Raw genomic sequence first — 72,089 nt, 5'->3', positions numbered from 1 at the left:
CCAGTGCTTGTTCAACTTGCTGAAGCATTTCAGTGGGCAATCCCTCAATTCCCAAAGCCTTGCTTTACGCCAATGCAGTCAGAGCATCTGGAACTTTTGTCTTCAGCGCTGTTGGTTCTTGTTCATAGTCTCCCTCTTGAATTGGTGGAATGCCGACTAGTTCTTTTTGGTACAGTGACTGTGAACCCTTTTCATTTTCTCTTGATGCTCCCTGAATAATTTAATATTTTGCCTAGATAACCTTTCAAAAATTACACCTTGAAGCTTTAATTTTTTTCTTGAGTTCTTTGAGTTTCGGATATGCTGCATGCATCCTTCCCTGGGAAACTTGAGGACTGGAAATGGTATATTAAAAAAGGAATGAATGAGAATAATGATATATTGTGGAAAATGTAACCAATATCACGAAATAATTTATGTGGCAATCGTTTAGTTGGAAACCTAACGAGCTTTGTAAACTGTCACCTTAAGCATGCTGATTTTTTAAATTGTAATTTGTCACTAGCCAGCCGATTCTGACACACGGTCGCCCTACAGTTATGGAACAGAGAAAAGTGGGCCACAGGGCTTCTGAGGCTGCACACCTCTGCAGAGGCAGACTCACAGCTCTCTCCCACAGAATCGTGGGGAGGTTCTAACCGCCCACCTGTCACTTAGCAGCTGAACATTGTAACCTCTGGGTCACCACCATTTATACAATAAAATATTATATTTGTAATATTTTCCAATAGTCAACTTCAAAAAGTAAAGAGAAGCAGGTGAAATTAATTTCAATACTATTGTTTATTTAACCCTATGCTCAAAGTACGAGCACCCCGGTAGTTTGTACTTCTGCATTGGACTGCTCACTGCAAGGTCAGTAGTTCAAATCTCCTGGGAAGCACAATACGGCTTTCTCCTTCAGTACAGAGTTAGGGTGTCAGAAACCCACAGGGGCAGTTCTACCCTGTCTTCCAGGGTCACCGTGAGTCAGAGTCGGCTGGATAGTAGTGATTCTGGTTGTGGTTGGATTCTAAATACAGGCCTGACCCGTAGCGACCCTGTAGGCCAGAGTGGAACTGGCCCTGTGGGTTTCCAGGGTGTTCAGTCTGAGCAAGGTGGACAGCATCGTCTTCCGCCGTGCGTTGGCTCTGGTGGGCGTACAGTGGCAGTTCAGTGTGTAAGCCACTGTGCCACCAGTCTCCTCGGAGTCCGAGCAACTCGATGACAGAGGTCCGTGAATTGGGGGCGTTCTACTCAAATTGTTATTATATAAATACAATATCATATAAACATTACCAATGGAAATAAAAACACACACCAACTATCCATTCCCCAAAGTGTGAGGTAGACATAAACCCTTGACTCTGACCCAATGGCCCCTGGGAGTGGTGCTTTGCATGTTGTCCTGGTCAAGGGTGCGGGCATGAAGGCAGCTGGCCACATATCTACCGCTGCCTGCTTCTCCTGGGCAAAGGAGCTTTTAGCCCACACAGAACTGGGCTGGAGAGGATTAAAGCCGAGCCTAGGAAGTGGGAGCTTCACTTAACTGAAATAAAACAATATAGCCATACACATATCCCAATCATCAACGCCCTCAACAGGGTTCGGCTCTCCAGAAATATTGGTTAAACATGGATAAAGAGATTATTCAAAATGCAAAAGAAAAGCTCAAACAGGGTGGTAGATTCAAGGGCTCGCCAAACCCACCCACCCCTCTCACTTGGTATTTCATGTTTCATTTTTCCTCCCCCGGTAGGCTCAGAAGCGGTTGCAAAAGGAAGGCGCAGATGGAAGCTGTCCACCGCAGAGGGTGCTGTACAAAGGGATCAATGAGAGGCGGCTTTTCTCCCTGGGCCTTTTGATCTCGGCCAGCTGATTGTCACAGATTAAAGGGCCACCCTTTGTGTCCAGAGGACAGGACACGTGGGATGCTTTGGTTCTTGATCTGGGACGGGAAGGAGTGCTGTGAATTGAGCCACACACAGGCCCCCAAACCCAGGGCTTCAAAGGCGACCAGGTCCGACTCCTGGCAGCCCCGCCCACTGCAGTGTAGACCTGTGGGCACAAATCCTCCAAAGCTGAGTCGCAAGTGGAGAAAGGGCTGTGGGAGGAGGCACGTCTCATGTGGTGGGTGCTCAGCAACACTCACCTCTCATTCCATCCGTTCTCTGTGACCAAACCCTGCCGGGAGCTGGGCCAAACCACTGCCCGCCCGGACCTGGGAATCAGTGCCCTCAGACCTAGCAGCCCGCGAGGAAAGTGCAGAGCTAGCATGCAGGGTCCCATGATGGACACTAATGGGGAGCCAACTCCAGCCCAGAGATGGGTGGTTTCTCCTCTGAGGATGGGGGACAGCAACAGCCCCTGCCTCTCAGCACTGTAACTGCGGCCACAAAATAGGGCCCTGTGTGGGCCTTGAGAAGTAACTACGGAGCCAGCAACTAACTGGAGTCCCTAGGTGGTAAAACGGCTAATTCACTCCGATACTAGGTCCAAGTCCACTCAAACGGTCTCGAAAGGAAGGTTTGGCAATCTACTTCTGAGACAGGAGCACCTGAAAACCTCACAGAGCACAGTTATGTGGTCACCATCTGTCAAAATCAATTCCAGGATAACTGGTGTGTTGCGCCTATTGTTCTTGTTTTTTGACCTGACTGTGTAGTGTGTGCCCAGAGCTACCCTTGTCACACACCCGGGGGACCCAGAGGCATCCAGCAGAGAGAAGAACCGGCCTGAGCCACCCCTTCAGAGTCTGGTTCTGACCCATCTGCATGGTCTCCTGATGAGTTGCTGCATGTTTAGCTTTGTGGAATGTGCCATTGTGACAGGTAGGTTTATTGTGCCAACCTGGCCAATAGGAACAGGCGGGATTAATAAGGTCGCAGTTTGATTGGAGGGCAAGAGATAAATGGATGGCAAGGCCCACCCCTCTCTCTCTTGCTCTCTGGTGATCAGACCAGCATGTGGCTACTTTAGCTAGTTCTCGGCCCTCAACTTGTGAGCTACATCACCTGTGGGACAGCCAACCTGTGGATCATGTCACTAGAGCTTGAGGTTCCTTTGAGACCTGCTTTCCCATGCTGCTGATGTGTACATCGCTTGAGCTTGAGGCTGATAGATCCTGTCATCTGACTGCTTGAGTTCTATATCCCATCGGGCCTGCACTAAGCTCCTGAACTGCTGATTATTGGTGACCTGCCCTGTTGTCTGCTGCTTGTGACTGAACTGCCTGCCTTGCCTTAAGGAGACTCAGCTGTCTGCTTCCTTGACCTTGGACCCAGCAGCTCTTTATTGAGTTGAAGGACTTCCAGTATATTAACTGTTCCACGGACGTGAGTTGAACTGAGCCCTCTACTGCAGTGTTGACTAATTAGTTTTTATATTCCTTTATGCTGTGTGTGTGTGTGTGTGTATCTCCAAGGGATGAGTCCAAAGAACTAGGGAAATTGTCATTTACCATTGGGAAGGGCCTTCAGGGCCATTGCTCTGGGTCTCCATGTCACCCCTCCTCCCTGCCAGGTCCCCTGCCCTCCTGGCATCAGAAAGGTGAACCTCCTCACAGGGCTTTCAGTTCCACAAGATACCAGAGGGTGACAGACCCCTTCACTAGCCTGCCCAGGCTCCTTCCCACCAGCCATGGAGAGCTTCGAGTCTCAGATATTTGGGGTTGCACCCCCCATGATCTAGGTCATTGTGAGCTCCCACCTCCACCACTATGGCTCTACCATCTCTTTAGCTACAGTCTCTGCCTACCCTAATAGGGCCCGTCCATCCCAGCGCTGTCTCCTCACCAGGCCCTCCCTGGCTCTTTCTTCTGGACTGCTGCAGCCCAACATTGCCCAGGACAAAGCGCTGACCTGGCCCTGTGGCATAGTGCCTGGCTCGCTCCCCATCCTTTTTGGGCCACCTTGTCTTCTCAGGACCTGGAGAAATCAGATAAACCGCTTTCCCTGTACCTGATCTCTAAAGGTGATTGCCAAAGCCAAGACATGTAATCCTTGGTAGCTAAAGGAAAGCTGATAGAAATAGGGGCTCGGTGGTTTGGTCATGAGCAGGGCTGTGTGGGTCAAATGTCTTGGGCCTCTGTGGCCTGGGACGTGGTCACCTCAGCATGCCCAGATGCAAGCTGAATTCTGTTACGCTCACATCCTTCCAGGAGACTAAAAGCCAATGCTCCCCACTCTATTGCGCTTCCTCGCTAGGAGGGGATGTGCTAGTAGTGACCATTTATGGTCCATCATTGGTTGAACAGAGATCTTGCCTGGCTAGCCTCGGTACACAGCCAAGCTTGTCCACATGAAGCCTCTAGTTCCCCTCCCAGCGGTGTGCTCACCCACAGACACCCTGCCTGGGTGGACACTACTTGCCTATTGCTGTCAGGCTTTCTAACACCCAGTGCTTGAATGCCAGACATCTAAGCAACATGCAACATTGTTGATCTCTCTCTGCTTCGGTTACATCCCACACTTTTCCCAGGAGAGAGTTGGACCTGGCTTATCTGGTCAGACAGGAGAGGAATTGGAAAACTTCATTCATTCAAGTTGTATGAATAAAGGACAACATCAGAAAATTAAATCCAGCCAGGGGTCCTCTGAGCGTGGGGCCCCAAAGTGACTGTCCAGACAGAGTGCCCTGCAGCCTATCCTGGGCAGACTGAGAAAGTGATAGTGTGCATCCTGGGCAGAAGGAGAGCCTGGGAAAAGATACGAAGATATGAATGTTCCTGGAATATCTGGGGCAGGTGGTGGGGGAGCAATTTGGGAGAGGAAAGAGCCTAGAGAAACCAGCTTCTTGAGGTCAATTCTGACGCATGGCATGACCTCATGTTATCAGGACAGAACTGCGCCCCAAAGAGTGTGCTCTTTTTCTTTTTTTAACCTTTAACCATTATTAATCATTTTATTGGGCAGGGGCTCTTACAAATCTTATAACAATCCATCATTCAATCAAAGAGCTTTCAATGGCTAATTTTGGGGGGAAGTAACTTGTCAGCCCTTTCTTCTGAGGCAGAACTGAGTGGATCCGAACCTCCAACCTTCTATTAGCAATCTGTATCCACCAGGATGCCAGAGTCTAGTCAAGGAGGAGCTTCAGCCTGCTGGTGAACACTGAGAAGCCCAACAGGCTGGGTCCAGAGAGATGTGCAAGGTCTTGATAATCAAGCATCCCTTACACAGGGCCTGAGGCCTGATGTAATTGTTGACGAGGAACAGTGTTACTGACAAGCTATTGTTATTTTAAGCAAGTCTAGATTAGCTGCTTCCTGACTTCCTGCACTGCACCTTGCCTGGACTTCTCATAACTGTTTGTGATTATTCCTTACGGAGGGGCCACCCCCACCAGACTCCACACTAAGGATGGGGGTTGGGGCTACTCCGTATTTCCAGCCACCCCTCTAGAGCCTGGCATTAACACTTAATGAAACCTGTGATGGGGAAAGGATGTGAACTTCACTTCTCGGGAACTGGGCTTTCTTAGGATTCGCTTAAGGGAACTGAGTCCTTACAAATATTACAACTTTATCTTTGAAACCATCATCTTGTCCTTGTCTCTTACTTTCGATGGGCTTCTCTTGGGTGTTGTTAGCTGGCACTGGGCCTGCTCTGATCTGTGGTGGCACCAGGGGCATGGGGCAAACCACCGCCCAGTCCTGTGCCATCTCCCCATCTCATGTCCGGCTGTGATCCATAGGTTAGCTGTGATCATTTGGATAATTTCTGGAAGTATATCACCAGGTTGAGTCTGGAAGCACCGCAGAAACTTGTCCACCACAGGTGGCCCTGCTGTACCTGAAATCAGGTAGCCTAGTTTTCAGCATCACAAATATCAGCCTAGTATGACAAGCTGACAGACCAGTGCTGGAGCTTTTTCCCACAGTTGAGACAAAAAGAAGCCTCTCATCCAGAATATTCAACTCAAGCTCACTGCCAGCAAGTCTATGTCGACTCGTAGTGACCCTATAGGGGAGGGTAGAGCTGCCTTGTGCATTTCTGAGACCAACTCTCTGAGAGCAGAAAGTCTTTCTCACCTCAGAGCAGCTGGCGATTTTGAACTGCCGGCCCCGTGGATCGCAGCCCGGTGTGTAGCCTCTACACCACCAGAGCTCCTCCGTCTTAGAATAGTGGTTGGTGACTGGTGATGAAACAGGTGGGCTTTATGGTGCCGTCATCTGGGAAGCTTTATGGGAATCTCACGTGACTGTGGCAGTAACACAATCTGGAGAGGGTTTGAGGGGGCAGTGGGATGGGTTATAGCCCAGAAGAGAAATCATAGGAGATAACCTTTCAGTCCCAAGAAGCCCTGCCACACCCTGGCATTCCCTTTAACTCCGAGAAGCCTGGGTTCTCTGATAGAGCTCAGTGCCAGGGGGCTGCTATTGGGCTCAAAAGGCCTCTCTATAACTCTGAGAAAGAGGAGGAGCTGGTTTATAGGTCTGTCTGTGAAGGAGTTGCGTGGCTAGAAAGAAAGCAAGAAGGAGGAACTTTTATCAAATGATGTGTTGGCTTAGGTCTACACACCACCCAGTCTTTGGCTAAAGATGTGTAGTTTCAAAGCTACAATGCAGAATAAACATTTAAATTCTTAATGCTCCCTTCCCCCCTGACCCAACCCCGAGTTTTCCTCCAGATGTTTGATGTTGATGCCCCAGTAAATGAATGTGTTTGAAAGTTCAATAAATTAGGCAAGAGTGTGGAAAGTGTGCCATTTTGCCAAGTCGCCTCAATCAAAAACATAACCAGGATTAGATGTTGTCTTGCACCGTTTGCTGGGTGGAGGGTGAGGGGTAAGGTGGAGGGGCTCTGGGGGGTGAGAGCAGGGGCCTGCAGGAGCTCTGTGGAAGGTTCTAGAGCCGTGAGGTGCTTTAGGTGGTGAAGTGACACCCGCTGCCTGAGCTGTCACAGTTCACACTGCGGCGATGCAGGAATGAGCTGCAAGGGCAGGTGGGTGTGACTACATGGGAATGTGCAGAAGGGCGGGGTATGTCTCTGCGACAGGGCTGGCTTGAGCAGGGCGTGAGGCTGTCTGTAGCTCTGGAATCCACTTGCCAACCACTGGCTCCAGATGTCTGCTCAGGGCTATCCGTGCTGCTGGGTTGTGGAAACAGACAAGTAGGGTTACATCAGTGTCCTCACCGCAGAATGGGAATGGACTCATGCAACCCACTCAATAAATGCCTTTCATGCTTCCTGCCCCCCCGGGGCCAAACACAGTTGCATGGTGAGCAGTTACTGGGCAGGGCAGTCAGCAGAAGAAAAGGCAGGACTGATTTGGGTGCTACAGCTTTGACATTGAACCTTCTTCAAGGTCTCAAGAGATGAGCTGGGAGATGAGTCCCAGATGCCGGCCTGGGAGACAGAGCACAGATGAGGCGGGGCACAGGGCTTCATTTCTCAGAAAGTGTAACAGACTGGGGAGGTGGGAGCTACTCAAAATGACATGCAGCCTTGAAGGAGGCACGCAAAGGCCAGCCTGCGGGGAATGTGCCTGGAGAATCCATCTTTGTGTCCTGCACTCTAGCTAGTTCCTGCCGGGGTCACTTACTTACCGCCTTTGACACGGCTATGGTAGAGCTATTCAGGTTGCCACCGTTCAGACAGGGAGCTGGGGCGTGTGTTGGCTTATTTATGACCGACAGAGCCCCAAGATAAGGTGCCTCCTCCTGAAGAGGGTCACTTCCTCCTACACCTCAAGCATAAATGTGTCAGGTGCATACAGGGCAACCTATACCTGCAGGCCAGAGCTGAGCGGCAGGGCACGAGGAAGTGCTCAGCACACAGGCCTGGGATTCTTGCAGCTGAGCTGTCTACTAAGAGGACCTGCCACCTTGCACGTGGGGAAACTGAGCGTCAAAGGAGTAGTTCTTACTTGAAGGACCACCCTGAGATGGAGGAGAGTGTGGGGGTGGGGGGGCAGTAGTAGAACTCTGGCCTTCCACTTGGGGAAATGGATTTCATTCAGCAGGCAGCACACCTGTCTGTCTGTCTGTCTGTCTGTCTGTCTGTCTGTCTGTCTGGGGAGGCTTGAATGCTACTGTGATGCTGAGCAAGTGGGTTTCCTTTATTCAGTCATTTTATTGGGGACTCGTACAACTCTGATCACAATCCATCCATCCATCCACTGTAGGTCAAGCACATTTGTACATTTGCTGCCCTCATCATTCTCAAAACATTTGCCTTCTATTTGAGCACCTAGTATCAGCTCCTCATTCCCCCCCCTCTCTCCCCACTTTCCCCTACCTCATAACCCCTGACAATTTATAAATTATTATTTTGTCATATCTTACACTGTCCAATGTCTTCCTTCACCCACTTTTCTGTTGTCTGTCCCCCAGGGAGGAGGTTATATGTAGCTCCTTATAATCAGAAATATATATATGGAAATATATTTATATTTTTCATGGGGAAATAGATCTCTGTGCATATATTTATAGGTTTAGTAGTGAGGTAGCAGATGGACATTGGCCTCCACTCAAGCACTCCCTCAATGCAGGAACACTTTGTTCTATTAAATTGGCATTCCATGATGCTCACCTTCCTGATATGATCGCTGAAGACAAATGTGTGCATAAGCAAACACCTTCCTTTCACCCTCGAGTATCACCACTCTCACCACTGGTCCTGAAGGGATCATCTGGCCTGGATTTCCTGTGTTTCCGGTTCCTATCTGTACCAGTGAATATCTTCTGGTCTAGCCGGATTTGAAAGATAGAATTGGGATCATGATAGTGGGGTTGGGGGAGGGGGAAAGGGAGGGAGGAAGCATTCAAGAATTAGAAGAAAGTTGTATGTTTCATCATTGCTACACTGCACCCTGACTGGCTTGCCTCCACCCCGCGACCCTTCTGTAAGGGGGTGTCCAGTTGTCCACAGATGGGCTTTGGGTCCCCAATATGCACTCCCCCTCATTCACAATATGATTTTTATTTTTTGATGCCTGATACCTGTTCCCTTCGACACTTCGTGGTCACACAGGCTGGTATGCTTCTTTTATGTGGGCTTTGTTGTTTCAGAGCTAGATGGCCGCTTGTTTATCTTAAAGCATTTAATACCCCAGATGCTATATCTTTTGATAGCCAGACACCATCAGCTTTCTTCACCACATTTGCTTATGCACACATTTCTCTTCAGCGATCATATCAGGAAGGTGAGCATCATGGAATGCCAATTTAATAGAACAAAGTGTTCCTGCATTGAGGGAGTGCTTGAGTGGAGGCCAATGTCCATCTGCTACCTTAATACTAAACCTATAAATATATGCACAGAGATCTATTTCCCCATGAAAAATATATTTCCATATATACCTGCCTTTATTTAGGTATATATTTCCATATATACCTGCCTTTATTCCATATATACCTGCCTTTATTATAAATGCCTTTTGCCTCCTAGTTCTTTCCTCTATATCCTTTTACTTTCCTCTTGTCCCACGATCATGCTTAGCCTTCAGTTGGGTTTCAGTAATTCCTTTCGGTTACGTTGCCCTTGATCAATCCCTACCAGGATCTCACACCCTCACACCCTCCTTGCCATGGATTTTGGATCACTTGTTGTTCCCTTGTCCCTGGGTTGGTCAACAGCACCTCCTTTCTCCCACCTCCCCCTCTCCCTTGTCCCTCTGGAAACATCAGTCCCATTGTTTTGTCGTCCAGATTGTGTATCTAGCCTATCTTATCTAGATCGACCTTCAGAGATAATAATATGCACAAAAAACAAGACAGAGCAAAACAAAGCAAGAACAACAAAAAACAATGACAATAAATAAATATTATAAAAAAGAAAAACCTGTAAAAAGTTCAAGGTCTAAGAGTATCTTCCAGTTGAGTATGACAGGGTGCCATGTCCTGGTCCCAAAGTCTGTCCTTGGCACTCCCTAGGGACCTCCCTGCTGTGCTCCCCCACTGCTCTGCCACCTGCCCTTAGTGTTTTGCCTCTGTGTGGTGAGGTAAGACCAGGTGCAATCCTGACAATGTCTCTTGTAGGGCCATGGGTCAGTGAGGGACGTCGTGTCTCATAGTGGGGCCGGCCATATGGTCCTCTCTGTGCAATGGCTGCTCTGAGCAGGGATATCATCCTCCAGGGTTGGTGGGCCAGGATGTGCTCCACTCTCTCTTCCTCCCCCTTCATTTGCTCCTTTGTGCTCTGATCAGACATGTCCTCCTCCCCAAGCTGCAGCTTCCTCTGAAATAAATTCTTATGGGGGAGGGGAGGCTGTCCACGGAGTTGGGATTGGGGCTGGGCCCTCAGACCCCTCCACTGGCTCCCTGCTCCATGTTGGCATGCTGCATTCACATCCCGGAACACCGGGTTGAAGTTTGGTCCCTCTTTCCCTGTGGGAATATAAACAATACCCTCCCCTTGGGAGGGTAAGTGCCTTGTTCCCCGGCTACACATTTCTATTCTTTTCCCCCCTCTCCTTTTTAGTTGGCTACCATATGTACCCCTGGATTTGGTCTGGCCCCTGTCGTATTACCTGGACCTTACCCTAGGAATGCTTGTGTACAGTAGCTTTTTCCTTATGCCCATTTTGCATTTGTTTTTAAGCTTACCTCAGCGGACTCATGTTGTACTTGTCCTTTTGTTTCACTTAGCATGATTTCCTCCAGTTCTTCCCATGTGGCAATGTGCTTCATGCATTCATTACTGCTTTTTAGCGATGCATAGTATTCCTTTGTATGTATGTACCACAGTTTTTTAATCCATTCATCTGCTGATTGAAATTTGGGTTGTTTCCAACTCCTTGCAATTGTGAACTGTGCCATGATGAGCATTGGAGCACAGATGTCTGGCTGTGGTTAGTTTCTTGCCTCTTCTGGGTATATGCCCAGTAGGGGGATTGCTGGGTCATATGATAGCTCAATTTCCATCTGTTTTAGATATAACCAGATCGATTTCCATAGTGGCTGTACATACCTACAGGTGCACCAGCAGTGGATAAGTGTTCCTGTCTCCCCACAGCCCCTCCAACACTTATTGCTTTCTGGTTTTTTTGAATTGGGCTAGCTTTGAGGGTGTCAGGGGGTATCTTTAATTATCATTTCTCTTATGGCTCATGATCGGGAACACTTTCTCATATGTATATTGGCCATTAGGATTTCTGCCCCTGTGAAACTTCTGTTCAGGTCCTTTGCCCACCTCCTCAGTGGGCAGTTACTTTTTTGTCTTATTGTAAGCTTGCAAAGTATTGTAGATTATAGTAATAAGGCCTCTGTCTAATGTGTCATTTCTAAAGATGTTTTCCCAGTCGGTGGACTCTCTTATTACTCTCTTGGTGAATTCTTTCGATGTACACAGGTGTCTTATCTTCAGTATGTCCCACTTGTCTATTTGTTACTCCTCTGTGTTTGTGTCCTTCCCTAGTTCTGATAGTCTATGTATTCCCTGAGCCAAGGTTCCCAGGTTTGTCCCAATTCCCTCATTGATGGCCCTAATAGTTTGGGGTTTTACCTCAAGGTCTGTGATCTACCTTGAGTTTATTCTTGTGCATGGAGGGAGGTAAGGGTCTTGCTTCAGTTTTCTGCAGGTAGATATCCATTTTCGCCAGCACCATTTATTGAAGAGGGCATCCGCTTCCCAAGCTGTGCAAGTTTAAGGGAGTTTCCAGACTAAGACAGATGAGGGGGGAAAAAACCCTGGAATCTACTTCTGAAAAATCAGCCCTAAGGGTCCCAACAGTCTGATCTGTAGCCTATTGTTGCAGGGCTGGGCAGCACTTGCTTCCGTTGCGCATGAGGGGACCATGAGCCAGGACTGACTCGTTGCAGCTAACTACTACAACAACAGCTTGGTATGGGGCTAAAGGCATGGGCTGTGAGCTCTGAAATCCTGAAACAAGCCCAGACTTCTCCTACTCACTAAGCACGTGACAATTAATTAATTAGTAATTCTTCTGAGCCCGTTTCCCACTTGTGAGAAGACCTGGGGGCATAGTGGGAAACGAGTTGGGCTGCTAACCGCAGGGGAGCAATTTGAAATCACTTGTCACTCCTCAAGAGAAAGATAAAGCGTCTGCTCCTGTAATGAGTCACAGTCTCAGAAACCACAGAGCAGTTCCACCTGCAGGAGTAGCAGCAGTAATAGCAGTAACAGTAGTGGTAGCAGCAGTAGCAGCAGCAGCAGTAATAGTAGTAACAGTAGCAGTAGTGGCAGCAGCCATAGCAGTAGCAGCAGCAGCAGTAGTAGTAGTAGTAACAGCAGCAGTAGTGGTGGTAGTAGTAGTAATAGTAGTAACAGTAGCAGTAGTAGTAATAGTAGTAACAGTAGCAGTAGTGGTAGCAGCAGCAGTAATAGTAGTAACAGTAGCAGTAGTGGTAGCAGCTGCAGTAGTAGTAGTGGTAGTAAATAGTAGTAACAGTAGCAGTAGTAGCAGCAGTAGCAGCAGTAGTAGTAATAGTAGATGGTGGTGATGGTAACACCTTAGGGTTTGTTGTAAGAACTAAAAGAGGATTTATGTTTTTAAGGGAATTTTCTGAGAAACTGTTGGCTTAGCCTTTTTGCTGTTAATGAATTGCTGTGAGATGCCAGGCATCTGAGTCCCGAGCTCTGGCCTCTGTCTAGGAACTTAAGGTTTGGGAGGTTTGGGCCCATCAAGGAGAATTGAGCTTAGTCCTAAAGGTAGAAGGGATGGAGTTTGGCTCACCCAGTTTTATGAAACTGATGAGGAGAGAAACAATTTCAAGGTGAGGCATAGGACCTGGTCTTCAAATGCAGAGCTACAGAGCTACAGACATGGACATGGTTGGCCTGATGCTGAAGCTTTCTGGATCCATCCATGGCTTGCTGGCTCAGCTCACAAATAGGAGACATCTGGGGCTGTGTAGTTGGGGTTGACAAGAGAAACAAATTCATAGACACTCCTATGTGTATATGAAAGAGCTTTATACAAAAGATCAATTTGTATATTGAGAAAACATTCCAGTCCAATCCAGATCAAGTCCACAAGTCTAATATTAGCCCATATGTCTGATAATAGTACATAAATTCCTCTTTAGACTCATGCAGCACATGCAATGACAGTGAGTGCAGAAAGATCACAGGCCAGTGGGTAGAAGGTCTTGTGGATCCCGTGGCAGTGGAAGCATCTCAATACTGGCATGGGTCTCCGCGTGGCTCCTCCAGCTCTCCGAGTGTATCAACCACAGGAAAGGGAAGGCAGAGAGAAAGTGCGTGTCCGCCTCCAGGGAGGAAGACAGAAGTTCCCAGAATCCTCAGGAGAAGGCCATGCCCACACAGAGGCATTATTGTCTATGACCTGATTGACAGGTGAGACTCCACCCCTTTGCTTAAGTTGACAGGGCCTAGTCCCCAGCACAGGACCACCAGCTCTGCTAGCTCCCATAATGTTCTCAAGATGTAAGTAAAAAGGCCATCTAACAGTTACCATTCTGGGTGGGGACAATCCCTTTTGTCCTTCTTTTGGGAAGGCCCTGTCACTTGCCTGCCAGCTTGTTGTCCTGGGGTTGGCTGGCGTGATGCTGGAAGCTGTACTTCCAGTACCTCAAGACCAGCAGGGCCACCAGCCGGGTGAACAAGTGTCTGGGGTGCTTCCAGACCTTTACTTCCACCAATGGACATTTAGTTCTTATGTTTCTGTGTTCTTTTCAGCATATAAAACCCGTTTCTGAAATTTACTATGCTTCTTGGCAATGTATGGGGTGTGGATGGAGACAACAGAAGCACCTATGGAGTAGAAGGCTTTTGTATTAAACCGCCAATTTCTTGCCTGGGATTAAAAACAAAAACCAAGAATAAACTCACTGCCCTGGAGCCAATGCTCACTCACAGTGGCCCCCTGTGGGTTTCCGAGACTAGCTGTTTAGAAAAGTAGACCACTACCCCACCAGGGGTCCTTGCCTGGGATAGGAGTTGTGATTAATAGCTTGTAATTCCTGTGTGTTTTGCTGAACTTATGTGTCACACCTGAGTATCACAGAGGAGCAGGACCTGGAGACGTTTGCAGTGGAATCTGGCTTGGAATGCAGGTGTCTGAAGTGATCCCTTCATCAATACAACATGCATGCTATGTTTACATGGCTTCCGGCAGCTTAAGTGATGTTCCCAATTAGATTATGAGCTTTTTTTAGAGAAAGGGCTAGATTTTATACAATATTTTACCTTCCACCATATCATGCAAGATTCATTGCATTTGCTCTTTCTTTCAATATTTATTAAGTGGCTTGGGGAGTGTGGAAAATTTGGATGAACGTGTAAAAAAAAAAAAAGAGGACCTGATGCCAAGGGCTTAAATGGAGAGCAAATGCTTTGAAAATGATTAGGGCAAAGAATGTACGGATATGCTTTATACAATTGATGTATGTATATGTATGGATTGTGATGCATTGTATGAACCCCTAATAAAATGTAAAAAAAAAAAAGTGTTTTTTGGAAAAGAGGGCCCCTTTCACTGCTTAAACTGGATTATAATCAGGTTGGAACCCTGGTAATGTAGCGGTTATGTGTTGGGCTGTGATCGTGTAGTTGGCAGTTCAATACCACCAGTAGCATCTCAGGAGACAGACTGGCCTTTCTACTCCAGTAAACAGTTCCTGTCTCAGAAACCCACAGGCGATAACTATGAGTCAGTATTGACTGGATGGGAATGACATGATAAACAAGGAAGTCCAGAAGTCACTGCATAATTTGCTTTAGTTTTTTTAGCAGATTTATTGGCACATAATCTACATATCAATAATCTACATATTCAATAGTTCAACTATATCAAGAAGAGTTGTACAATCATCGCCACAATCCATTTTAGAACATTTTCTTCTTTCTTGCACTCATTGTTAGCTCCCCATTTCCCCCTAACCTCCCCTGTCATACCCACAATGAACCACTAATCCAGTTACTGTCTCTATAGCTTTACCTATCCTGGATTTCATACACCAAAAAACACACAAGAAAAAACTAACAACAATAACAAAGCAAAACCGCGAACAAGAAAGTAGAAGGCATTGTGAAGTGGAACAACTTTAAAGTGGGTTAGATGTTGAGGTGTTAAATTGTAAGCCTCCTGAATCTGCAGCTATGGCATACTTTGGAGAAGGTGGTAGTTTACTTACAGCACTGCTCAATAAGAAACACCCAATTGACTGAGAAGGCACCCAAGGATACCTGGGTATAGACATTTAGGTTACACGCATCTGGGCTCACAAACCAGGTACAAACATATGACTCATGTATCCAGGAATGTACGATATATACTTGTGTATGTGCACACAGGAATGCATAATGGGTGTACACACCTGGGTGCACACACTGGGTATACCCACAAAGTCATCCTACTCCCCGATCATCTTAAGAACAAGAACATCCAGGTACTACGTGTCAGGCACCATCCTATGTGTCTCCATCCCCAAGCCTCCTGAAACCATCTCATTCCCAGAAGCACATGCTGGGGCTGAGAGCGCTTGAGTCACTTGCTCAGAATCACAGGCAGAGTGGCACAAACCCATCCCTCCTAGATGTCTCCGCTTGTCCCCATGCCAAGGTGTCTGACTGTGAGGTGCGCTCAGGGCATCTATACAAGACAGAAATGATGCAGGGACATCTGAGCTCTTTCTTGGGAACTCACTCCCTCACTTGCTCTCTCACTGTGGTAGACCAGATGACTAGAGAAACAAATCCAGCGGCACTCATATATGTGTGAGAGAGACCTTTATATCAAAGAATTAATTGTATATTAGGAAAGCATCCCAGCCCAGTCCAACTCAAGTCTATAAGCCCAGTACTAGGCCATAAGTCCCTCTTCAGACTCACACAGTCGCATGCAATGATGCAGAATGCAGGAAGATCTCAGGCCAGTGAGGGGAAAGTCTTGTGGATCCAATGGCAGTAGAGGCATCACAAGGCTCGGGCACGTCTCAGCTGCCTATCATGGCTCGCTCAGGTGTCAGTGTGGCTCCACGCAGCTTGTCAACAGGAAGGTGAAGCAGAGAGGGAGGCACCGGCCGTGGTTGCCCTCCAATCAAGCTGCGACCCTATTGACAGTCTGAACTCCGCCCACATGTTCCTACTGGAGTCATGTTGGTACAGGAAACCTAACTATCACGCTCGCTGGCTCGCTCACTCACTCACTCACTCACTCACTCACTCATTCACTGCGATCAAGTTGATGCCAACTCAGAATGACCCTGTAAGACAGGGTAAAATTTCTCCTGTGAGTTTCTGAGATTGTAACTCTTTACGGGAGTAGAAAGCCCCATCTTTCTCCCAAGGAGCAGCTGTGGATGTGGAACTGCTGACCCTGGAGATTCCAGGCCAACACGTAAACACAATGCTACCAGACGTCCTTTCTTGGGAATACCAAAACAGAAAGCAAGATGCCTTCTAACAACAGAGCAGTGGTTCTCAGTGTGTGGGTCGTGACCCCTGTAGGGGTCAAATAACTCTTTCATATGGGTCGCCCGATTTGTAGCAATAGTAAAAGTACACTTACGAAGTAGCAAGGAAAATAATTTCATGGTCGGGGTTCACCAATACATGAGGAACTGTCTTTAGGGTCGCGGCATTAGGAAGGTCAATACCCCCTGCCGTAGAACCTGTTATCTTTACAGAAGCCCATCTTTGCCTAAGAGTTCTCTCCACCCCTGGGGTCCTTGTCCCCTAGAGTCAAGAGAAGCAATTCATTGCGCTAAAGGAACTAAGACAAGACCTTAGCTGATCATAAATCACATTAGACAATTACATTCCTCGCTCCTGGAAGTAATGCTTGCTGGATTTGCTCTTACTCCTTCTGATTGCACATTAATAGTGTCTAATTTGGATGTAATAAAGCTGCAGACTGAATTGAGTTTTTCAAAGGAGGGGGGCTTCAAAATGGCCATGCAAATACCCCGTTACGCATTCATGACACTTGCTCCACGAATGTTTGAGACCTCCTCTCCTCCCGGGGTGGCATATTAAAAAGGACAACGAGATAAAAAACAAAACCTCTCCTTCAATCCAAATTGTTCACCTGAAGTATAGGACCAACGGAAACACAGTGAAGGTTCATGTGTGGGTTGGTGTTTTGTTGTTGAATACCCAATAATGTCGCTGAGAGAACTGGAAGACATGGTTGAGGGGCTTTAAGCCCCAGGTTACCAACAGATGCTTTCTTCATCCCAGCCTCTGGAAAGCTGACACACACGTGGAAGCCAGCAGGGACCTAGGGTGCGGTCACCTGGACGGTTCGACCCTGCTACCTCCTGCGTGTACCTGAGAGGCCCGCTCCTCTGTCCAGCAGAAGCATTCCGTTCCTGAGGACCATGCAAACAGCACCTGAAATAGCTGCTCAAGATACGTAAACTCTTGGTTGGTCGTTAACACCTTTTGGTGATGAGCAGAGTCTCCAGTTTCAGAGACACAATTAAGAGGGATTAACATTGTTTGAGTTATCTAGTGCTGCTAGGACAGGATTCCCACAAACAGAAATCTATTTCCTCACCATTCAGGAGATTAGAAGTCGGAATTCAAAGCACCCGCTGTGGCGGAAGGCTCTCCCTCTGTGTGAGTTCTGGAGGAAAATCCTTTCTTTCTTCAAAATGAGTGTTCCCAGAGTTTCTGGTATAGCTCCATGGCATCAATTTTCTCCTGTGTCTAGAAGGATCTCGGTGCAGAGACCTAAGATCCAAAGGATGCGCTCTTCTTCCTTGGTGGGAGTCAGGTCTCTCTACGCTCATTTCACTCTCCTTTCGTCACTTTTCAGCTCAGAGGTGATGTAGCTGGAATCCTGGGGAAAGTCCCCTTACAGAAGATCAGGGTTTTCCCATGAGTAATGGTGTTGCATCGATCTTAATCTTGCCTCCTTAGAATCACCATCACAACCAATGCTCACTAATATAGCCTAACCTTGCCTCGTTAACACACAGGTTATGATTTATCATGCGTCACAAAATGGAGTATAATTACATCAGATCGCAAGTGCAGTGCTCTATTGAAAGCAAATTGACACCGAGTTGATGCTGACTCATAGTGACCCTATAGGACAGGGAGAACTGCCCCTGTGGGTTTCTGAGACTCTAACTCTATGGGAGTAGAAAGCCTCATCTTTCTCCCAGGAAAGGGCTGGTGATTTTGAACTGCCGAACTTGCCTTCAGCGGTCCAATGCATAACCGCGATGCCACCCAGGCTCCTTGTAGCAGGCTATGCATTGGGCTTCCTACTTGTCTAAAGATTTGCCATCTCAGAAGCCCACAGGGGGCAGTTCACTGATCCCAAGACCAACTGAGAGTCTGTGTGCCATGCTGGCTTTGGAGACCAATTGTACACCAGACGGAGGCTGGGGAGGAAACTCGCTCCTCTGCCGACCCAGCCTGCCCACGTTCCCCCAGCTCCTCTCTTGCCCTCTGGGCTCTGTGGGAGAGAAGTTAGCCCTCTCGTGAGAAAGTGCTTTGTGGGAACTCTACTACGCGCCCTGGGCAGATTGTTGTTGCTCTTGGCTGCTCCTGAATTGGCTCCCGAAGCATGGCCACGCCATGCACACCAAGCACTGCCCAGGGTCGTGCCATGCTCATCAGGGATTCTAGAGTAAACCATTGGGATCCATAGGCTTGCATGAGTTGATTTTCCCAAGCTGACTACCAAGCCTTTTTGCCCTCGTTTGTCTTATCTCGAAGCTCTACTGACGTCAGTTGGGAATTTTAGCAGCACCCCGGCATCCAGGGACAGATGGGTGGTCATTGCACCTGAGATACATTAACTGGGGTTCAAACCCAGACCTCCTGCGTGAAGGCATGAGGGCTGCTACTGAACCACCAACACTCTTTGGAGGTAGTCTCTGGGTAAGTCTGAACAACATCTTCAATTGCTACGCGTTGCAATCCAGGCCCACTTTACAGGTGAAGACTGGTCAGATCATTTGTGCACGGCCGCAGCGCCGGCATTTTAACCAGGCAGTCGGGATCCAGAAATCTAGCTCCTGTTCTGGACCTGTGGAAGGAAAAGGGGGCCGTGTGAGCTGTAGCAGCAGAAGCAGGAGATGTCAAAGCAGTCCCATGCTAAAGTGTGGGCCGGGCAGAGGTCAGGGTGACCCCCAAGGTCTGTCCTCCACACTCAGCACTGTGGCTCCACAGGTGCACTGTGGACGTGCAAGACAGAGACCTGTGATTTGTTGAAAATTTGAACTTCTTCCCCGACCCCTTTTGTCCTTCAGATGAATTAGTAAACCAAGAAAAGGATGTGATAACGTCCCCTAATTTTGTATCACAAAGACCCAGAAACCCACATACCAGAGCTGGCCCCACTGAGTCTTCTGGGTGGCTTTCCAATGGTGTCCCCTCTGTCCTTGTCACACACTCAATTCTCTCCTTGCCTTGCCAAACTGTTTTTAGTCATTTTCATCTCCCTGGCTATTTTCACTTCCTCCTAACCGCCTCCCCAACCTATAATGTAAGGGCATCTGTTAACCTGAACTGTGACTGTGCAAAGACTCACATAAGATGCAGATACTAAGAACCCCTCTGATTAAGGACCCACTAATGGCTTAGGACAACCCCACAAGGGCGCGGTCACGGGATGAGCACACACTGTGTCCAGAAGTCTCTGGCAGCATCAACAAAGGGATGTTGAGCAATAGAAGGCCATTACAGGCCTCAGGGAATGCTATTTGGAAAAAGTTAACAGCATTGGTCCAAGATTTGGGGGAAAGGGCCATGAAAAGTCGATGATCCCAGAGTCTAAAGGATGCTTTCCCACGTTTCCATTTATTACATATGGTTTTGTGTTTTACTTTTACTCTGAATAATAGTACAAAGTAAATCTAACCACATGATGAGAGAAAGGTAATAGTCCCAGACCAGCAAAGCCTGTTCATTAGAGTCCCTTGGGAATGTTAGCTTTCCCACTCTGACCGCACTTAGGTCATCCTAAATGCCATGCAGTTGACCTCTGCGGGCTAAAAGGGACTAGCAACATAGGGAATGCAGCCTAACCAGGACCTTCACTCTCTGGTAATGAGTCCCTTAACTCAGAGGCCACAGGGAAAGAGGGGGGGAAATGGAAGCCGTATGGAGGCTCCATCCTTTCTTACAGGTACGCTGTTGAGGGTGATGTTACAAAGGGCCATGGGAGGAGGGAGATGCCGACGCCCAAGTCTCCTCAGACAACAGGTACCTGGGAGAGGCACCGACCACAGGTAGCTCATCCTCATTTCCTTGCCCAGGCAGAGACGTGAAGATGATATCAACTTCTGTGAGGAAATATGTGACTTAGGAGCCCTAAGGAGCCCCGGTGGTGTAGTGGTTTCCTGTTGACCACCTCTTGCTCTGGGGAAGAAAAGCTGGGGTTCTATTCCAAGAAAGAGGTCCAGTCTCCGAAACCCACAGGGGCAGTTCTTCCCAGTTCTACAGGGATTCTATGAGCTGGAATCAATGAGATGCCAGTGAGTTAAGAGCTAGAAGGAGTCTCGGGATGGTCTTGGCTTAATGTACCTGGCTGCACACTGCAAGGTTGGAGGTTCAGATCTATGGGGAAATCAATGCCTAGGGATCTATTTCTGAAGAGTCAGCCTCTGGACCCCCGTGGAGCTCACTTCTATTTTGACACACGTTGGGGGTGTCCTTCATCAGGGTTGACGTGGGCTGATTGATTTTGGTGCTAGAAAATTTGCGAAATAGGCTTTATTCTCTCCTGTGGTGATGAAGGTAGAGAAGTAAGGAGCAGTCTGCCTTCCTATGTCAGACCCACAGGGCGCTAGGAAGCAAGGATCTAAACCTTCTGTCACATTTGTAGTGACATCTGTACATGATTCATTGACTCCTCCCTGGTTAATTCTTCCGTTCAATGATCGGAGTTTCTAACATGTACGCCATCCATTCAGCTTTCCAAGCGAAATTCCTCACCTCTCCCAGCAAACAGCTCTGGGAGTTCTGTTGTCGCATTATTTATTCATTCAAGGATTCCTTCGTTTAACAAATGGGAACAGAGAATCCTCAAAGGGCCAGGCAGGGTTAAACAAATCAAAGTCCTACGGCCATCCCATAGCAGCCCTTTAGAACAGAGCGGACTTGTCCCCTTGGGCGTCAGAGGCTGTAATCTGAAGGAAACAGACTGGCCAGTTTTCTCTACCCGAGAAGCTGGTGCACTCGCACCACTGACTGAGGCCCCAAGTGCACAGGTAGATGGTGGGATCCAGACACAGTTCCTGCTCTCCAGTAGTTCAGTCTGTCCAGCAAACAGACTTAAAAAACAAATCTTAATGAATTCAGCTTATTGCAGTGCTAAAGAGTGCTTCAATGTAGAAGTGTTAGTGGCCAGGAAGGCTCTCCTTCAGGAGGTGGCTTCTGACCTGGAAGCTGGCAAGGAACCCTCTCTCCAGTTGGCCATAGTTCCCACCTGGCTTACTTGTCCCTTGTCAGAATGACATTTCTCTGCTGGGCCATATCTGTGCCGTGTTCGCAGCTTCTGTTTGATCATGCTCTTGTAGCTGCACTTTCTGTGTTGTTTGCAGCATCTGTCCTGGAAGGCAGATATCTTGCTCTCAGACCAGAGGATCACTCTTCCAAGAGTTCAGCAACTAGTGGAGGCAGAACCAGGGTTAAGTCTCCCTGCTGAGGATTGTAGCTGCCCTTTCCTACATGATGCCATAACATATTCCATGTTGAATTTACTACCATGTGATACCAGGAGAAGAAGAAGCAATCCCTGCTCCCCTCCACCCCCACAAGCTCACAGTTACGTGGGAAGGCAGCAGAGCAGAACCATGTTGAACATGAAAGCTGGTGAGCCCTCCCTCAGGAGAATGCCTAAGCCAGGATGCCCAAGAAGGTTCTCTGCACAAGGTGATTCTTGAAATATATGAAAGAACCAGGAACAAAGAGAACAGCAGGTGCCAGTGTGTGTGTGTGTGTGTGTGTGTGTGTGTGTGTGTGTGTGTGTGTGTGTGTGTCAGAGAGAGAATTCTGGAATTGGCAGCTCACTCGATGTGACTGGAGAGGAGGCTGACAGTAGCACTTGAGGGCATTCAGGATGGCTTCCTGGATGAAGTAGCTTATGAAATCAGAAAACAATAGGTCCCATTGCAGCTGGTCAGGTAAGGTTGGCAAGAATTGTTTAATACAGTGTTTAAAAATTATTGGTTCATACTTCTATATGAAATCATCTCAAAACATGGTAAGCCATTATGTATCAAAAAACAACAATTGTCATTTACTTTCCTCTCACAATATCTGTGGGTCAGAAATTGGGAAGTGGCTGGGCTAGGGGCTCTGGCGCAGGGTCTCTCATAAGGCTCCTGTAAAATGTCAGCTGGACTTCCCTGGGGCTGGAGGATCTTCTTCTGAGATAAGATGCTTGGCAAAGTCAATGCTGGCTGCTGGTGCGAGGCTGTTGGTTCTCTTGCCAGCGGTCTTTCAGCAGGGCTGCCTGAGTGTCCCCACTGAATGGCGGCTGGCTTCCACCAACCAAGTGATCCAAGAGGCCAAGGCTAAAGTTGAAATACTGTCTGTGAACTAGCCTCGTGTTGCATACCTCTGCGGTGTACTGTCACAGATTTCATCCTTGTTTCAATATGCGAGGCGACCAGGGTCACGAGAAGGCTGACGCATTCACCTTGGAGGTAATATTTAAAGGGGCACCAAAATATCATTAATGAAGCCAAGTCATATTTCATGCAATGTATTTTGAAATAAAATATTTTCACTAAGGTAAAAAAAAACTCATGATGAGCAAAATAGTAAAACTTTCAAAAAGGACATGCCTGGCCAAGCTGGATTGGGTGAGGCAGGTGAAGTGAGTCAGGTGAGTGCAGGGCTGCTTGCAGGAGGTGGGTACCATGAGCGTCACCATGGAGACTGGCTGCCCCAGAAACTGGGGTCCTAGAGGCACAGAGCACAGCCCACAGCCCAGCTCAGGGCCTGTGAGCCCTCAATGTACAGTCCACAGACCGAAGCATCAGGAGACTGAGTTTTCTGTTGCGTGTCATTGAGTCAAGAGAGAAAACCCATCCCAATGCAGATAGAAATGGCAACCTAATTTCCAGGGAATTGGGGTTGGGGGTGTAGGATTATTTTAATGACGGGTTTGCTACATCATTAGAATTGGAAGAAAGACAAATATTTTAAAATTCACATTTCATGCATCTGCTGTTTAAAGCAATAACAGGAAGCATAACGTGCTTTTGAATAAAAGTGAAAAAAACACACAATTAAATATCTCCTTCCATTTCTTGTTATGATTTGACTGGGAGAGCAACAGGACGAATGAGTGCGGGGTCAGAATCACAGGGAGACTGAGGCAGACAGAACATTGTGGAGAGATAGGGATCAAGAAGGGGAGACAGTGTCAGAGGATGAAAGGGTCACCCTGGCGTCTTCTGGGAGTCTTGTACAAAAGAGTTCCAAACCTTGTTGGTGTTCTTTGCAGAATGAGGGGCCCCCATTGTGGTACTCAATCCTTGGGGTAGATCAACTAGTAGGAAAGGGTTGGGCCTGAAGATTGGGGAGACCCCACTCTTGCTACACTTTGCAACTTATCAAAAAAAGAGTAACAAGGTAGAAAATTGGAATTAAATGAATTCAAGTTCAGGGGGTAATCTCAGGCCAAGCTTCCACTGGAAATTGGCTGGAGTGTGGTGTGAAGAAATAGCCAGGCTCAAAGGGCCATCACTGATCAGTTATGTCTTCCTTGGGTACACAATGAAGTGGCAGACACTTAACATATGTGATAACCCATATCTAACCAGGCATCATACCTGGAAAGTAGGAAAACTGAGATCAAGTAGGAAAAATAATGAGCCTAGGGTCATGGTGCTAGTTCTTGCTGGAGCCCAGATCTGCCACCATTCTCCATGCCCACCCAAAACTGCATTCCCTGGTCATTTCCATGTAACCACGCCCTGCATGATTGCCCTTGAATCTCTCAAGCCATCTATTTCTCTCCAGTTCACCACCATGCCTCTAGTCCAGTTCTCAGTTGGGGGTGACTTTGCCTCTGAGGGGGCATTTTGTCTTTTGTACTGTTAGGTGACATGTTTGGTTGTCACAGAAGATCAAGGAGAGTACAACTGGCATCTAGTAAGTAGAGGTTAAAGGAGCTGCATACTGCACAGGATGGCCCAGATTGTCAGCAGGGTTGAGAAACACTGCCCTGACCCAAGCCAGCATCATCTCTAACTTAGCCAGTCTCAAGGGCCAGTCTTCCTAGCTCCATCTTTACCCTATGTTCTCTACCCAAGAGCCAGAGTAATCTTAAAATAAAATCCTACTATTGCCCTTCTGTAAAGACCAAACTCCTTCCTATGGTCCAGGAGACCTTGTATGATTTGGTCCTACTCCATCTCTCTGGCTGCCCCCTTCTCTCTCCTACTCCATCACTGTGTGCTAGTCTCTCCGGCCTTCTTTCAGCAACTTCGATGTGGGATGATTCCTCCTCATTCAGGACCTTTGCAGAGGCTGTTCTCTCCCCTGGGAACACTTACCTTCAGCTCCAACCTCTTTGCCTTAATTCCTACTCACCTTGATGATTGTATCCATGGTCTGTCTTTACATCCTGACCTGGTCAGTTTGAACTGTCTATTGAGTTGTGAATTAGTTCATGGATGTTTCACTTCCCAGAAGACTACAAATCCCACCTAGGGAGAAATGATGCTTGCTCTCATGTTTTGTTTATTCTCATGTTTTCGGGGTCCCATTTGCTCCTGGAATCTGAAGACTGGGGAGATGTTTGTTGGATGGATGAGTGATGAAACGACCTTGTGTATATGGACCCCTAGCCCTCGATCCACTCTGTGACATCAGGGCTGCTCTCTGTCCCTCTGCCCTTTGGGATTTTCCTTCTACCCATTCTTTCTCCGTTAACTGAAATTTCATGCAGCAAATTACTATATCTAAGTATTTATTGTGCTGATTAAATGCTGTTCTTTGTTCTGTCAAGCAAATTCAGTTGCTTTTCTTATTTGCATATCCTTCAACTGATTCTGCCAGAAATAATAATTTTTTTAAAAGTCAAATATAATGAGTTGCCTATGCTGGATGGGTGCCTGGCACTGCCTGCAGACAGGCACTGGACCAAGGGATGGGGCTGGGAGTCAAAAATAAATGGCTAACAGTTTATTCAGTCGCAGCCCTAAGGGAGATGTACACCCTACCTCTACCCAGGGCTGGCTTCTTCTCAACTCATAGCTCTTAGTCAGAGAGGTGCTCCCAAGGCAGCCAAAAGTCCAAAAGCCCATCTCAAGAAGTAGCTTGCAGAGTTAAGAAGAACCGGAATCCTCAAAGACAACATGGAATCATTTAGCTCATGTGGATGATTGTTATATAAGCTATTTATATGACTCTGAGTAACACATATGATTAAGCATCCAGCTACTAACTGAAAAATAGGCAGTTCTAACTTACCCAGCGCTGCCTCCACACACAGGCCTACTGATAGGCATTTAGAAGGTCACAACTTTGAAAACCCTTGCACTTCTATGCTGTGACACACTTAGAGTTGCTACGAATTGGAATAAACTTGAGGGTAACAACCAAAATAGATTAAGTCACTGTTACTTAGATGTCTTGTTACTTACAGCTGAGAATATTTGTGTGTGTGTGTGTGTGTTGTTTGTTTGTTTGCTTTGAAGACCCAGTACATTTATTATTGAAGATCCAGGATTATTCTCTATCACAGAATACTGGCTCCTAGGGGTGGAAACGGCCCCGACCACAGAAACTATGTCTTGCCCAGCTACCCTACAGTGGTAAATATTGGTGAAAGTCCAGTATAACCTGCCCAAATATTTTAGGTGAGAAAAATCAGGAGTTCAAGTTTCTCTCCAAGATTAAAATCACAATAGCTGGAGGAGAAAGCTCACCAATCATGATAACATCATCAATCCTGACCACTATATATCACTCCATTGACCAGGCAGTGTGCTGGGGACTTATAAAGGTTCTCCCTTACAACCCGGGGAGGTAAGCATTGCTCCTTGTCCCTGGGGAGAGGCTGAAGCTAAGAGCTAGTGATAACATGCTCAAGGCAACACAGCCCGAATGGCAGTCAGGAAGGGGTCTCTGGGGCTTTCCTCTGGAGAATACCTGCACAGTGAGCTTCCAGTGCAGTCCCTCCAGGATCCACCTCTGCTGCCAAGCCAATGACGGATACTATTAGAGCTATCTCTGCCCAACATGGGACTCCTTGGAGGGGCATATTTACGCCAGCTCTCTTCAGGTTAGGCATTGGTGCATCACAGTCTAAGGCTCTCCCCGCTGAATCCTGTCCCTTTCTTCTTTTGTCTTTCCCAGGCACGATCACAGAATAAATCTCGGGCACCCATAACTGTACCCGTGTCTGCTTCCCAGAGGACCTGAAACAGTACTTCCAGAGAGGGGAAATCCAAGATTAGAACCATAACCCCTTCTGTGTGTAGGTCAGCACTGCTCGAATCCTTGAAAGCAACAGCTTCAAGGTCTGAGGACAGAAGATATAACTGGGCTCTTAAACTAATGGATATGTAGCCCGGGTGGCCAGGACCTGGGGCCAGGGAGGGTGGGGACATTGCCCAAGGTCACTAACTGCTTGGTGCAAAGCCAAGGTCAAAGCCCTAGGTCCCTGAACTTTTATCTAATCCCAGTGCAGGAATATGGGCCTTGTGCCCAGACATACTCAGAGCTGTAGAATCTCCTGATGAAGACCCATTTCTGTTCAGCATCAGGACATAGAGAGACATTCATAAGTCAGTGTGTGATGAGGAATTTCTGAGCTTCTGTGACATGACCCTGTGACATGACCTTGGATTCTCTCTGAAGGTGTTCTGGAAGCTGGCTTTATAATCCCAAGTATCTCCAGAGCTAATTAATTGTATGGCCAATAGAAGAAAAGGTGGTTTAACAGTTTCACAAGCATGGCGGTTCATTTTTCAAAGGGCTCTTAGGTTAAACTCCTCCCTTCCTTCTTGTGGATACTCAAGTATAGCGACTGAGGTGTGGTAAGTATACAATAATAACAAGGTCTCTCCAAGACTGGAGTCTGGGAATGGGTGGGGATCAAGCAAGGTCCAAGTAAGCCTTCTCAGTCCAGCTCCTACATGGGGCTACATTCTAGAACTCTAGTCAAGAGCTCAAGGCTAGATGTGGAGTTCTCTAAGTAGAACTTTGACTTGTCCAATGTATATAAGGATATGTGGATATTGGTCTACCCAATTTTGTTCTGAAGGCTCCCCAGAGTTGTAATGCTACTCACCTGCCTGCCTACACCTTGGACAAATTTCTGGATATTTGTACTCAAGGAGAACCTTCCTCTTTCTTCAACAACTTCTTCAGCAAAAACTACATCCCAGGTACCCTCTGGCATGGGCTATTAAAAAATAGTCCATGATTAATTAAATGCTTACACATTTTCATGCACTGCCATGGTGCTGGTACCAACTCATAGAGACCCTCAAGGACCGGGTAGAGTGAAACTGTAACTCTTTACGGGAATAGAAAGCCAAGTCTTTCTCCCACAGAGTGTCTGGTGGTTTCAAACTGCTGACCTGGCAGTTAACAGCCCAATGCTTTACCACTATGCCATTAGAGCTCCTTAGAAGAGAGAAGGAGACAGCTCAAAAATAGTAGGTAACTTCCATACACCACTCTTGAGGAAGGTTAGAAATAGTAGAATGAAACTAAACAAAGACTAAGAAGAACTAAAGAATAAAAGTAATTCATTTGACCTCTTAGACTTTCATAGAACATTCCATCAATTCTTTTCCAGTGCATATGGAACATGCTCCATTATAGACTACATGTTAGACCATGGAGCAAATCTTAATACCATTAAAAATACTGAGATAGCACAAATCATATTCTCAGATTATAAATTTATTAATAAAAGCAAAGGTAAAATATCAAATACATGGAAATTGAAAAACACTTTGCTTTAAAGGCATTGAGTAATTGATGAAATAAGATATGAAATTTTAAAATTCTTCAAAACAAATAAGAATAAAAGTAGAGCATAGCAAAATCAACACTCACAAGGCAAATTGTGGTAATACATGCACACACACACAGAGAATACAAAACCAAAATCAGCACATTACTGCAACATCTCCAACATTAGAACAAGAGCAGCTAAATAAACCTTCACCCACCAGAATAAAATAAATAATAAAGATTAAAGCAGAAATAAACAAATCAGAAAGCAATACAAGTAGAAAAATCGGCAAGACAAAAACGTGATTCTTGGAAAGGATGGACAAAATTGCCTAATGGCAAATCTAACAAAGGAAAAGAAGAAGATGCAAATATGAATAAGGAATAAAGTGGGCAACATAACAAAAGAACCAATGGGAAAGTTTAAAATATAACACAATGCTATCAAGGAATGTACTCCTACATTTTTGAAAATCTAGAAGACATGAACAAATTTATAGAACACACTATTTACCTAAGCTAGCACAGACTGGTGTTAGAAAAAGAAAGAAATAAGAGAAACCAAACTGAACAGACTCATAAGAGATGAGAAAAAAATTGAAAAAATAAAAACAGAAAAGCCTAGGACTAGATTACTAGATGGTTTCACTGACATAAGAAATGATAAGAGACCAACATGAATGGAAGAATATACTACGTGTGTGGATAGGAAGACTTAACATGCTGAAAATGTCAATAATAACCAAAGTGAAATTCCACTATCATTTTTTAAGAGATGGAAAAATTAATCACCAATTTTATTAAGAAAGGAAAGCAACTCAGGATCAGTAAAACACTATTAAGAAAACAAAGATGGAAGCCTCTTACTTCCTGATCTCAGACTATACTGCACAGCTATGGTAGTCCAAACAACCTGATACTTGTACAGTGCGAGACACAGAGACCAATGGAACAGAAGAGAGAACCCGGAAATAGAGCCATCTACCTACAGGCTATGAATTTTTGACAAACAACTGAAATACATTAAATGGTGAAAAGATAGTCCCTTCAACAAATCATGCTGGCAAAACTGGATTTCCATTTGCTGAAGAATGAATCAGGACCTCTACTTCACTTCACATACACTAGTTACGGAAGAATGGATAAACAAACTCCTGTACATCTATACAATGAAAAACCACACGTTAAAGACAACGATGACTCTTCAACACCACAAGACATGGTCAAAACTAAAGAACTTTATGCTTATTAAAATTAGTCAATATTATAAAGGTGAATGTTTAGTGACATCATGATTATAAGAAAAACAAACTTGCTTTTTACACTAAAAGACAAGACTTTGAAGATTAGGAGGGGCTTGGGACAGGTGCAGGGTCAGGGAGAGGTGAGGGATAGGAAATTACAGAGGGTGGAGGATTGGAGAGGGAAAAAAAGAAGACCACACTTCTGTGGGTTAATTGGAATATCATTACTGATTTCATTAAAACCTAGATAGATAAAGAGATAAGTGTGCTGAATGAAGTTAATCAAATACAAAAGGAAAGATACTGCATGATCCCACTGTTACTTAAAAACAAATCAAGAAAATGTTTCCATACCAAAAGAAACTGACTTTGCTGGTTATCAGGGAAACAGAAGGGAGGGAAAGGGAAGCAATAGGCTGGATGGCAGATTGGTGTTGACACTGGTGAAAGGGAAGACAATATACTTACTATAAAAGGGAGATGGAACTAAAAAGTAGGAAGAACACAGGAAAAGTCATTGGGCGATTGGATAAATTGTCTAACTTGTTAAATGCAAGAATGATGATCTGATATGTAAAACCACACCAAATTTGCAATTTTGGAGGAAAAATACAAATAAAAATATAAATAAATTAATTTCATTAAATGCATTGTGTGTGTGTGTGTGTGTGTGTGTGTTTCTACTCCTTTTTAAAGGTGATAGTATTTAGGAGCAAACACTAAGTAAAAACTTTGGAACCAATAAGACTTGGATCCACTGCGTTTTTAGCTCTTCATCTGTGAAATAAAAAATAATGTATTTTAAGGTGGTTGTAGAGCTGAACAGAAATTTTCAAATGGCAGTTCAGGAAAATACCTAGGATTTTTTAAAAAGCAAAAATCACACTCAACATTTCTTACGCTGAAAAAAAGAAACCAGACATTTCAGCCCTGAGATGCAATATTGAAGGATGCTATGGACAAAATATTAAAGTATCCAGGAAGCATCAATAGAATACACAGAGGCACTGTGCCCCAAATAACTGGTTCATGTTTAATCATTTCAGGAGGTAGCATGTGGTTAAGAAATGATAGTACTTAGAAAAGTCCAAGGTGCTCTGAAGAGAGCAGTGAAAAATAAGACTCCAGGAATTCATGGAATACCAGAAATGGTTCAACAAATAGATGCAGCATTAGAGGTGCTCTTTTGTCTGTGACAATAAATTCGGAAGCCAACTAGCTAGCCAACCGGCTAAAAGAGAACTGTGCCCATTCCAAAGAAAGATGAACCAGCAGAATGCAGAAATCATTAAACAATATTAGTATTGCACACAAGTAAAACTTCGCTGAGGATAATTCAGAAGCAGCTACAGCAGCATGCCCAAAACTAGCTGCCAGGAATGTTAGCCATATTCCAAAGAAGACATGAAATAAGGGACAACATTGCTGACCTCAGGCGAATATGGGCTGAAAGCAGAGAATACCAGAAAGATGTGTACTCACATTTCATTGACTATGCAGATCCTAGGAAACTAGGAATGACATTGTGAGGCATGGGAACTCTAAAATACTCCATTGGGTTCCTGTGGAACGTATGCAGTCTTAGGACACAGACAAAGGTGTGCATGTTGAATAGTCTAGAATCAGGACAGGTGTGCATCACGGTTGCAGCTTTTCACCCAATTTATTCAATCTGTGTGCTCAACAAATAATGTGAGAGGAACAAGGCTCATTAACAACTTTCCATATACAGATAACTTCAATTTGCTTGTAGAACGTGAACAGGACTTGAAGAACTCGCTGTTGGTGTTCAAAGGCTACAGAGTCCAATATGAATTACAATTCAGTTGTTTTTATAATTCTTACAAATGAAGCAACAAACAACAACCTGATAAATGGGGGAAAGATTGAAGTTGTCATTTAACTTGGATCCATAATGTTCATGGAAGCAGAAGTCAATAAAAGAAGTAAGGTATTATATTGGAAACCCTGCTGCAAAATACCTCTTTAAGGAGTTAAAAATGAAATATGTCCTGTTGAAGACTAAGGTCTATCTGATTCAAGCCAGGATATTTTCAATGGCCTAAAATGCATGTTAAAACTGGACTTTGACTAAGGAAGACCAGAGGGGAAAATACGCATTTGATTTATCGCGTTAGAGAAGAATACTGAAATTGCCATGGATTGCCAGAAGAATGAATGTATCAGTATTGAGTTTAAATTCTGTATTGAGTTTAATCTGTATTCACATTTAAATTCTGAGCAGTTTGCGGAAGGTTATGGTTTACAGGGAGACCCCTAAATCCATTGAGTCTCCACATAAAGTCAACTTCCATTGAATTCTTCCTGACCATTAATTAGCAATGTGGATAGCTTTACTCTCACACAGAGTTCAGTATGTTTGAAAACTAATTGTTACCACTCCCCTAGACAGCCCAGAAAAGGACAACCTAGGCCTTAGGAACTTTCCTGGGTGTGTCCTTGATGGAATTTGGGGCCTAGGATGTGCACGGTCCTGGGTCATAATTGTGGTCAGAAGGCCTAGAACCAACCTTGTAAGCTTGTCTCTCTGCACTAGTACACAAATCCCAGTCTTGGTCCCTTTCACACCTCTGTAATCCCAACTTTTGCTGCAGCGTTCTTCTTCTGAAACTTGATGTACTTTTGTGATGGTTTTATTGGTTCTTCTCCAAACCCTATTTAAGTGGCCAAATTTCTGTGTTTTATTGGGCTGCATTCTAGGCTCAAGCTGATGGTCTCCTTCATGTGCATGATATGTCTTTGTCATTGTCTTTGTCTTACGTCTTAATACATTTGTGTTATACATTCTCCCTTAGTACAACTGGTGTAGTCAGCAGGAGCCGAAACTGTCTTTCCTTGTGGGACTTCAGGGAAGCCAATAAAAACTGGTTCCAGAGAAAGGGATGTTTATATTTCACATTTCCATAGACTCTTTGGGGAGCCCATGAAGTAAGCACTCTTGAACTTATGAACTTGCGTTTTGGGACTTACAGAAACTTTATTGCGTTAAGACTTGTTATGTGCTTTCTCACCCGAGAATTATTAAAAGCCTCTCATTTTCTCTCCTGTTCGCAAATACCTTTAACTGTACTCTTGCAGTGTGGTCTGCGTTTCTGGTTTTGTATGCTTCGGTTTCTGTGACTCAGAGAATGTCTGGAGATGGTGTTCTGCTTCAGTAGTTAACAGAGGCCATTTCTATTGGGGGAGCTCTGGGTCATTTTGCTTGTGTGTGTTGTGGAAGGGGGTGCTCACTGGGGCAAGTGTTGGATTAGTGGTTAAAGCATACCAGATCCTTTGGGGAAAGATCGGAGTATCTGTGCTTGTAGAGGTTCACAGTCTGAAACAACTCAATGACAGTGTTTTTATGATAAATAATTTTATTATAAATAAACCATTTTAATGGGGGCTCTTACAGCTCTTATAACAATCCACACATCAGTTGTATCAAGTACATTTGTACATATTGCCATCATCATTTTCTTTTCTCTTAAAAAAATCAATTTATTAGGGACTCATACACCTCCTATCACCATACATACATCAATTGTGTAAAGCACATTTGTACATCCGTTGCCCTCATCATTCTCAAAACATTTGCTCTCCACCCAAGCCCCTGGCATCAGGTCCTCATTTTTCCCCCTCCCTCCCACTCCTCCTCCCTCAAGGACCCCTGAAAATTTATAAATTATTATTTTGTCACATCTTGCTCTGTCCCACATCTCCCTTCCCCCACTTTTCTGTTGTATGTCCCCAGGGAGGAGGTCACACGCAGATCCTTGAAATAGGTTCCCCCTTTCTAACCCACCCTCCCTAGGCCCTCCCAGTATCGTCACTCACACCACTGGTCCTGAGGGGATCATCCACCCTGACTTCCCTGTGTTTCCATTTCTCATCTGTACATCCTCTGGTCTGGTCAGGCTTGCAAGGTAGGATTCGTATCATGACAGTGGGAGGGCGGGGGGAAGCATTTAGGAACTAGAGGAAAGTTGTATTTTTCATCATTGCTACATCGCACATTGACTGACTCGTCTCCTACCCAAGACCCTTCTGTAAGGAGATGTCCAGTGGCCTTCAAATGGACTTTAGGTCTCCACTCCACACTCCCCCACTCATTCAGTATGGTAAGATTTTTTATTCTAATGATGCCTGATACCTGATCCCTTGACACCTTGTGATCGCACAGGCTGGTGTGCTTCCTCCATGTGAGCTTTGTCGCTTCTGAACTAGATGATCGCTTGTTTACCTTCAAGCCTTTAAGACCCCAGACGTGATCTCTTTTGCTAGCCAGGCACCATCAACTTTCTTCGCCACATTTGCTTATGCACCCATTTATCTTCAGCGGTCATATCAGGGAGGTGAGCACAAAATGATATGATTTTTTTGTTCTTGGATATCAGTTATCAATGACAGTGTTTTTTTAACTAAATGTAAATGTTTTAAAGGAACATTGTAATGCTAATTTTATATTACATAGACTGAGTCACTTCCTATTCATAGTGACCCTACAGGACAGGGTAGAAGTGTTTCTTTGATTTTCCAAGGTGAAAAACCTTTTTTTTCCTTCAAAATTCACATTTTATTTAGATTGAAATAAGCTATACAAAATTGATTTTCTTCACCAAAAATACCAGTAATATTTCTTGTACTATTCCTAAATAAACCACAACGCATTTAATCTTGTAGGTTTTCCCAGGTTTTGCTTATAAATCAGGACAAGGCAGTGAATCTAGTCATGGAAAAGGCAAAAGAAAAAAGAGAATATCAGTTGTGTCCATGGCCTCTCATGGCCTGGGTTGACCATGAGACGGTGTGGTCAACAGATACCTGCTCAAAAGTTGATGACATGTAGGCTCAGCAAAGGAATGTCCACAGCACCAGCCAGATGTGGAACAAAGGAAAGCTCTTCCATTCGAATTTCAACTGTGACTTGCTCCTTTAGGTTCATTTGATAAAGATAACATCTACATGGAGATTCTTGTCTGGAAGCTCAGTTTGTCTCACTCTGGAAATTCCTCCAATCATCCATTACAGGTTTTTAACATTAACTCCCACTAAGTCAAACATTAGTCTGGAGATTCATTGTTGCATTTGCTAACATGCATTCCCTACCCCTCCAGCACCTGCTCCTCAAAGTTTATTTCTTGAAAGAACTGTAACTTAATACCTGATGGTTGGATACAGTGATAAGAAATGTTCTGTCTAAAGGTGACAAATCTTTATGGGTGCAGAAAGACTCACCCATGTGAACTGCTGGTTAGCAGTTGTTAGCAGTCCGGGGGTTAGCAGCCCAATTATGCCCCCCGGGTTCCCTAGAGATAACATCGTAAGGAAAAAGAACTTAAAAATGATTAAACTTTATTTCGGCAGTTGTTGTTTTGTGTTGGTGTTGTCCTTAGGTGCCATCAAGTCAGCTTCAGCCCATAGTGACTCTACGCACAACAGAACCAGCCATTAGGCACCTGGTACCATCCTCACAATTGTTCCTATGCCTGAGCCCATTGATGCAGCCACTGTGTGACTCCACCTCATTGAGGGCCTGCCTCGTTTTCTCTGCCTTTCCACTTCACTAAATATGGTGACCTTCTCCAGGAACTGGTCTTTCCTCACAGTGTTTCCCAAGTATGTCAGATGAAGTCTTGCCATCCTTGCCTCTCAGGAGCATTCTGGTATGACTTCTTCTAACACAAATTGGTGTTTTGTATGTTGTGTACTATATAGAAAATGCTAGGGGAGTAGTGGGTTTCTTGCTACTGAAATAACAAAAGTTTCTTTGATGACTGGTTTTGAGAGTTAATCCATTCTTTGGGTAATCTGCCTTCCAGGACAAGGGTGTATTGAGTTCACCAAATCACGTGGTTTTGAAAAGCCTGATGTGCAGGTGTCATTTCTCAGATTATAATAAATTCCTGACAACTTGAAACTTTATGGAAATTCAAAAAATATTTTTACTTAATAGATTATTTTAATTGCCAGCTTGTTTCTTGAACTAGTATTTGCTTATAAGCTTAACTCATATGTACCCACTAGACTAAGTCAAGATTTCTAGAACGCTAGAAGGTGCCAGGCTTTATGAATTACAAGAATCCTCAGCAATGGAATTTGACCACTAAATGGACAAAATGGCCCTATAATTCTTGTATGTGGGAATATCGTGGATGTTTTAAGGGTCTATTTCTGGATATAAGAATCTACTTTTCTCCTTTCTACTAAATTATTTAACTAATGGGTTTAGATATGATTATTCTCAGAATGAATGTTTTTATTAGTAAACTTAACAAATCTATTAAAATCACAGCTAGAGAGGTCAATGAATTTAAGCTATGTTTCACAAAGTACAATTGCAGTAAGCTTTTTCTTCTAAGCCTCCAAAATAGCAGTTTTGTATGTTAAGAGATGAATGTTTTAGTGTCAATGTTCATATACAACCTGATGTTTTTGTTGTGCTTTTTCCAATCTAGCTGCTATGAGTGCTGCTAAATGTAAACAGATCCTTTATGGCACTTAATATTCTTGAGACTGAGAACTTGATCAGATAGGTTATTTTCAGACAGTTGGCCAAGCCTTGTTGGTAGTATTTCTATTCTGTCTCTGACTTTCATGGAAATTGGTGTAGCCCATGCAAACTATTTGACCTTTCAAAGGTCAAACCATTTGGCCTTTAAAATCTTTAGATGAGATGTTCTTTTAAATTTTTAGATCTTGAATGAGAAAAATATAATAGAAAACAAACAAAAATGTGATGCCTAAAAGTCATTTTAAATTTGAGCAACGGGCCAGAGAAACTAGAAGAACAGTTTTCTCTGAGCTTTGTCCTTTATTGAAGTGGTCGGTACCTTTAAAGGAATAGACTCCAACAAAAGAAAATGAGACAGGGCAATAATAATTGTATGTGGTCTCCAAGACAATATTGTGATGTGTCTGCTTAATGCTAGTAATCAAGGTGCCACTCCATTGTTATAGTTCTTCGTTGGAAGCCTCTCCTGTATTTGAGTCAATGTGGTGAGGGCCAAATCGTTCCCCCAGCTTTGCCCTCCAGTTACCCTGATTTGATAAAACTTCCCACGGTGATCAGTACATTTCTATGGAAATTCATGAAGGGAGGAGGAGAGAATATGTCCCCCTCTGAGAAAGCCACTCTACTTTTGTCGGTGGGTAAACCAAGGAAGGACAGTTTGCTCTTTAGACAAATACTTGACTTTTTTTTTTTTGTCGAACCTCAAGTGGGAGAACCTGCCTTCTTGCTAATCATGTGTTTTTAACCAAATTTCTCCTTTGAATTTGGTGACCCATGCCTTATGCCTTAAGCTATCTGGATTTTAGATTTTATCTCTGCAATATGTATAGAATTGTTTCATGGATTCAGAAGGACTCAATTGGAACCCCCACTAAATTGAGCCAAATTTTGCTTAAATACACCACAATAGTCTCATGCTGATGGTCTCTTTCATCCGGAAGATGTATCATTGTCTTCGACTTATCTGTTTTCTACTTAAGACTTAATGAATGTGCCCATACAAGATAAATTTTAATTTGAAGTCTCTTGTATTCCTTTCAAGAAGAAATACTGCCAGAATATTTGTTTGCTACAGTGCTGGTGAGACGCTATCTCATGTACCTTGAACATGGTGTCAGGAGGAAGCAGCCCATGGAGAAGAATGTCATGCTTGGTGAAGCGGAGGGTAAGTGAAAAAGAGGAAGTCCCTAAGAGTGATTGTAGAGATGGTACAGGACCACGCAGTGTTTCATTCTGTTGCGCCATGAATCAGAGCCTCCTTGAGGACAAACACCAGCAACAATAAAGCTTTGATGAGATCAGATAGTGCAGCAAGGGGCTTCATCTGGAGCCTGAACAGAGTTCAGTAGAGTTCTCAAGTAGTGACATGGGAGAGAATAAAGGCAAGGTTACCATTCGGCAGCCCTGTGGATGTTGTTTCACCAACACAATGGGACCATCGGCAGTTTAACAGCTATGGTTACTCAGCTGGTATCATCAAAGAGTTGTACAAACAGAATACTCTTGTACACGTACCATTACCCTTCCAGGTCCATACACTCGTGTGGTGTGCTCAGACACATACCTAGGTGCACTCTGAAAATCGCACTTCTGTATGCAAGTGTCTTGACAGACTTTTGTTTGTGCACAAAATAGACACATGCACATTTACCCATGTGTGCACATCCCTGCACATGTGCACAGACACATGAGCACAATGCTCTATACATATGGCACACATGGAGTCCTGTAGACACGTGCGTATTCACAGATGTGTACATTACTACATGCATGTGGCACATCCAGCGTATCCTGGGGACATTTTTGCATGTATATCCCCAGGGTCCTGCAGACACACATGTATGCATGCATGCACACACAGTCTCCTGTCTCTGGCACAGGTGGCAGGTGTAAGAGACTAGGCTGACAAACCTGTGCTTAACCAGTGAGCGTGGTGAGCTCAGAGATCAACACCCAAGGAAAGGAGACAGGAGGCAACTGTGGTAGCTGCTGAAGGACATCTTGAAGTAAAAATAACCCAGCACCGCCTGCCAGGAGGTAGCCCTGAGCACCCACCACCCCCTCACTTTGGACTCAAGGTCATCAGGGGTCTGTCTGCACAGCTCAAATGCCATGTCAGACAGCTGCAATAAAGCACAGGGCAATCCCTGTAACTCGCCCCTGAGAGGTCAAGGTGAGTACAGGATGGATGGGAAGCAAGGCAGTGGAAGATCTGCACAGTCCTGTCCCTGCTACTACCAATTTAGGAAAGAATGCCTTCCACGGATCCACAGTACTTGAGGCAGGAATGATTCCCCAAGTAACCTCAGGGGAGGTGAGGGAAGCTTCCCCACAAATGAGGGACTTGTTTTCAGAGAGACCTGTGTTGACACAGGAGATACCGGAACTCATGGATTACACTTGGTTTCATGGTTCAAGTTCAAACTTGGCCTACAGGAGCTTCGCTTCCAAGAGGCACATGACAACTTGGCTAGAGGAAAGCAAGATTACAACTGTTCTGGTGTTAGCTAGGAGTCAGAGTAGCGGGATGCAGCTAACAACGAATAAAGCTGAACACAATGAAGCGTCCTGCAGTACACCTAGCGTGATGAACTTTACTGTTTGTCAATTCCGTCACAATAAATCCGGTCATCTGACTCTCGTGCCTCTCATGGACTCTATCATCAGTCACTGTAAGAACTTGAAGTGGAGCATTTCATTAAAAAATAAAAACCAGTTGCCACGGACCCCATTCTGACTCAGTGATGTCATACCTATTTCAGAGTGCAGCTGTGCTCCAGGTTTACAAAGGATGCCTGTTTGGGAAGGAGCTCACCCAGCCATCTCCCCAGGTGCATGTAGGCGGTACTGCACAGCCAACCTTTGGTTAGCAACCAAAGGAGAGCCCCTAGCCCAGCACAGCACAGCCCAGTTCCCTGAGTGAGGAGATGAGGTGCAGCCCTGGGTCAAGGTCGCGCAACCCCCCCCCCCCCCGTAGCATTTCTTCCCCCAAAGTTCGTTCACTGCGGTGTCAAAGCGGAATACTGCAATGGGCCCGTGGATCCTTAACTCCAGTGTCCAGGAAGAAATCACTGCACGTGAGATTTTAAAGTTCTGGTCCAGAGCCGGTGGTTCTACCTCAGTCCGCGCTATGACCAAGGCGGGCGAGGCTGGCCCGGGACTGCCAGGAGGGACAGAGGGGTAGCGGTACACTGGAATAGACAAGGCTGAGTCACCCTGCATTTGTGCGCGGGTATTAATAGAAACATAAAACTCCAGGATCAGCCATTTCTTCCTTAGCTGGACACGCCCGGACAACCCAGGGCGCTCTGCTGTGACTCTGACCTCTGGGCGCACAAGGAGCCGGAGAGAGGCTGGTCACAGGGACACCTCACTAATTAGCTCACAAAGGGTGGTGAGGAGCGAGCGCATAGGGAACTGAGAACTAAATTCTCAGCTTGGAAGCATTATCAAGGTCAAAGGAAGACTACAGCAGAAGGGCTCCGGGGCAGAACAGGGTGGGGGTGGGGGGGACTCTAGGGCGGGGCCTCCGTGAATGGGGAAAATGAGTGAGTCCTTTGTTTGCCTGTCAATAGGTGCTTCCAGCAGAGCCCAGCAGAGAACTTTGTTTGCTTAAAGCACTTAAACAATTCCCTGTAAGCCTGGTTACACTCGTGATTTGCTCTGCAAACCTGTCCCTAAGGAAGATCTGGAGGGGGGGTGGGGGGGGTGGGCAGGGGGTGTCAAATCAGAGCCTTAGAGCCTGCGTCCCCAAGGACTGCTTTTGAGACCAGAGCCTGGGGAACTGGAGTCTCAAAATCTACACAATGCTCAATCAGATGTACACCTAAAATAGCCCTGTGACCCTGTGCCCTATAACCGACCTTCATTTGCAGAGTGAGAGTTTAAGGTCGGAGTTCAAGTTCAAGTGGTCTTTTAGGACTTCTCAAAGGCCGTACCCTTACAGACTATGTCTGCTCTCCTACCTTACTGGACTGCTGGGGAGATGACTGTCTTTTCGGGTGTAGAATGGACCAGGGCCAGGACTTGAAATCGAGGGCCCCTATAGTCCTGGGGTGTCAAGGATGGGGCATCTTGCTGGCAAATACACACTGGCATTGCTCTGGGCAGCCTAGCTGCCTCCTTGCTGTCTGGTTGCCCTCTCCAAGGCTATTGGTAGGGGAGGTCTGGCTGAGACCCTTTATGGCATCTGACAAGGTTAGTGGCGCTCGGTGATCCTTGGCTATAGGGCTGATCTTTGGGCTAGTCGTTCTCCATTGCCTTCTGGTTCCCCCCTACACAGCCTATGTCTAGAGCCTGGGAAGTGGTAGCCTAGGCTTCTCATGCTCCCAAGCTTGCCATTCCTACTCCTGGGGCACCCCTATGTGGTAGGGCATGGACTTGAGCTTCAGAAGCATGGGGAGGGAGGCAGGGGAGGAGCCTGGATACCTCTTTTGGCCTTAGTAGTTGGGGTTTTTGTTGTTGTTGTTGTTTTTACTTCCTTCCTTCCTACTAGGGTCCAACCTGGGAGCCAGTGACACTGGGGAGCCCTCACAGCAGACTCTTCTCCACCCCTGATGTCCTGATGCCTCTTTGTCTGTCTCCATCCCGTGTCGTGTCAGCACTGAGTCCTCTCACCCCGACACCAGACAGAGGAGTCCTCCAGGAATTGCATTAGATATTTAAAGAGCAACGTTCACCTACCAGGAAAAGAGGACAGAACGTAGTAGGAGAGTCCTTCTTTTCCAGGTGTATTGTTTAGTTATGTGTTTAACTCGGCCCAAGGTCAGACATTAGGAGGTGTGGAGACAGTCCTGTGTGAACTTTGGGGTGTGGGGGGAAGATAAACACCTGTCAGAGTTCTCTCGTGGAGAGACACATACCTTGGTCCTTGGCTTCATGTGAGAAAGAATTCACGCTGAAGCTTGGTTTGTGATCCTAGTTGGTTTTATGAAAGTTAGAAGCAGTTTCAGGTTCTACAGTAAATGGAACACAAGGCATACAGAGACCATGGCACGGTTGTTGGGACGGGCACAGTGGTGTTGGGCTGTGTAGCCTGGCTGGGCTGAACTGTGTGTTGGAGCCGCTCCAAGCTCCAAGCGTTGAGGCAAAACCTCTGGCTTTTCAGACACTGCTCCCCTACACACACACACACACACACACACACACACACACACACACACACAGAGGCTTTTCAGACACTGCTCCCCTACACACATGCACACACACACTGACTTTTCAGACACTGCTCTCCTACACACACACACGCATTGCGCGCACGGCCCTACCCCATTGGGAGGCGTGGTTGACAATACTGCTGAGCCCCATCGGCTGAATCAAATTCACCTGGCCGAGATGAGCCAAACCAGGTGTAATGCTCACCCAGGTGTACCACCCCTTCCTGGCCAGCAGCTCTAAGCTAACACTACCACCCATGTCACAAAGGTGTGGAGATGAAGAGGAATTAGATTCCTGCTGTACACTAGAAGCCTTCTAGTAACATCTCCTTTTAGCCACTTGCCTCACCCACCCCACTGCCATCCAGTTGATTCTAACTCATAGGGACCCTGAATAGGGCTCCCCGGGCTTCGTGTAGATCTCCCCGGGAGCAGACAGCCTCATCTTTCTCCCATGAGCAGCTGGTGAAGGTGAAGGTGAAGGTGAAGGTGAAGTGCAGACCTCGAGGTTAGCAGATAAAGCCTTGTTTCTGGCCCTAGTCCCTCCTAAAAATACCTGTTGCCAAGCAACCCCAGATTAGAACTGCCCACAGGGCATTGCAATCGTCACTGAAGCAGACAACCACATTTTACTTGGGAGGAACAGTTGTGGGTACATCTGCACCCCTCATCCTTATCCTTGCAGTGGCACAGACACGAAAAACCAGGACCCTTCGCAGGTCTGAATGCCCACGCTGAATAGTCCACTGCAGGAGCCCCGGGATGCAGTGGTTATGCACTGGGCCGCTAACCTCCAGGGCAGTGGTTATCAACCACCTGTCACTCTCGGTAAGAAAGCTGAGGCGGGCTATTCCGGTAAGTAGTCAGTCTCGGAACCCCCTAGGGCCAGTTCTGCTCAGCTCCAGGGGGGCACCATGACTCAGAATGGACTCGATCGCAATTTGGAGATATTGAGCTCATCTTTGCCAGGAAGATAGGAGTTTGGGCAGGAAGATAGGAGCTGACCTCAAAGTTCTTTGGGATAAGCTTTGGCCTCAGTAAGCAATGATGAATTTTGAGTGTGACAACGGAGTGACTGGTGTATCTATTCCCGGGTCAAGCGACAGAAGGGTCCTCTACCATGCACAGCTCATAGGGAGAAGATTAGAGGCCACAGGGCGTGGGGGCTGAGAGTGTGGAGTGAGGGAACGGCCAGTGTTCATAGCTGCAGCCAAGCTCACAGCTCCATCCAACCAATCTGCACAATCCACTTCCCCTTCTGATCCACTTCCACCGGGGCTGGGGCTGCGGCTGCAGCAAAGCAGCAAGAGCAGAGGGTGGTGTTGTGAGCCTTGGGCTCCCTCCCTGCCTTCCATCCCGGAGCCCACCGGAAGGAGCCAGCCCCCTTCCCAGCTACCTCTGCAAGGACGCGTTTGGCCCCTCTTACCTCAGCTACCCAATTACATGTGAGCATCAAGCTACAGCCAAAGGTTGCGAGAGCATCAGGTCTGATGGGCTCTGCACTCAGGAAATCAAAGATGATCTTTTTTCTACTGCTGGTAGGGGGGTGGTTGGGGGGCGGGGTTCGAATGAAGGTCAAGATAAGACCTGCGAGGGAGAAGTCAAGTCCCCGAGTGTTTGTTTGTTGCCTCGGTGACTGAGACCACCGGTCCTGGTCAAGCTTGCCCTGCTGCAGTCCTATTACTGTGCCGCTGGGTTCCCAGGCAATAGCCCCCTGTCAGTCCCACCAGCACAGGTCAAAGTTTCCACTGCTTTCCTCCGCAGCCTGATATTGTTTGGCTCATACAGCCACCTAAGTTAACCTTTCCGCTGCCACCCGGCCAGGGGCACCTGGGATGAGGAGCTACCATTGTGGAAGGTTTTCCTTTCCATTTCCCAGGTGCACGCAGCCGTTGGAGCAGCCTTGACCATTGGTGAGCGTGGAGTCTGCTTTAGGCTAGCCCCTGAATGTCTCCGTGGGCTGTAGAGAGAAGGTTAGCCATCACCTTTGCCAGGTCCTATGGAAAGAGCAGGGGTTCTGGAACCAGAAACACCTGGGTGAAAATCCTGACTGGGGTAGTTAGTTTATTGTGCCAACCTGGCCGACAAACACATGTGGGGTTAATTGAAGAGCGGGGAGCTAAATGACTCGGTATGTCTGACCTTTCGAGTTCTCGGGTCTCTTGCTTTCTGATGGTCGGAGCAGGGTGCAGCTGCCTTAGCCAGTTCCCTACTTCAGCTGGCAAGGCTCACTTCCTGCAAGACATCCCCGAGGAGATGCAGCCCTGGGTGCTGGAGCAGCCGTGTGGAGATGCCTGCCAGTGCTGAGATGCTTACATGTTCACTGATTCGGCTTTCCTCCTGCAGTCAGCATCATTGTGTCTGTTGTGAGATGGAGGAGGACTTTGTGGACTGGTGTTGGACATAGGGGTTAATGGGTTAATGTTGGACTTGTGGGTTTGGGCAGCACTGGGTTGGGATGTTTTCTTGATGCGCACTTAACCTTTCCATCAAACTCTCTCTTATGCATGAGTTTCTGTGGATTTGTTTCTCTAAAGCACCCAGATTAACACTGACCTAGGTGACCAAGGGCAGGGTCAATGCCTTTTCTGAAGTTCTTGGGTTGGAATTTGGGTGTCACAGGGTGACAAGCACCTTAACTTGCAGTTGTTGTTAGGAGCCATCGAGTCACTTCTGACTCACGGCGACACGGTGCGGCAGAACAAGACACTGCCTGGTCCTGCGCCGTCTTCAGAATTTTCCTTATGTTCTCAAACATTGTTGTTGCAGCTACCATGTCCATCCAGCTTGCCCAGTGTCTTCCTCTTTTTCTTTGCCCCTCCCTCCACTTTATCAACCGGAAGCCCTCCAGGGACAACATGTCCAAAGCAATTGAGATGAAGTCTTAACATCTTTGTCTTTAAGGAGAATTCCGGTCATTCTTCTTCCAGTACTAATATCTGAGCCACCCAGACTCCGCCCCTAAAGATGCGAAAAGGCATTTTGTTGCTAGTTCTCTCCAGTTGCCTTCCTGAAGCCTTCTTCTCCCTCCCTCCAGGCGTCCAACACCTCCTGCTCTCTTTTCTTCCCTGGGACAGACTCAGGAATGTTTCTCCCTATTCTTTGGAAACAGCACTCAGCCCCCCTAAGCGTCTGCCCCCCTTCAACTGTTATGTATTGCTACCTGAAAATTCACCATCAAGGCTACATCACTTGGCCCAAGGTTCTGATCCTTCTTAACATTCAAATGGGGTATGCACTATATAAATGAACTTATCAAAGCTCTACCTGAGAAAATACCTTTGTAAAGGGTCTCTGGCTAACTAGGTTACATCTAAAAGGCATTTATTAGCTCCCTTCACTGAGATGCCAGGCTACCTGGTTTTAGGCATACAGTGTCCTGGAGGATCAGTCCCTTGGTCTCGTGTCTCTATTTTCCTCTGTGTCACATCCTTTCACCAGCAGCCTCTCCCCAGGTATTAAGAAAGATGATAAATGCCAGCTCCAATCTCACCTCTTACCTGCTGAGAGCCACCCCTCCCCATCCGCTCCCACTCCCCCCATCACCACCTGCCATCTGCCTGGAAAGGTCTTTATCCAATGGTTCCTGTAACTCTTGGATTGTTTTTGGTCTCACAGTGCAGGGCACATGCGGACTTCCTTTGAACTAGTCAACATGGCCAAGGAAATGACTTAGCCTCAGACACCCTCCCTTGCTAATGAGATCACCTGCCCCTCCCACCTCCTCCCGCATCCTCCTACAGCCCCCCTTCCTATCCCTCCTTTGCAACTGTTTCACTAAGACAGGCCACCTCATGACCCTAGAATCTCCCTTCCAGGATCCAAAATACAGGGTGAAATGCACAACTTCAGAGGGCAAATGACATTCATTTAAATGGCAAATATTGACCCCTGCAAAGAGAACGATAAGCAGGATACAAAGTGCAGCGGAACAGTGGCAAATCCCTGCCAAACCAGGTCAGAGACCTAGGAAAGGGACCGATTTATCTGATTTTGCATAGGAGCCAGCTGTATGAGAGGGACAGGGCACGTAGCCCTCACTGTAGGAATCAGGTTTTCTGTTAGAAGGTGGAAGTGGTCACTGATGGATTTCTAGTGGCAGGGCAGGGCTTTGGGGCTGGGGGCAATACTGACTGGGGTCAGGGTTCTGAAGTCCAATCCTGGCGCTATCTCTAATTTATTGTGAACCAGCATGCAACAGGCAAATCACCTCCCACTCCAGCCTTCCCTTACTCCCAAGCAATGAACCATCTGAAGGTAGGATTTCTCAGGCCCTTCTACCCAGTGGAGCAAGATCAGTTGTTATTTCTGCCCCTAAAGACTTTTAGCAAGGCCTTTGGGCAGTCCTACCTTGTCCTGCAGGGTCACTGGGAATCAGAATTGACTCAGTGGCCGTGAATTTGTTTTGATCTTCAGAGTTGTCTCTTTCTCTCTTCTCTTTTCAACTATGAAATGGGAAGAATGCTGCTAACCCAGGATTCTGTGGGAAAGGCCTATAGAGCCAGGTGAACGCTAACAATTAGAGCAGCGAGAGACAAAGCAAACCACAAGGTACGTCCCACGAGTCATCCTGTATTGCACACCTGTGTGTGTAAAGGAATGTGGATCAGGAGCGGCCTGTCCCCCTCAAGGAGGAAAAGCTTAATAGGTCGTTCTGAGGAGGGGTGGCAATGTCTGTGGTGTTAATATTGCAAGCTGTCACTGTGGCATAGTTGAATGCTGACTTGGGAAGAAATACACAAGTCAGTTCTTGTGAGTCACTGTAGGCTGACTCCAGCACACCAGGGGACCCATGCCCATTTGCCTTGGCACATCCACCCAGAAGGCCTGACACAAGACAGGTGCTCAGTACTACAAATGAATGCATGCATAGCTGCCCTACCACTAGGAAAGTCCCTCCTGAACTGCTTTAGGCTTAAGCCTTTTTGTTAAGGAGCACGGTGACATCAGAAGGAGGAATTTGGTGTAAGTACATCGAACCGTAGACTCAAAATAAACCCACACCAGAAAGCCTCCATCCCCAGTAACTAGTCCAGACCTGGACAAGTCTCTGGTGTCCTGAAGTTTCCCAACACTTCCTAGTGCCTTTGAGAACAGGGTTGGAAGCTGTCCCAGGGGTCTTCCCCACAAGCAATCCCTAGTGGGTCCTCCCTTCTTTCTGTTCAGTCAAGCCCTTGGAATCAAATGGAGTACTCCGAAAAGGCTAAGACTTTGACCTGTCTGACAGCCATTTTCAGCTGACCCTTCTGTGGACTCCTGACTGCTCTGACTCTGCATGGTTGCCTAGGCTGTGAGATCCTTCTATTCAAGGAGACTTCTTGATAGGGAACTGAGGCAGGGCTCTGCTGGACAGTTCTGCTCCACGTGACATCCATGGCCTAAAAGATGGGTTAGTCTGGAGAGTTCAATATACTTTATTGGCAAGTTTCACCTACAGTGCCTACGCATGGTCTCTCCAGTGTGATTGACCCAGGGTGCTTAAACTTCTTACATAACAGCTGATTTCAGTTGGGCAGGCATCCAGAAGAACTAGGAGGAAGCTAGCTCCATGGATCTTTTCTGGCCAAGATCAGAATTTAAGCAGCATGTCTTCTGACTGAGATTCAAGCGGGAGGGACTAAACCTTCAACTCCTCATTGAGGGTGCGGTTGTTGTTGGTAGGTGGCATCAGGTCAGCTCAGACATACAGCGACCCTAGGTGCAACAACATCCTCACAATTGTTCCTGTGCCGAGCCCACTGAGGCAGTCTCTGTGTCAATCCATCTTGTCAAGGGTCTTTGTCTTTTTCACTGCCCCTCCACTGTACCAAGCATGCTGTCCTTCTCCAGGGACTGGTCATCTCTTGACTGAGGGTGGGGCATAGGGATAATTTCTAGTGCACAGTGCATGTGGGGGACTTATCTCGGTGGCACCTCCAAATGAGATCGTCAAGCTGCAAACCTGATTGACAGGCTAATCCTCACCCATATCTTTTTCCAGATGCCATGTCACCACAAAAATCCTAATATTACAATCCTTCAAGACAAAGGATAGAAGCAAGGGCAGTGAGACTTTGTCTCATATACCTTAGACATCTTCTCAGGAGAGTCTGGTCCCTAGAAAGGACAGCATGCTTGGTAAAGTACAAAGGTAGTGAAATAGAGGAAGACTCTCAAGAAGATGGACGGGCGAAGTGGTTGCAACAATGGCTGAACTATAACAATTGTGCGGTTGGTGCAAGATGGGGCAGCATTTTGTCCTATAGGTCCACAGGTATGCTCCGAGTCAGACCAACTTGACAGCACCTAACAACAAGAACACAGACAGCAGACACAGAGTAGAATGGAGTGGCTCTTGTGTACACACAATGACGTTTCAGTTAAGAGCCAAACACTTCACTGCTGGGCCATCAGAGCTCTGTTCTTTTAAAATATTTTATTCTATAAATAAAAATTTCTACTCTTACCGTTTAGGGTTTTGAAGTACAAATCATGGTACCAGCTCTAAGAGAAGGTTTTATCTCTGTGTTGGCTCTGGAGGAAAATCCAAGTCTCCTTGGAGAACGACAAGTATCTTGGTATCAATCTTCTCTTGGATGTAAGGTAAGAGGTTTTAAGCACTGGAATCTAAGTCAGCAGGATGTCTTCTGCTCCTGGCTCTTCTATCTTGGTAGTAGACAGGTCCTTCTCTTTTGTTTGCTCCTTTCTACTTTCACCACTTGTAAGGAAAAAAGGTGCTGCAGAGCAGGAAAATTCCCTTTATATCAGACCAGGAAGGTGACTTGAGTAAGATGTTGAATTCCATACTAATCCCAACTGGATGATTAATTAGATAACATCATGGGGGTGGGGGGAAATAACATCATTATGTAACTATCAGATTGCATCATTCTACAACTGCCAAAGCACTGAAAATCATGATCCAAGTTGGCACGATGTTTTTTGAACACAATTAAATAGATGAAAATATTCACAGCCTACCATAGTGAAACGGCTCTGACAATAACCTATGCTTATCTCCAGGGAACCCTGTACTAACCTACTAGTATTTGTTATTGTTAGATACCAATAGAACAATAGCATTGCATGGTCCTCAGCCGTCCTCCCAATTGTTCCTATGCCATTATGACAGCCACCTCATTACTCATCTTCTTGAGGGACTTCCTCTTTTCCACCATCCCTCCACTTTACCAAGCATGCTGTCCTTCTCCAGGGCCTGGTCTCTCCTTACCAAAGTCTAAAGAATGAAGATGAAGTCTTGTCATCCTTGCCTCTAAGGAGCACTCTGGCCCTACCTCTTCCAAGACAGATCAGTGTGTCCTGGTAGCAGTCCATGGTGCTTTCAATAGTCTTCCCCGGCAGCACAGCTCAAATGCATCCATTCTTCTTCAGTCTTCCTCATTCAACGTCCAACTTTCACATGCACATGAGGCCATTGATAATACCGTGGTTCGGAAACACCATGGCTCATATCGGGCTCACTTTAGACCTCAAAGTAACCTACCTGCCTTTGTGGAATAGATTTACCCAATGCAACAAGTCTTTTAAGTTCTCTCTCTCCTCTCTCTTCTCTCCTCTCTCCCCTTCTCTTCTCTTTCTCTCTCTCTCTCTCTCTCAACAGCTTTTTTGGGATATAATCCACACATCAAACAATTAAATAGCTCAATCTCTTTTGATCTCTTGACCACTGCTTCCATGATCGTTGATTGTGGATCCAAGCAAAACAAAATCCTTGACAGCTTTAGCATTTTCTCGAGTTAATCATGATGTCACCTGTTGGTTTAGTTGTGAGGATTTTTAATCTTCTTTAGATTGAGTTGTAATCCATTGTACAAGACTACAATTCTTGATCTTCATCAGCAATGCTTCAGATTCTCCTCACTTTTAGCAAACAAGGTTGTGTGATCTGCTTATTGCAGATGGCTAATAAGCCATCCTCTAATCCTGGTGTCCTAGTCATCTTCATACGATCGAGGTTCTCTGGTGACTTGCTCAGTATATAGATTGAACAAGTAGGATGATAGGATACAACCCTACTGCATACCTTTCCTGGATTTAAACCTTGTAGTATTCCCTTGTTCTGTTGTCACAACTCTTGATCCATGCACAAGTTCCTCCTGAACACAATGAAGTGTTCTGGAATCCCCATTCTTCTCAAGGCTGTGCATAGATTGTTATGATCCACCCATCCAAATACCTTTGCATAGTCCATAAAGCACAAATAAGTATCTTTCTGGTGTTTTCTGGTTTCAGCCAAGATCCAGCTGACATCAGCAATAACAGTAACACATCATTTTCTGATTAACAATGGCCAATACGAGTCTATTCCAGCTCACTAAAGCCTAGGAGATAGATCTTTTTGATCACTTCCAATTTTCCTAGATTCATACTTTACATGTTCCAAGTTTGGATCATTAGCAGATTTTTGCAGCTGTTTCTCTTACTCTCAGTTGTGTCCCATCAACAAATGAACCTCCTGAGGACTGAACTCCCAGTTGAGAGAAACACGAAGCTTTATGCATTCATAAAGGTTTAGAGTCCTGGGAACTCAAAGGAACAGTACTACTCTATCCTTTTGGGTCACCGTGAGACAGAATTGACCTGATGGCAGTGCATAGCCATTTGTTTATGTGAAGATTTATGTCTTTCTTAAATTCCTAAAAATTTTCCATACTTCTTTAAATGTTGGCTTTTCTGCATTTCCTTTTTTCTCATCTGGAATTTCCATTTGCTGTAGTTCAGCTCTCTCCCTCCCTCTAATGCTTTTCAAAAGCACCTCTCTCTCTTTTGAAAAACTCTTTCTTCTCTGGGCTGCATTTTGGGAACATCTTCAGAATCAACTTCCAGTTCTTAAATTTGCACAACATCAATCTGACCTATTGGATTTTTCATTTTAACAACTATATTTTTCATATCTAGACTTTCCAATCAGTTATTTCTTTTTCTTCCTTCTTTGTTTTTAATCTTCTTTCCTTTTTCTTTTCTGACTCTTGGTAGGCACACTTGCCTAGCTGAGACCAAGAAGAAAACACAGCAGCAGCTTTGCAGAAAAAGACTCTCCAGACCCGAGTGGCAGCCTGGGCTCCCGGGGTTGGCCCCTACCACCCGTGGCCTGCTTTCTAACTCCCGTCACATTCTTTCGACAGTGCCATTGCCTGCTTTGACTTCTCCTTTCTGTTGCCTTCTTCTTCATCCAAGTCAATATATGTCTACTCTTTCTGTAGTCATTTATCTTTTACTCCTTCGACCGCTGTGACCCACGAAACAATGTTCCATTTAGTGTAAGACCATTTCCTTGACTTTAAAAAATACTGGTTCCACTCAGCATTTGTCAATTTGCTATTGACGTAACTTCATTCAACGTACTGTCCTCCAGGTTCATCCATGTTACTAGGAGGTGTTTCACAGATGCATCGTTATTCATTAATTAACATTGTGTAGCATTCCATTGTGCCTGTTGTACCATGGTTAGTGTATCCATTCTTTCCATTGATGGATATATAGTTTGTTTTCATCTTTTTGCTATTTTGAATAGTTCTGCAATGAATATGAGCTCATTGCAAAGAACATGAGTTTACATACATCTGTTTATGTCACAGCATGAAAGAGTTGTTGGGGGTGGGGAAGTAATATGCTATTTCTTTTTCTAAAATTATAAGGAAGCCCTGCACTATTATGCACAGTGTTTTTTTTTTATCATTTTACAATTCCACCAGCAGTGTATGAGAATTAAAATCTCCACCTACATTCACCAGAATTTGTTGTTTTCTATTTTTAAAAAAACCTTTGCTATTAATACTGAGGTGAGATAATAATATCTCATTATTGTTTTGATTTACATCTCTCTAATGGCTAATGATTGCAAGCATTTCTTAATATGTTTGTTGGCAACCTGAATGTCTTTTTTTGGTGGAGTGTCTGTTCATGGCCTCTGCCCATTTTTAAGTTAAATTATTTAAATTTAAATATATACATTTAAATTATATTTAAATGAAATAGTTAAATGCATTATTGAGATATTTGAATTTTGGATAAATTTTAGAAATTAGCCTCTGATATGTCACTGCCAATTTTTTTCGCTCAGCCTGTGGGTTCTGCTTTTATTCTTTTGGTGGAATCTTTTGACATATAAGTGTATAATGTTTAGGAGATCCTAATCATCTGTTTTGTACTGTTTATTGAATATTTTCAGTAATGTTGGATAATGCATGTATGCTATGTATTAGGGCCCCTAAGTTTGTCTCCTTTTTTTTTTTTTTAAAGCACCACTTGTTCCTTGGAAGAAACACTGGGCTTTTTATTCCCCAAAAGAGCTAAAGTCTCGGAAACCCACAGGGGCAGTTCTACCTTGTGCTATAGGGTCGCTAAGAGTTAGCATCAACTCAATGGCCGTAAGTTTGGTTTGATTTGTTAAAGAGATTATCTCCTCCCCCATTTAATGTGTTTCTGTCTTTTTTCAAAAGTCAGTTGTCCCTAGGTGAACAGATTTACTTCTTGGTTCGTAACTCTGTTCCATTGGTCTGTGTGCCTATCACTGCATAAGTACCAGGCTGTTTTGACTATCAAGGCTGCATAGTGGGGTTTGAGTTTGGGAAGTAGGAGGCAACTCACTTTTTTCTTTCAAAGTACTTCGTTTATTTTGTTTTTCCTTTCCACATAAGTTTGGTTATTCGTTTTACTTCTCCTTAAAGATGTAAAAATGATATTACAATCTGGATCAGGATTATATATGATTAACCCTTTGGGTTAGTGATATTTTAATAATGATAAGTCATCCTATTTATGAGCATCACATATTCTTCTATTTCTGTAGGTGTCTTTTGATTTCTTGTAGCATTTTGTAATTTCCTTTGTATAGGTCTTTTTTCTCTGTTAGATTTATTCCTAAGCATTTCATCATTTTGGTGGTTCTAAATGGTCATCGTTTTCTCATTTCCTTATAGAGTTGACCTTATTAGGATAATGTTACTGATTTTTATATGTTGATCTTGTACCCTGCTAGTTTGCAGAATTTTTCAACTAGTTTCAGTAATTTTCTTGTTGGGTTGAGATTTTCTATGTTCGGGATCACATCATCTGGAAATAGAGTTTTACTACTTTACCAATTTGGATGTTTCTAATTTTCCTTTGTCACCTTATAATTATGGCTAATACTTCCAATACAGTAATGAATAGGAGTGCTGATAAAGGACATTTCTGTCTAGTTCCTGTACATATAGGAGGGAAATGCTTTCAGTCTCTTTTGAGATCAATTTTATCCACTGGTTTTGTATGCACCCAATACTCGTTGCCATTTGGTCAAATTTTGTATATATAGACTTTTAATTATGTTGAGGAATTTTCCTTCTATTTCTACTTTGGTGAATATTTTTATCAAGAATGATTGTTCAAAAATCCCCTCAAAATCACTACCATGGAGTCAATTCAGAGTCAGAGACCTCCTATCTGAGAGTGTAACGGTGGCTCTCTGAATTTCCAAGACTGAAAGCTTTTACGAGAGTAGATGTTGTCAAATGCTTTACCTGGCTTGATATAATCATGTAGTGTTTTTGCTTTGTTTTACGTGATGGATTACATTAATTGTTTTTATAATACTGAGCCATCCTCAAATATCTGGCACACTCTCATTTGGTCATGAGGTATTTTTCTCTCTTTTTAAACGTTTCTGGATTCTATTGACTAGGATTTGTTTGAAGATTTTTTTTCCTAGAAGATGCTTCAAGAACCTAAAAGAATCTATGATAATGAAGAATATTAGTCAACAATTTTTTTCTTAGTGATACTTTTTCCTGATTTGGGTATCAAGGTTATGATCACTTTACGAAATGAATTTGACAGTATTCCACCCTTTTCTGTGTTTTTTCATTTGTTTGAGGAGTGTTTTGTGGTCGAACCTAGTCTATTCTAGAGAATGTTCCATGCACATGGAAAAGAATGTATATTGTGCTGTTGTTGAGTAGAGTGGTCCATATGAGGGGGGTTTCAAAATATTCGTAGAAAAACTCAAAAAAAAATCTAATCGAATTTTTCCATTAACTTTTGAAACTCCCTCTACATTGCACAAGAAGGGAGCTGGCAGAGGTTCAGGCCAGATTCCAAAAGGGATGAGGAACAAGGGATATCATTGTTGATGTCAGATGGACCTTGGCTGAAAGACGAGGCTATCAGAAAGAAAGCTTGGGACTGTACGGATCAAAATAAACTATGGAGAGCCTTAAGAAAAATGGGAATTCCAGAACACTTAAGTGCGTTCAGGAAGCACCTGTTCATGAATCAAGGGGGTACTTGTACAAAAAGAGCAAGGGAATACTGCGTGGTTCAAAATCAGGATATATGTGTGACAGGGTTGTATCAAGTCGACATACTGATTCAATCTATATGCTGAGCAAAATAGTAAGAGAAACTTTATTATATGAGGAAGAACAAGGTATCGGAATTAGAGGTAGGCTTGTGGAAAACCTTGCTTATTGAAAGTGAGGGGAACTTTAAGCACTTGCTGATTAAGATCAAGGATTGCAGCCTTCAATGCAAATTACAACTTAATGTAAAGAAAACAAAATCCTCACAACTTGACCAATGATAAAGAAAGAAAGGATTAAAGTTTCGATCTTGCTGGGATCCAAAATCAATGTTCATGGAAGCAGCAATCAAGAGATCAAAAGACAGGTTGCATTAGGTAAAAATGCTGTGCAAGACCTCTTTAGAGTGTTGAGTTTTGAGGACTGAGTGTGCCTAATTACCCAAGCCATGGTATTTTAGATTGTTTCATATGCATGTGACAGTTTGGCAGTAGATAAGGAAGACAGAAAATTTTATGCATTTGAATTGTGGTGCTGGAGAAAAATATTGAAAGTACCATGGACAAACAAATCTGTTTGATCAGAATGATCCTTAGAAGCGAGGATGGAAAGACGTCCTCTCACATTGGACACATTATTAGGACAGAAGGATCCCTGGAGAAGGCCAACCTCTTTGTAGAGTGGAAGGGCAGTGAAATGAAGGAAGACTTCAACAAGATGGGCTGACACAGTGATGCAACGATACACTCAAACATGACTATAATTGTGAAAATAACCCAAGACTAGGCAGTGTTTCATTCTGTTACAGTGTTTCATTCTGTGGACTGTCTGTCAGATTCTTAACAACTGTATGCCTGAGGTCAAGATGGCTAACTATGCTGTTTAATTATTCTGTGTCTTCATTGAATTTCTTTTCTAGTTGCACTGTCCTTCACTGAAAGTGGTATATTAAAGTATCATACTTTGTTTTAGAGTTATCCCTTCAAATCAGCTAGAGTTTGATTTAGATATTTTGAGGCTCTTTCAGTGGGTGCATAGATATTTATGATGGCTCTGTTCTCTTGTTCAATTGATTATTTTTTAAGTAATTTTATTAGGGGCTCATACAACTCTTATCACAATCCATACATACATCAATTGTGTAAAGCACATCTGTATATTCATTGCCCTCATGATTCTCAAAACATTTGCTCTCTACTTAAGCCCCTGGAATCAGGTCCTCATTCCCCCTCCCCCAGACCCCCTCCCTTGTGAGCCCTTGATAATTTATAAATTATTATTTTGTCATATATTGCCCTGTCTGACATCTCCCTTCACCCAATTTTCTGTTGTCCATCCCCCAGGGAAGAGGTCACATGTAGATCCTTATAATCAGTTCCCTCTTTCCAAACCATTCTCCCTCTACCCTCCCAGTATCACCACTCACACCACTGGTCCTGAAGGAATCATCTGCCCTGGATTCCCTGTGGTTCCAGTTCCTATCTGTACTAGTGTACATACACTGGTCTAGCCAGACTTGCAAGGTAGAATTCAGATCATGACGGTGGGGGGAAGGGGTAGAAGCATTAACAGACTACAGGAAAGTTATATATTTCATCGTTGCTACATCACACATTGACTGGCTCTTCTCCTCCCTTAAACTCCCCTGTAAGGGGATCTCCAGTGACCGACAAATGGGCTTTGGGTCTCCACTCTGCACTCCCCCCTCATTCACTGTGGTAAGATTTTTTTGTTCTGATGATGCCTGATATCTAATCCCTTTGACACCTTGTGATCACACAGGCTGATGTGCTTCTTCCATGTGGACTTTGTTGCTTCTGAGCCACTTGTTTACCTGCAAGCCTTTCAGACCCCAGACACTGTACCTTTTGATAGCTGGTCACCATCATCTTTCTTCACCAGATTTGCTTATGTACCCATTTGTCTTGAGCAATCATATCATGGGGGTGTGCACACCCAATGATATGATTGCTTGTTCTTTGATGCCTAAAAACAGATCCCTTCGGTGCCTCATGATCACACAGGCTAATGTGTTCTTCCATGTTGGCTTTGTTGCTTCTGAGATAGATGGCCACTTGTTTACCCTCAAGCTTTTAAGACACCAGATGCTGTATCTTTTGATAGCCAGACACCATCAGCTTTCTTCACCATATTTGCTTATTCACTCACTTTGACTTCAGCAGTGGTGTTAGGAAGGTGAGCATCATAGAATGCTGATTTAATACAAGAAGGTATTCGTGCATTCAGGGAGTACTTGAGTGGAGGCCCAATGTCCATCTGCTACCTTAATACGAAACCTATATAGGCACATAGATCTATTTCCCTATCCTCATATATTTGCATATATATATGCTTTTATCCAAACCTCAATAAATGTCCGTTGCCTCCCAGCTCTTTCCTCTATTTCCTTTGACTTTCCTCCTGTCTCACTATCATGCTCTATCCCCACCTGGGTTTCAGCAACTTTTCTTGGTTACATTACCCTTGATCATGCCATACTAGGCCTCCCAGATCTACAACACCAATTTGGATCACTTGTTGTTCCCTTGTACCTAGGTTGGTTAACACCACTTCCTTTCCACCCCCTCCCCCTCCCCCTTGTCTCCCCAGGACTGTCGGTCCCATTATTTTCTCCTCCAGATTGTTCATCCAGCCAATCTTATTTAGACAGAACAGGGGAGATAATTACATGCACAAAAACAAGGCAAAGCAAAACCAAACAACAATATACAACAAAACAACAACAACAAACCACTGACAACAAAACACAACCAGAAAGAAAAGGTTGTAGTTAGTTCAAGGCTCATTTGTTGGCCTTTAGGAGTGTTTTCCAGTCAAGTTTGTTGTGTCACCACGCCCTGGCCCCAAATTACACCTTCAGCATTCTCTGGGGACATGGCCACTCCATTCCCTTGCTATTCCACTGCACTCACTCAGTGCTTTGCCTCGGTGTGGTGGGATCAGATCGGGCACAATTCCTGCACTGTGTCTCTGATGCTGTCCCCCGCAGGGCCATGAGTCAGTGAGGGGCGTCATGTCTCATAGACGGGCTGGCCATGTGGTCCTCTGTGTAGACTGGCTGCTCTAATTGGGGTCATCGTCCTCAAGGCCTGGTGGGGCCAGGATGTGCTCCACTCTCTCCTACCCTCCTTTCATCTGCTCCCATGTGCTCCTATCAGATCTCTCCGTCTCCTGGAGCTGAAGTTTCAATGCCATACTTTGAAATAAATTCTTCTTTATGATTTCAATGTGCTTAAATTTATGTAGATTCACCTTATGCCCCAGTATGTGGTCTATCTTCGAATATGTGCCATATGGGCTTGAAAAGAATGTGAATTTTTTGGTATTTGGATGAAAAGCTCTGTAACTATCTATCGGGTCAAATTGTCTAATTGTGGTGTTTCGATCTCTAGCCTCCTTGCTGAGTTTCTTTCCCTGTGATCTATCTTTCTCAGAGACTGGTGTGTTGAATTCACCCATTATAATTGTTGAGGCTGTGATTTCTTTTTTTAACCTTTTGGAGTGTTTAGTTGATGTATTTAGCGGATCTCTCTTTCGGGGAACATATATTTACAATGCTTAGTGGTTCTTTGTGTACCATTCCCTTGAGCATTATATAGTGTGCTTGCTTATCTCCTTTTATGGTTTGCACATTGAGTCAATTTTATCCGAGATTAGGATGGCAACCCCTGCTTTATTTGAATTGTTGTTTGCTTGGTATACCTTTCTCCAGGCTTTGATTCTCAGCCTTATTTTTGTGTGCAGCCTTGAGATGTGTCTCCTGTAGGCACCAGATTTGATGAGTTGTGTTTTTAAAGCCAGTCTGTTATTCTCAGTCTTTTAATGTCTGTGTTCAGGACATTAATATTCAGGGTTATTATCTCCATCTGTGGACTCTGTGATGTCATCTTATACCTTTTGTGTTGGAAGTTTTCCAACTTTCCTTTCTCATTAGTGTGTTGTGCATATGTGTGTGTGTGTGTGTGTGTGTGTATCTTTCTTGACTTCTTCCCATCCTTAAACCAATGGTATCTTAGGGTCTCTTTTCTCTTTGTTGCCCTCTGGGTGAGGTTGTTCTATGTAGTTGTCTCTTATTTATGCTTGGTGAGTGTTGTTCTTCTGCCATACTGGGTTGGCAAGGATATTTTGTAGGTCTGGTTTTATTCTAACGTATTTTTTTTAGTTTTTCCTTGTCTGGGAAGACTCTAACTTCTCCATCTATCTTGATCGATGATTTGGCTGGGTAGAGTATTCTTGGGTTCGCATTGTTTCCTTCAATTTTTGGAATATGTTACTCTATTCTCTTCTCTTCTTCATAGTTTCTTCTGATAGGTCTGAACATATTTTCATTTGGGAACCTTTATATGTGATCGCTTGTTTTTCCCTAGCTGCTCTCATGATTTTCTCCTTTTCCTCAAAATTGGATCGTTTAACAATTATGTGCCTTGTTGACTTCTTGGGATTCAGTCTAGTTGGTGTTTTTTCAGCCTCCTGAATGGTTGCCCGGTTTTCATTCATTAAGCTAGGGAAGTTTTCCTCTGAGAATTCTCTCACTATTTTTGCAGATGACTTCTTTGTTGTTTCTTCCTCCAGTAAGCCAACAATTCTAATGTTGTTCGGCTTCATAGCATCAGACATACTCTTAGGTTTTCTTCAGCTTCTCTGATGATATTATTAGATTTTTGTTCACGTTTGTTAAAGTCTGCTTTACTGTCCTCCAAGTCACTGATGCGGTTCTCTGATTTCTCCAATTGATTCTCGAGGTCCGGGTTTCTGCTACTGGTTTTTGTCATCTCCTCCCTAAGCTCCTACATTTCCCTTTGGTGTATGGACTTTATCTCCACTGTAATTTCATCCTTTTTCAGTATTGTTTCCCTCATATCCTGTATGACTCCAAGCAGCATTCTGAAAATTTCTTTCTGTGGCAGCTCAATGTCTGCTTCTATGTATGTTGTTATATTCGGGACATCTTCTGCCATTGCCTTTTGTTTCTCCTGTTTTTTAGTTGAGGTCATTGGGGCTGATGGCTGTTTGCATTGCATTGTTTTACAGGATCCATGTGCCATTTTCCAGGGAGTCGAACACTGGGTCTCTCTGGGAGACTTGTAGAAATGCTTCTTTGAACTGCCTACAGCTAATTTTACTATGGGATTAACCTACCACTTTATTCTACTGTGGCTTCCCTATCAGGGGAGTGGCACAGAAGGCTGGTGGGTTGCCTGCTTTGATGTTGCGGAGATTGGGCAGAGGTTCCTGCAACAGCTTGGAAATTTGGTAAGTGCTGACCAAACTACCTTATTCCCCTAGGTACACAGGCAGGAATTCCCCAGTGAGAAGTTGAGCAGAGTATCCCCTGGAGGGAAAGAAGGGCTTTCCCTAGCCTCAGGGTAGCTACACAGGGTAGAGCTCACCTAGCTGGGTGTGGTGCAGGTGTAAATACCCTAGGCTAATTGGAGTGGACTAGAAGTCAGCAGTGGAGTGTGAGAGAACAGGAAAGAAACCAAAAGGAGAAAAAAATTAAAAAGTAAGATCGTTTAGACTGTGCTGGGGGGGGGGGGTATAGGGAAGAGAGGGAAACAAAAGCAACTATGTAGCTGAGTCCCATTCCCCGACTGTACAGCTGCAAAGGTTTAGTCCCCGCCCCAAGGCGGTGGTGGCAAGCTGTGACTGTGCCAAGAAAAAGACCCTGAGAAGCCCTCAAAGACTGTGGGGGGACAGAGAGCAGAGATGTAAACAAAAGCAATAATGTATCTGAACCTCGATCCCTGCCCAGTGGATCTGCAAGGGTCTTATCCCAGCCCTGAGGCAGGTGGGAGGCAAACTGTGGCTGTGTTGAGACCAAGCCCCCACTATGGGCTCCAAATGGTCCCGGCTCCAGCAGAGATAGTGGTGAGGCCAACATCAAGCCCCAGCTGGCCTCCAATGAGGTTAACCACAAGCCCCCAGCCCCTCAAAACCCCATGGGTCTGTGCCTACTTATCTTATCTTTATGATGTTCCTCCTTCATTCCAGCTGTGTTAAAGTTCCCTCTAAGCAACTCTCCTGGGCTGGATTCTGCGGAGTCCCTCTGGTATGTGTCACTCGGTCGCCATCTTCCCTGAAGTCCCCTCAATTGATTATTTTTATCATTTTATAATGTCCTCACTTGTCTCTTATGCTAGTTTTTATCTTAAACTCTGATTTATTAATATTGCCATTACTTTTCTTTTTTGATTGCCAAAGTTTATAGATATATATTTTTTATTCTTTTATTATTAATCTATTTGTGTCTTTGTGTCTAAGGTGTACCATGTGTAAACAGTGTATCGATAAGTCCTGTTTTCCTATCCTTTTTGCTATTCTCTGACTGGTGCATTTAATCCATTTACACTACGTATAAATATTATTACCCGCAAGAAACAACCTCGCTGTCATTGAGTTGACTCTGACTGATAGTGACCCTATAGCAGGAGTGGGGAACATTTTTTCTTCCAAGGGCCATTGGTTTACTTATAACATCATAAGTCACACTAGTCAAATGTTTATTTTACTCCCCCCTAATGCAATGCCTGGAACTGCTTCTTTGTGGTTTAATGTATCATGTTCACTGGTACTGATGATTTAAAGGTGTATCATGTTCACTGGTATTGATTGCATAGCCTGCAAGCTGAAGATTACGCATCCATGCCTTGTAAGATAGAGTATAATTACTTCCTGGAGCTTTCAAGGCCATACATCTTTATAAAATTTGATAGCCTCATCTTTCTCCTACAGAGCAACTAGTGGTTTTGAACTGCAGGTCTTGCAGTTAGTATCCCAACACACAGCATGCTATACAATCAGGGTTCCATTTATCATTTGGTATAAATTTATTTTACTGTATTTTGCTTTCATTTTGTTGATGTTGTTTTGCTGTGTTTTTGTTTTAATTTCATGTGTGTATTGCTTTTCATTCTTTTGTTGCACAACATAATTTTCTGCAAAGTTAATTTTGTTTGTGTGTTTTCTTTCTTTACAACATTTATTTCTCTGGTTTTAGTGTTTACTAGATATAAGCTTCTCCTTTTTAAATTTTAACAAAAACTTACTAATTTCTTTTCAGTTACCATAATTTATTGTTCCCCTAAGTTTAAAATGGTTAGCTTCCTCTCCATGTGGAATTTCTGTAACTATACTATTTATTATTTAAATTCACTTTTTAATTGTCTTATTTTATAACTTGCTATCTCTGGTTCACTATTTTCAGTATGATAGGTTTGTTAGGGGAGAAAGATAATGCTCTCTGGTCCTGTAAAGGTTTTAAACTTACTGCCATTGAGTTAATGCTGACTCATAGCAACCCCCTATGTGTTGATAAGACTGTAATGGTTTAAGGGAGTAGAAAGTACACTCCTTCTCCTACAAAGTTGCTGGTGGTTTCGAACTACTGAACATATAAATTGCAGCCCAATGCATAACCACAACACAACCAGGAAGTCACCTATAGGGTCACTGTGAGTCAGAATTGACTTGATGTCAGAGGTTCATTTTACTTTCAAGACATCGATACCTGGACAGACTTCTTTGTGTACCACAGCCCAGTGTGTAACCACTGTGCCATCAGAGCTCTATGGACTGACTTCTTGATGATGTTGTCATGTACATTAATCTCAGTTTGTTGCTTGTAGGTCATTGGCTCACTGTCTGAAGAACTCACTTTAATATTTTTTAAAGGTCGGCTTTATGTATTTTAATTCTTTTTATTTCTACTGATTTTAAATTGTCCTAATTTTTCATCATATTTGAGGGACAATTGTGCTGGATATATAATTCTTGGTTCACAATATTTTCCTTCCATATCACCACATTGTCTTTGTGTCTGTATAGGTTCGGCTGAGTAATAAGATGTTAGTTTTATTGGTTCTGTATTTTTAGGTAACTTTGTTTTCCAAAGTATACTTTCAGTATTCTTTTTTTTTAAGTATTCTTTTCTTAACTTTGCTTTTGAAAAGTCTGACTAATAAGTCTTGGTGATTGTCTTTTGGGATCTATCATGTTTGGGGTTCATTGAAATTCTTGAATGTATATTATCTCATCTTCTATGGTCTTACAGAAGTATTTTTCCATCAAATCTCTGATTATTTTTTATCTTCTGCCCACCCCACCATCACCCGCTCCCTGGTTTCTTCCTATACTGGGAGTTTTATCACATGTAAATTATTCCTCTTAATGGTGCCTCAGATAAATCTTAGGATTTCTTTCTTTATTTATTTTTTGGGTGGGGGCTCTTTTTTTCTGATTGTTCTTCCATTCTTTTAGTATTGAGAGTTTTATCTTCAATCTCTCTAATTATGTCTTCCATTGATTCAATTCTACCCCTTGCTCTTTAAATGCCTTATTTATTTGTCAGATGTTTCCGGTTTTCTATTAGCTATTTTTGTATGGTTTTTAATTTTTAAATTTATTTTGGCAGCTTGTTCAAGTATTTTCCTAATCCACAGAATGCCTTCCTAAATCTTGTGTGCAGTTTTCATTGGATTTTCCTCAGTTTATTAAAGGTATCTATTATTCTGTTGAATTCTTTACCTAGAATTTTCAATGCCTTTATTTTCTTAGAAAGGGTTTTTTGCTTTGTATTTTGGTTAATTATTTGAACCACTTTGTCTTTTTTCCTCACGCAAACGGAAAATCTCTGATGTCTCTAAGGCACTATAGTATTGTTTTGGATTTAACATGATGATGTGTCTTAGACAATCACCACCTAATTCTTGGTGTGTTCAGTAGAGGATGTGTATGTATGAAATTCTCTACTCACTATTCATGCAGCACTGCTGAGGACAGACTGATCAGATAGTGCAGGATCAGGTATTGGTCCCTCCCAGTGTATTAGGCTGTGCAGAATGTTCTGGTGTGGATGGGATGTGTACGGATGGTTGCTGTTTCTCTCCAGGTGAGACCAGAAAAATAAAGGAGTTAAAAACAAAGCAATAACAATAACAAACAAACAACAGCAATAATAAAAGTAAATACAGTAGAGTAAAAATCAAAAAGTAAAACAGCCACAACAAAAAAACGAAGTAATAGCTAAAAAGAAACTCGAGGGAAATAAGAATTTTAAAAAGCAAAAGAAGAAATAGCGTAAAAAAATAACAAGACAAAAACAAAGATAAAATAACTATGGATGTGGGAAAACGTTAATAGTTTTTTCAAAACAACTAAGAGAAAGGCAAGAAGAAGGAGATACAGAACAAAGACTAGAAGAAGCAGAACAAAAGGGAGGAAGACAAGGGAATGGAAAGAAAGAAAAGGAAATGACATCAAGAGACAACTTGGAGTTGATGTACAGAGAAAACTGGGGGAGGGACGGGCAGGAGTTATCCCTGTCAGCCAAGGAAGTCACACCGTCCTGGATGGAGTTCCTGCTGGTCTTGAAAGTGTCTAGAAGGAGTACTTACAGGCCCAGAGGGACGCAAGCAGGAGGGCACTTGGATCTGGAAGAAGTTTCAGCCCACCCAGGAATGGCTGGGGTTAAGGACTCTATCTGTCCAGCACTTCCTCTGTTGCTGGTCTCACCTGAAAAAAATGCAAGGGTTGATCTCTAATGTGCACCTTGGGCCTCAGGTGGAGTAGAGGCTATGCAGGGAGGTGGGGTGGGTGGCGTGGGGCTGTCACTAGTGGCTGGGTAAGTGAGGATGGGAGCTGACCATGTTTCTGGTCACTGGGACGGTGTGGGGAGCAGTTTTCCAAGGCGGAGGTAGCCGCAGTTGAGGTCAAGGAAAGAGGACAGGCTTTTCTATTCCAGAAGCTTGACAGCTTATTTCTGGACAGGATGATCACTTGGAGACACGAAGCAATTGTGGATGCATAGAGGATGGTGACAGGAAGGGGAGACACGTTCCAAAAGATTAAATGGAGAAACCCTTCAAATCTCCTGTCCTTTTCTGAGCTGTGCCTATTGTTGTTAGTTGCCGTTGACCTGGCTTGATCCCATGTACCTCAGAAGGAAATGTCCGGTTCTGCACCATCTTCGCAGGTGTGAGTGTGGTCAAGGCCATTGCCCTGCTGCTGTAAATGTTGTGTCTTCCAACTCACAGGGCTGGCGCATCTTCTAGCCCTGGACCAGGCTGTGTTTGATTATGATCCTTAAGGTTTCTATTGGGTAATTTTTAGAAGTAGGTCACCAGAAAAAAATTTGCTAGTTTTTTGTTTTGTTTTGTTTTGAGAGCTGGCTATCATGGGTGTTGCAATATGGGTGGCATACCTTCCAGCATCATAGCAACACACAAGCCACCACCAGACAACAAACTGACCCATGGGTGGTGGGAAGAATGACTATAGCCCGTGATGTTTACCACTTTAATCCTAATAGCCCCCCAGGTGTACCTGTTATTAACTCAGGTTTTCAGAGGAGCAAATGGAAACACTGAACGGTGGAGTGACTAATCCAAGATCACAAAGACATAGGTTTGGGTGTCTAGGGCTCAGGGACCCTGGATATAGGAGACTGCTTAGCATCTGGCTGCCAGCCCAGCAAAGAGAACATCTAAGGCAGGCCTTCTTCTCTGAGTATGCTTGCCTGCCAGGCACCAGGGGGGGGGGGGGCATTCTCCCAGAAGGCCTGGGAGGTCCCGGGGACCAGAGGGCCTGCTGAGCTCGGCGGCGGGTGGTTGGGGAGGAAGAGTCCCTAGTGTGGGTCGCCCAACATCTGTCTGCATGGTGTTCACAGCGCGGCCGTATTGGGGCGCGTTACCGCCTCTTGGAGTTGGGGCTTGGGGAGGCTGTGCAGAGCGGATGCTTCTGCCTGCATGTGAAAACGGGACTTGTTTCTCCTTCGCGCCCCCAGGCTCCATTTTTATACAGAACTTCCTTCTGTTGACGCTTTCTGTTCATTCCTGGCTCGCAGAGCATGCGGTTGACAGTTGTGCTGGGAAATGTACTGGTGGCTTAATTAGGGCACCAACGGAGCTCGCGGAGAACCCAGCCCTCGCTGGCTGCCCAGCGCGGGCCCAGCTATTAGTGCACCCGAGTCCCCAGTCTGCGCTCCACCCTTCCGTCTCTCATGGAAGTCTTCCTACCTGAGGCAGACTTCCTTGTGTCCTCCAAATAGTTGTCCCCTTGCACACTTCTGTTCTGGTTGCTCCAGCCAGGAATGCCCTCTGCTTCCCTACTTCACAGCCAATTCTTCCTCAGCCCTTCCCCTCCTGTCCCCTCGACAAGCCGTCCCTTTCCCACCGCTGGAGAGTTATTTCCTGTGCGCAATCTCCCCAAGGCCGCTGGCTGCTCTGCCCATGACTGCCCAGCAGCTCCCTGGATGAGGCCACCCGCTCTTCATTCCTGCTCTCTCCGCAGGGCTTTGGGAGCAGAGGCTCAGATGTAGTGCTTGAGGAACTGACAGGGACATCAGCAGGAAGGCTGGTTTTCAAATCACACCCGAGCCCAGTGTGAACAGCATTCACCACATGGCTCAGGGCAGGGAGAGAGAAGAGTGTACAACCCACAGCCCAAGACACTGCTCCGGGAGTCTGCCTGGCCCCAAAATAAATATTGAAAAGTTGCGCATTATATTAAAAGACCACTGTAGAATAACTGGAAAGAATTGCAGCTGCATATGGCAAAGGGCGAATTTCCTTTCGTGCTAAAGCAGACACACAGTAAGAAGAAAACCAAGCATGTAGTAAGAAAATATGGAGGTAAAATATGGAGGTGAAAATGATGTCTTTAGTTTAGATTTGATTATAGATAGGTCTTCAAGCAGGGTGGGGATGGTGGTGTTAGTGCAGGGAAAAGGCTGCAGGGAGGTGCGTGTAATATGCTACTGCTTGAGTGACGGGGAGAGCCTGGCGTGATCTCTGATTGGATGGCTGTTCGGGGGGGATGTACCGAACAGGCTGCTTAGGGCTGACAGCCTGGGCTGCCTCTGCCCTTGGGCTCAGTACAGAGATCTGCTCTACCACTTCCCAGCTGCACCACTGTAGGCAGCTCGGCTTTCCCATCTGTAAAATAGGGACCATAATGTGCTTCCTGGGAAGACTACGGTATGGCCAGGGGAGCAAGCAGGGATAGTTCAGTAGCAGAAATCTCCCCTTTCATGTGAGAGAACTGGGTTTGATTCAGACAAGACGTCTCATGGGCAAGCACCACGCCTCTGTCAGGGGAGCTTGTGTGCTGCTAGGATCCCAAGGAGTCTCTAACATATAGCAGGCCTATACCCTAGGAACCCGTTGAAGACTTTCCATCACCCACTGCCATTTCCATCACCAACTGTAAGACATTAGTCAGCAAGTTAAAACGAAAATGTGTGTATTTGAGCGCCTCCATGGGCCAAGGAGTTGGACAATGGTCAACGCTCTCAACTGCTAGCCCAAAGGTTAGGGGTCCAAATCTACCAGTCACTCTGAAGGAGAAAGCTGTGGCATTCTGCTTCTATAAAGATTTACAACCTTGCAAATTCTGCGCGACACTTCTCTTCTGTCTTATTGGACCTCTCTGAGCCGAGTCAACTTGAGGTTAGTGGGTTTAATGCTACAGGAGCAGATTGGTAGAAACTTCTTCCTAAGCAGCAACTGCTGGCTTCAAACTGATGAGTTCAGTTCGCATTTGAGTGCTTAATGGTTGTGCCACTAGGGATTCTTCCCTGCCCCACAGTGATAACCCAAGAAGGAGCTGATGGTTCTAACGCAGCAGCTGCTCTCAGGGAAAGGATGGTGTAGATTGCTTCTGTAAGGATTGCAGCCATGGAAATCCCAAGGGGCAGCTCAATTCTGCCCCATCGGGTAAGAATCTACTAGTTGGCTGTGAGCGGGATTTGGTTTGGGGGGGTCAAGATATATGGTGAAATGTTGCTTTGTTGAGGGCAGAAAATGAAGAAATTGGGGGAGGCAGTGGAGAGCTTATTTTGAGTACATCAGAGACAAGTTTTATCAGTGAAATCAAGGAAGATATAGTTATAATTTTTATGTAATACCATAATGTGTTGAACAAATCATTGATGTGCTTGACTTGTATTTTCAAGCTGATGTTATGGTGAATTATCTAATGGATGGGTGTTGGATGTTTGGACAGGGCTGCGATTTCAGTGCTGGTCATATGCTCTATTTTTCATAGATATGCCAGGACCCTTCTCAATTCTCCTGTCTTGCTGCATTTGGTGTGACCCAATCCTGCAGTGGAGGCAAGAAGACCAAGAGCATGGCTGCTCACAAAAGCCTGGTGGTTTGAACTCACTGCAGCATCACGGGAGAAAAGACCCGGTGATTTGCTCCAGTGAAGATTACTGTAGGCTAGGCAACCCTACGACACAGTTCTTCTCTGTCCTACACGGTCACTATGAGTCAGAATCAACTTGATGGCACACAACAACAGCAACAACAATAACAACAACAATAATAACAAGCTAGCAGAAGTCTAGATTATGTTAGTGGGGCTGGAATACATCCAAAGCCCAAGGGAGAGCTGGGCCCCAACCCAACTGCCCAGGCAGCACTTAGTGATAGCACCAGTCCAGAGCTGAGAGACCCCGAAGACAGAAGAGTAGTCCAGGGCGCACAAGAAGAAGGAAGCAAATTTTCTTCTCCCAAAGGGGACAAATGTGTGGCCAGCACTGTGGCCAATAGGAAAAGAGACTCAAGTCAGAAATTGGAAGCAAATCACACACTCAGGGAATGAGGTCTGGCACATAACAGGAGAATAGACACTCAGCAGACATTTCTCAGATGGGCGGACACTGGAATGAGACTTATGAGGCTAGTTAAAACAAGGCACTTAGGATTGAGACACATTATTAATTAGACATAACCAATCACCTCACAGAATGGATCAGTTCTCTTGGTTCGGGGCTTAAGATTGTGGTCTCCTGGGACAATTCAATCAACTGGCATAAGATAGCTCTTAAAGTTGATGTTCAACCTCCCAGTATTATGGTGAGTAGAGCGTAAGGTCATAAAAGCATCTGAGTGGCCATCTGTGATAGAATTATTATCTTTTAATATCTGGGAAAAAGGAATGAATGACACCCAAGATTCAGTGAAGGAATTGGGCTACAGAATTAGTTGCCGGTAAGAAACCCTGCCTCTCTGTCTTGAGATAAGAAGAACGAAGCCATGCTTGGCTACCACTACCGAACCTTCGGATCGGGGTGCCACCATGAAGGTTTCCTCCAAGTCCATTGCAACAAACTAACTATCAAAATAAAGGGGCTCAAATGAATCTCTTGGTTTCCAGATGAATATAAAAGTTCTAAAAGTTTATGCATAGATAAAAAGTTTATAAATATAAGTGTATGCATAACCTAACGTTTATAGCATAAACACAATATATTATACACTTAATAGACTGCAGTAGGTTATGCATAGCATGTTTATGCATACTGTAGTCTTTTTGGTGTATAGTATATAGTGAGAACTTTGATCGCTTGTGAGAACTGCCAAAATGTGACATGAAGTGAGCACACATTGTTGGAATGATGGCCCTGATAGACTTGGTCAGTGAAGTCACAAACCTTCGAGTTATTTATTTATTTCATGAAAAATGGAAGCAAATGAACTTGCGCTTTTAAAGGCTCCAGAGACTGGAGTGGTCAAGAGACCATGGCCTTTAGTTACTCTTCAAGCCTTTATTGAAACTGTCCCCCCAAGTCAACTTTAAACTAAATAATGGTTTAGCTCAAAGAGTAACGAATGCCTTCCCAGACAATTTTGGTTTTGATTATCTGCAGAAGACCGCCAGGTCAAGAGTTATTTTAAGGCATAAATGTGATGGTTGGGGATAGGAAATTGGGTAAATTGTTTGAAACACCTGGATGGGGAATAATGAGAAGGCTGATGCAATGTGAAGCTTGTAAGCAACATCACTGATGTCTAGAAACTAAAATGAAAATGAGTTTTCTGTTGTGTTGTCACCCACACTAAATTAAGTATATTAAGCAATTTTTTTAAAGACTGAGTTATTGAAGACTGTGAGGACAGAGGTAGAGCGGCTGTGAAACCAGGTTTGGATGGCAGCCCAGATGCATAGCATCTCCACGTCCAGGGTCATAGCGGACTGTATCAGACCTGATCTTGTAACTGCAGCGGGCAGGTGCAGAAGGCAGGTGCCCTGTCCCTTCCAGAAAGGTGTGATAGCATCAGGAAAATGGCCTACTGAGGACCCTGCAGTAATGCAGGCCCCCGGGACCCTGCATGCAGTGATGTTTGCCTTGGGGCCTTGGGATTTCCACTGCCCGGGACCCAACTCCCCCTGGAGAGAGAAAGGGAATGCGACGAGGGCTCTGGAGCTCACAGATTCTAAGGCTTCCAGGAGGAGCAAGGTTTAGGTAGGAGGGAATCTGAGCTACTTTGTGGACCTTAGAAATAAGCATAGCAAAAGGGTAGGGGGAAAGGTGGGGAGAGGTGGGGAGGAAGGGAGCACTGATCATGATGAATGGCCCATAACTACACACCCCCATCCAGGAAGAAGAACAACAGAAATCAGAGGCGAAGGGAGACAGCGGTAAATGTAAGATGAAAATAATAATAATCTATAATTATCAATCAACCACGAGGGGCGGGGAGAAGAGGAGCTGATCCCAAGGGCTCAATAGAAAGTAAATGTCTAGAAAAGAATTATGGAAATATACGTACTAATATGTTGGATACAATTGATGTATGGATCGGAACAAGAGTTGTAAGAGTCCCCAATAAAACAAACTTTAAAAAAAAAGGAAACAAGTACCTTCACACTAACATCACCACCCCCACCTTCCTTTCTTTCCCCCAAGCATGACTGGGGACCCTGGGTGATGCATATAGTTAAAGAATTTTACATTGATGCAGTGAAAGATTGGAAGTTTAAGTCCACTAAGACTTAAGTGCCTCACAAGAAAGGCCTGGCAATCGACATCCATGAAACCAGCCAATGAAAACCCCGTGGAGCCCGGTTCTACCCTGGCACGCACACATGAGGCCTCTGTGGATTGTCACTGATTAGATGGAAACTGGTTTTTGTTTTTATTTTTATTAAATAACATGACTACGTTCCCAAGTCCCTGACCTCTCTGTGTAGACTTAGGCCAGATCAAGTGAAGTCTGGTCATCTGCTGGCCAGACAGCTCCTTCAAACCCCAAGAGCGGTGCACTCAGTCAAAAGATGTGCTTTGGGGGGATAGGTCAGATGGGCAGAGGGGATTGAGCGTGGCAAGCAGGTTAACTCACACCGGGTCGTCCCGATTGAACTGTAATTGATAAAAGAGGGCCGGCCAGTGGCATTAGCCAACTTGTCCCAAAAGGGCAGTCTGAATGTGGTACTTTATCTCTCCAAGCCTCAGTATTTCCTAAATTGCAAAATGGCAATAAGAAAGTGTGGGTCACCGGGTTGTGGTGTGGAGACAATGAGATAATAAACAGAAGAGTGTTCTGTAAGCCGCAAAGCGAGAGGTGAGTTGTTGTTTTTTGTTTCACATGCAAGGGAGTTGAACGTTCTTGATTCTGCTTCACAGAGAGCCTCCATCCAGTGCCGGCCAATGCTGGATCAGAGCACATCTGGTGCTGACCCGCACTTTGTCTTTCACACTGCGCCATGCTGGACATCTTAGCTCTAGCTGCATCTCTGCGGACTGGGTGCCGTTGGTTAGGCCCTCTGGGCCTCAGTTTCTCCATTTGTAAAACGGTGCACTGCGCCCCGAGTTGATTGTCTGAGGGAGAGTACATAATCCCGGCATGTCCAGGTTGACCTTCTTGCTCATGTCCGCTGTGTGCTCTTCTTCTGTGAGTTGGCCGTGGGCGCATGCACGGTGGTGGCTGAAAAGGAGAAAGCAGTTCTGAGCCCGTCTGAGCTCTCCCGGGAATTCTCCCTCTTCCAGATGCCTCGGGAACCTGGGCCACTTGCCCACACAGAGCGGCGCCAGAAAAGAAGGGCCTTTGCATTCAACTTGAACAGGGTTCAAGTGCGGGAAGCAGTTGACGCTGGATTTAGCAACCAGAGAGGGCGATGACTCTCACTGTGTGACCAGATCAGCCACCCGGCCCCTCCAGAGCCAGCCGCCCTAACTCTGCAGCCCTCCCCTTGCATTCTCTGACGTCCACACGCCCTTCACCATCCCCACCGCCTCCGTTTCCGGTGCGTCCAATGGACAAACATGGACAAAAGACACCTCTTGGTGGGCCCACCAAGCTCATTTCCCCTGGGACCCCTTCCCACTGTCCCCTGGATCCTGGGACCCAAGCAAGGAGGGGCTGCCGCTCCTGAGCTCGCACCCAACTCCGCAGACCTGGGTGTCATCTCTAGCAACAGCTGACAGTGGCGCCTCCCCCACTCTGGTGTCACTTTTAACACCACGCGTTCACACCACCGCCTGACTCTCTGCGCGAGGAGGCCCGGCAGAGCACGTGCAGCCGCACCCCACATGTGGAGTTGTTAATCCCGGCAGTTATTTAGCCGCTCTCTCGGCCTCACCTCCAAACGTGTGACTTCTGGGGGAAGCGACACCAGGGAAGTGCATCAGCTCTCCCAAGAAGGAATGGCAGAGCCTGCTGGGCCTGTGGAGCCCAAGAGGAGGCATTTCTGAGCATTGGCGAGCCAGCATGGGGGGCCTGGACTTTCCCGCCACTGACATGCTATTCCTAAATTAGGAAAAGGCGAGGAAGAGCAGGAAAGGGGAGAATGAAATGGTATCACGATGCAACCTAAAATAGCTCATTATCCTGTGCCCATAAAGAACAGTCCGCGATAAAATGGCCAGAGTCCAAAGCCGATGCAAAACTGCGCGTGCAATAGGACTTCGTTTGGAAAGGACCTGCTCCCTTCCTTCCAACTTCCAAGCACCCTGGAGGTTTCCCGGCCCCTGGAGTTCCATCAGGGCTGTGACTTTCTTGTTTACTGAAATGTGAGGGCTGCACCCGGAGTTGCTTCCAGAGGGCAGTGTTTAATTGCTGGTTCTCTCTGCCCAGTCTGTGCTTCGCCTGCCCCGGGGAAGCATGCACTGAGGCATCCTCCGATGGAAGGGGCCTGCCTCACTGCGCCAACACGCGGTACCCAGGTTTGCGTGACCTGGGTAGAGGCCACAAGTAAACCGCTGTGCTGCTAAGCACCGAGATGTCTGTGCAGTTTTCCCCACATCAGGATCTCAATTTTATTGGTGGATATAACAAATCAAAAAGATAGGTGAGAAAACAGCAATAGCATTGGTTCCCAGTGGGGTTTGCTTGATTTTCCAGGTCCCGACACTCAGGGTGCATTACTTTTTGTGAAACAGACAAAGTCATCGCGTCCCTAGTGCTTTCAGGAGGTACATTTGTCCTTGGCGTGGTGCAGGCTTTCTCTCTGCATCTCATTTAATACTTACTCAACCCAAAACAGATTGTCCCATTTTACAGATGAAAAGTCTGAGGTTTATAGAGAGTAGGTTTTAGGGACTCTATACCATGATTTCCTTTATCTTCTCAGATATTTGAGGTATTTGATCCTAGTTTTAAAGATAAAACTGAGAGAAGTTAAGCACATTGCCTAACATTGGTCAAGTAAAATGAAGTTCTTGACAACCTCAATCTTTTTTCCATTTATCATGATGTTATCTATTGGCCCAATTGGGGGGATTTTTGTTTTCTGTAACTCAACAGATTGAGTTACAATCTATTCTGAAGGCGAGCTTCAGGAAGTGCTCCAAGTTGTGTTCACTGTCAGCAGTCAAGGTGGTTTTGAGTCGTTCTCCAAATCTGATGCTCTGCTCCCATCCACGTAGTCCTGCTTCTCGGTTTATTTGCCCAGGACACATATTAAATAAACACAGGGAACAGAAGCAACCCTGAAGCACACCTTTGTGGGTTTTAAACCATGCAGATGTACATGCTTTCCCCTGACACAATCAAGTGTTCTGTGTTCCCAGTCTCTTCAATGCTATCCACCATTTGTCATAAACACACACAGTGTCCACACAGTGAAATGTCTTTGCCTAGTCAATGAAACACAGAGAACCATTTTTCTGAGAGTCCATGCCTTCGGCAAAGATTCGTGTGACATGAGCAATGATAGCCATGTTCTCTTCTGAATCTGGCTTGAGTTTGTGGCAGTTCCCTGTCAGTGCCCTCTTGCAAGTGTTAATAAAATTATCTTTGTCAAAATGTTGCTTACATGCAATCTTAGTGATATTGTTCAATAGATTCCCCATTGTGTTC

The sequence above is a fragment of the Tenrec ecaudatus genome, chromosome 13 (genome assembly GCF_050624435.1).
Source record: "Tenrec ecaudatus isolate mTenEca1 chromosome 13, mTenEca1.hap1, whole genome shotgun sequence".
In the NCBI taxonomy this organism is placed as follows: domain Eukaryota; kingdom Metazoa; phylum Chordata; class Mammalia; order Afrosoricida; family Tenrecidae; genus Tenrec; species Tenrec ecaudatus.
This window is presented reverse-complemented; position numbering follows the sequence as displayed.